This window comes from Ylistrum balloti, unplaced genomic scaffold, assembly GCF_031769215.1.
Source record: "Ylistrum balloti isolate Yb309-2 unplaced genomic scaffold, AGI_CSIRO_Ybal_v1 Utg370806, whole genome shotgun sequence".
NCBI classification, from domain to species: domain Eukaryota; kingdom Metazoa; phylum Mollusca; class Bivalvia; order Pectinida; family Pectinidae; genus Ylistrum; species Ylistrum balloti.
The window spans coordinates 515,970-570,316 of record NW_026782467.1 but is presented as its reverse complement, the minus strand read 5'-3'; the positions used below and the strand labels follow the sequence as shown (position 1 = coordinate 570,316).

Here is a 54,347-nt window from a genome sequence, read left to right as displayed (position 1 = left end):
ATGGAGTGAAAAAACACAACTCCAACAAACAAATACGAACGAAAGCAAAAGCTAACGAAACGTAAAAAAGCAAAGCAAAATATACGGTCGAATAAATAATACGACCGATAAAAAGCGAAAAAACTTCACGAAAAAACCGAACAGCGCAAAACACGTAGATACGCGCTCGGTGCGTGGAGTATAGCAAAATGGCCGAACAAAGGCCGAACAAAGGCCGGCCGATTAAGGCCTAAAAGCAGGATATATTAACTAAATAAACGTCTGCAAAGACTGTTATAGTTAAGGATGGGTTTAAAGCAATAAACCGATATATAAATAATCGGCTATAAGGTAGACTTAAGCTAAAAGGAAAAGGAAGACACTCAGCTGAATATAGCACGTCCGCCCGCTCCGGTAGCCATAAAGATAAGAGGAAGGGAAATAACTCTATGTTCATGACGTGAAGGCTCATGGTCGTAGGGAGGGCGGGATTTTTGAATCTTTTGTTTTTGGGATACAAAGATGGGTGTAGGTACCATATTTGCATACTAAAGTTATGGTAATTATTACTGAAATGAAATTGGAGTTTGATTGGTCCAAGGGAACCCAAGTTATATCACGGAAACCAATTTTCTACTTAGAGTAACAGTAATCTGGACCATTGACCCTGGGACCTGTAAAGCCATTCGAAGCAAGTCATTTTTGTAAGGAAGCATTGTATGAGGTCTGAGATTGATTGGCCAAAGCAATCTTAAGTTATCGCAGGGAAACTGATTTTTCTTATAGAATAACAATGACTGATTTTCAATTTAAAGCAAGTGACCTTGACCTTTAATTTTGGGAGATGAAAAGCTACATACCCCAAACAAGTACTACCTCCACTACAAACATTGATAGAATACATCATTAATTATTGCCATGTTATATAATAAAGGGAGACAACTGCCTATGTTGGAAACATCCCAACATTTCTAACATTATAGTCTGTACTTTAACTTAACTTTGCACTTGAAGGTCCACTGGGTATGCCTATACTACACAATAATGAACAAATTCACCAAGTTTGCCACTAGACATTTATACCACAGCATTAAATGGAGAAAGAATCAATTTGATTTCTTCCTGACACTTAACCCAATCATTAATGTGGTGGAGCCCAACACCTGCAGCCATACTGTACCTATCACATTAAATTTTACCAGCTACAAATAGCAAAAAATATGTTCAATTCCCCCACTCCTAACAGTTATACCTCACTACTACAGGATTAAACAGTTGAGTTTGATTTCCTACAGCTCTAGTGTAATCTGGGATGTTAAGGAACACTGCCTGGCCTGTGGTAAACCATGACAACATACACACATGGCTATTCATCACTATCTGTCACTCAACTCCATCAACAGCAGCTTCACTACATTACTCTACATGTATATCTCTTACAAAGGAATCCCAATACTTAAGTGTGTAGGTTTATATTGAAATACCATGTAGCATCTCTTTTTCACTCTAAAGGAATCTATTTCAATCTTCAGAAAAGCAAAAACCTAACCCTCTACAAGGTTGGGATATATACATTTTGTATATATGTAGTACAGCAGGTTGTATTTTTTGTAACTCACTGCAAACAATAAACATTCCATAATAAATACTAACTCATTATTTTGTTCTGCTATATGCACTGATAACCACAACTATATTCCTTCCACACTCCATCAGTAGGATAAGTCACCCTGTCACAGGACTGTATCTCTGGTATCAATTACAGGATCTAACAGCTTGTAGGAGGGAGAAATATCAATGCCAACTTCCTCAAAGTTATATCTCAACAAGTCCTCTTAGATTTTGTTGCAGACAATGTAGGTCTGTCCTTCAATAAACAATCTCTGCTATGATTATTACATGATCCTGTTCCGGGGTCTAACAAGTTGCCCCTCCATTTAATCAAACATACCGCCTACATGCACACCAGGGTTCCGTAGATATAATGGTACAAATATATCTTCATGGCCTAGAAGCACCATAAGGTCAAAGTTTACTAACACAGGAAACAGGTCACAGGTACATTGTATACAATGTTGACAAAACAAAAAGAATTAGAAGCAGATCACAGCTTCAGCAGCAAATGTTTTGTCTTTAAAGCAACCAATTAAACCTGGTTATGTTATCTAGTCAATGTGTTAGAGTTAATATTAAGAAGACCATGCAGTAATTGGTCCATGGAATATCTGTTTATCACAAAACTGGCTTGTTCTGCCATCTAATAGCACTAAGTCTTAAGTGTAATTGTGATATTATGAATTATTGTCTCAGTAGTATATGTTGTACCATCCCCATTGAAATAAGTGAATGTGAAAGGGAAATTAAATTGAGAGTTTCTTGCTTATTTAAAAAAATATAAATCATATGATAAACAGAATTTTAGACTTGTGCTATTGTATTGGATGTAATCTGGAAATCATTTCACAATTCAATAATTTGTTATGTCAGAAGCCAAGAGTCATATATCAACTTGTTTAACAAGTTTGAAATTTCTTATTACATCAACACTCATTTAAGATCCATGTAAGCTATGCGCCCAAATTTGCAGTGATTATGCATTATATATACACACCTCAAGAACTATAACAGGATACTTCCCTCATCCTCGCAAATAGTGTAGATAAAATTACTTCCTTAACATCTGATAACCAATTTGTACAACCAAGGTATTGTTGTAACTACCAGAAGAATGAACTTCTGTTTACAAAATGTTGCCAATCAAAAAAATAAGATTGTCGTGAAAGCTTTCAGATGAATTTTTAATTTTTTCGCAAATGGTTTCAAGTTAGCTTGGACTTTCCTAAAGCAAGGCATAGTATCCCCGATCCTCTAGATTTCATTCACATAATTCCTATTTGTTAAGTTTTCCAGGTAAACCATTTTATTTAATGTGTAGCAAGTGATTCAAAACCCTTCATGTGTAAATCTTGATCTGTACCTGACATTACATGTAGTAGCTACATCTCCAGCAGATCAGATCAGCAATCTGTGATCTTCTCAATAAAAAAATCCACTAAATACAAGACGACAGGGACCTATTATTATGGAGAATTTTATACAAAATATCATATACTCCATTCAATATTCTGTAAATACTTCACACAAAATCAGATGCAATTTCCCTGGTGATAAGTTTACCTGCACGACATGAAAACAGATGTATGTATTATATATTGTCAACACAAATCTCACATGATCCAATAAATATGGAGATATTTTTAGGTAAACTGTACATAACGTCAGGCCCTATTTCTTTAAAGGCTCCCAAGCCAAACGAGTTTGACAATAGCTATCAGAAGTTTTTGAAACACATCAATGAAATAAAGGATAATCTGTGTACAATTCATTTCCAAACTATATTAAGTGTTTCACTGATGATCTTGATAAAGCGTCTTCCATTTTCTGCTATATCAATGAACTTTGGTCAACATAATGGTTGTCACATCATATGAAAGGTTGCAGCTTATATTTCGGTGTGTCTCATATGTGGGGGAAAAAAAATCTAAAAACTTGCCCTACAGCTTATACTAGGGTGTGGCTTATAGGCTGGAAAATATGGTAGTAATGCTCTATTCATTTTGAAGTTTGTGCATACTTACTGTGAACTTGTCTGCAGCAGTGTAGTCCTCATCCAGAAACACACGTACTCTGTCATATTTCTGTAGTTCTTCACAACCTAGCATAGATCTGTAACACATCAAATATATATTGTTAGAACCTGTCTGCTAAACATCACTTAATTAACACCTGTCAGGTAAGCATTAAATTATAACATGTCAAGTACAAAATCACATTGTTACCATCTGTCAAGTTAACATAACAGATAATATCAGATATCAAACCTTTAATATACAAAATATTAACTGAAACTATATCCACAGAAAAATTACCGACATTTGAGTAACTCCAAACCTTTATTTTTTTTCGCTCTGATGTCACATCAATATCTCAAATATACTGATCTACAGCATATCAACCTAGATTTACCAAAGGCAAGTATAGCCTGTGATGATAGGAATATCCAAAGATAATTTATAGTGCCATCACACTGTAATGATCACACACAACATACATGTATGCATACTAGCATTATGATGATCCTGACCAATCCTTAACATCATTATATGGCCAAGTAAGAATATAAATAATTAAGGAGAAAACATACGACAAAGATCTAGGTATATATAACAAAAGACCAAAAACATATCTGTACTTCTGTAGGGAGTTGTCGGTCTACTTGCCTGGAGTTCTCTGTAGCAAGTGGGTAATGAGCAATTCTATTTCCTCTGGTTAGTAATCAGGGTACAGATAGATAGCTTAGCAAACCTTTCCTGTTTTCTAATGTAGCAAGATGGCACACTTAAGCTATAAAGTCTGGTTTCCAATCTCTGGTTTCCTTGAAATGACACTTCAACACCAAAAATAATAAGTGTCAGATTACATTTTTTGGTATCTGTGTTTGACTTGTAGATGCTGGTTCTGACCATGGACATCTCAGTATAACAGAATAAGTATTGCATTCCTAAAATCTTTGCCTGATGGCTTGATGTTGTCTGTATCATCAGTATATAACAGACAGTAATGTTGTGGACATTACATTCTAAATATATCTTTTGGTTATACATTGTATTTTGACTGAAATCTTCTCTTTCAAATTCATAGAATTGATATATTCTTCTGTGTACCAACCATCAAGTAATGATAAGAATCCGGTGGTAATAAAGAAGACACAGAAATGAATATATGGCTTGAAGATAAAGTTAATGTTCCAAACAATTTTGATATGCTGTAAATTGGTACATGCTTGCATAATGTATTACATGCCTTGTGAATTAGAGAAAAGCCTTATATTTTGTAGTTTGTTTAGATACAGCCATTAACCATACAGATGCATGTCTAGTAATTTCCAAAAAATGTTGAACTAACTTATATATATTTTATTTTATATGATGTTTAAGATACAGTAGGTCCCTTGGGATACCATTCTCTGATTTATCCCCAATTCTGTTTATCACCATGATTTTGCTAAGAACATTTTTGCTAACTATATACTGTAGTATATACCGATAGCCAGACTCTTATCATCTCACAATCTCAGTTATTTTTTTTGTCTTTTTTATTCACAAGTTGGAGACTCATGTTCCAGCTATCACATTTCAAAAGACTGGTGCATCAAGTGAAGGAATAAAGATTAGTCAACACAAGACTGTTTCCAACATAAACAACTGGAAAAGCATATGTGAGTCAAAAGTAAACTTGGATATTGACCACTCATCCAAATATAACACATCTATATTATACACACTTAAAACAGCTGCAGATTCAACTCAATCAGATAAAATGGATCAGATTTGGTTCATAATAACTTTGAACTGCCCACCTCTCACCCAAAGAACAAAATCAAAGTGTTAGGGCACTTATAGATACTGTATGTATGATGGATTGTTACAAAGGAATGAAGAAAGTGGTATATCAAAGTGGTATATCAAAGTGGTATATCATGATGAAAAAGCAGATAAAACTAAAGAAAGCACATGTCAAAATGCCCTATCAACAACATACACTTGTTTTTTAATTCATCTATCTATTTTTAATTCATCCATTTATTTTAAACAGTTTTCAATGACAAGGAATGTGGTCGTGGAATTATGTTCTTTGGTGATAGGTCGTGCTGACGATGTACCGTAAATATTCGCGTATAGTGCGCACTCGCGTATAGTGCCCAGGTACTTTTTGGAGATCAGACTAAAAAAAAAAAAATCTACAGAAAAATTAATTGACTGGTCACTGCGACGAAACATTTGATGTGGTCTGATCCATTGATAATTAGGAAACCACAATGAGCGTGACCCTAACACATGTAATTACCTTAAGTAAACAAATTTACCCAGGTGACCTAACAAGCATGAAAGGCTTGGCTGATTATATAATTAACGGTTAATGACAGTTAACACTTTGAGTATGAGGAGGGTGATGACACCTGGCTTGGGCTGAACGCGTACTATTGGTCAGAAAATGATGTTGTTTTAACTGTCTGAACATTTTCAATCCTACCTTGTCCCCATAAAAGCAGGTGGTTTGTTCAGTATAGGCATGATCTTTCATGGTATCTGTACCCATCGCGGTATCCGAAGGTATTTAATGATGGATTGTTTACACCGACTTCGACATGGGGAAACTGCGAACGCCATTTGACTACGCCGAGAGACTGGAGTTTCGTGCCGCCGGTCACGACTTCGACATTCCAGAGTGAAATATCAAGGCACGGAAGAAAGAAAAGACCGTCTAAAGTCCCAACCACTGACCAGAAGGGCTGCCATAGGTGCGACAGCGAAACACCCAGAGATGGAGAGAGCTCTTCAACTTTGTATGCGATCGCCGATATCCCGGCATCACTGCCAGTACAACAGAACTGCGCGTGCGGGCCATGCAGATCAAGAGAGGTCATGGGGTCACCAACTTTGGGCATCGGTGGGATGGGCTGTCCGATTTATGAACAGAACGACAATCGCCTAAAAACTTCCGGATTCATTGAATTCCACAGATACATCATCAAAATGAGGCAGAAATTCAGACACTACTATAGTCCTGACCAATAGTAAGATTCACCGTAATGCTAGCGTGAATGGCAGATGATTAAAACATTCGAAATTTATTTTATTTTTTTTGTTGTTTTTATCTCCAAACTATCATATAAGACCGATGACTTTTACATATAACTATGTGAAGGGAGGTAATCCAATATGGCGGATGCAGAACTCGGGAATGATAACCCCAGGAATGGCATGTACCTGCGTATAGTGCGCACCCCCTTTTTGACACGACAGTTTCAGCTTAAAAAAGTGTGCACTATACGCGAATATTTAAGGTATATAACGTTCTATAGATATAGTCTTTTTTAATGAGAAAAGTATGATTGAAGTGGTAATAACTGATCGAGCAATATCAAGTGTAACAGTGAAAGCAGCCCCTATGGACCATGAGGACTACAAACCTGGCCATGACTAAGTGAGCCATGCCTTTGAAATAACATTGACCAATTCCGTAATGACATTGATTGAAGATGAGACAGGGAGAGGGCAGGTGATTAATAGATCAGATGGTGTTGGGAGGGATGGACATGACCATCAACACGAAACAGGAAGATGGCATGTAATTAATAGATCTGATGGTGTTGGGAGGGATGGACATGACCATCAACACGAAACAGGAAGGGGGCATGTAATTAATAGATCAGATGGTGTTGGGAGGGATGGACATGACCATCAACACAAAACAGGAAGGGGGCATGTAATTAATAGATCAGATGGTGTTGGGAGGGATGGACATGACCATCAACACAAAACAGGAAGGGGGCATGTAATTAATAGATCAGATGGTGTTGGGAGGGATGGACATGACCATCAACACGAAACAGGAAGGGGGCATGTAATTAATAGATCAGATGGTGTTGGGAGGGATGGACATGACCATCAACACGAAACAGGAAGGGGGCATGTAATTAATAGATCAGATGGTGTTGGGAGGGATGGACATGACCATCAACATGAAACAGGAAGGGGGCATGTAATTAATAGATCAGATGGTGTTGGGAGGGATGGACATGACCATCAACACGAAACAGGAAGGGGGCATGTAATTAATAGATCAGATGGTGTTGGGAGGGATGGACATGACCATCAACACGAAACAGGAAGATGGCATGTAATTAACAGATCTGATGGTGTTGGGAGGGATGGACATGACCATCAACACGAAACAGGAAGGGGGCATGTAATTAATAGATCAGATGGTGTTGGGAGGGATGGACATGACCATCAACACGAAACAGGAAGGGGGCATGTAATTAATAGATCAGATGGTGTTGGGAGGGATGGACATGACCATCAACACGAAACAGGAAGGGGGCATGTAATTAATAGATCAGATGGTGTTGGGAGGAATGCACATGACTATCAAGAAATAACAGGGGCATCTAAAAACCTTGCATGTGATTAAGTGAACAAGGATTTCTTTGCATTTGTTTTAGGGGAGTCAGTCATGACTTGTGTCTGAAATTAAATGAATGGATGTCTCCCTTCAGGAAATGAAAATAACCAAACTAACAAAAACGAAACATCTCATTTCCTGGCCAATTATCATAAGCTATTAGAGAAAATTCTATGAACATCTCCAGAGACCAACAAATACACCAAGAATGAGGAAGTCCCTCTATTAAAGTTTGGGTTAGGAACATAACAGAATAATTACCAATATGGCAGTTAACTTGGAGAGGTGAACTGTTGTTCTAGGAGATGGTACACATGCCTGCTGTCAATACCACTTATATACTTGACCTTAATGCAGGTTTCTGTACAGCAACCCTATCAGTGGTGAGAATTTGGAGCTCAACTGTTTTGCCTATAGATAAATAATCAAGGTGGTGGAGGATGCAGATGTTCTCCAGAGACATAATTATTTACCTAAGTACAGGTCTAATAGAGTGGAGCTAGACCTACTGAATTACAAGATTATAACTGACTTTCAAATTTTTTACCAGTAAGAAGACTGACCTTCAAATCTTTGACCAGACAGGATTAAATCTACATGACCACAATATAAACATTAGAAAATCTTGTATCAGCCCAGGTAGAGATAAAATATTTTGATAACATTCTGTCCAATTATACTGTGATATTACATTTGTGATATAACATGTGTAACAGGAAAGACAAATGAATAATATGTACTGCCACAGCCCAGATTCAAACTAGCAACAACCCTTCCATCTCTAGGTAGATACTCTACTGCTTGACTAAAAGGAAGTTCAAACTAGCGAACGGTAAGTAAAGTGATTAGTATTCTAATCTTCTAATCCCTCCTCACAAGCCTTCACACCAAAGACAACAACAAACCAGTATCCTTATCTTCAAGTAAGCATCTCATTCCCCTATAGCTTCTATACTATTGGAGTAGTCAATGATATCAAATTTGTTATAGGAGGAAAGTAACACTTTGACCCTACTTTCAAACTAGCAATCCTTCAATGTCTGGCATGACATGCTACTGCTTGAATAAAAGAAATTTCCAATAGCACAGGCCAGTAAGGCAACCTGTACTCTAAACTTCTACACATATAATAATACCTACACTTTTGACCTTGACATTTTGTCAAATGGCTTCTGAATTATAATTTCAGTACAAAATGTTCACAAGTTAAAAAAACAGAAATATAACCACAGATTTTGTACTGATGGCCTTTACTTTGGACTCAGTGACATTTTATTTTACCCGAAACATTTTGGAGAAACTCAAAGAAAGTGATGCTAAAAAGAATCTAGTTGAAAGGTGGACTTTCCAACTAGTGACCTTACATCAATTGTTTTTCAGTGAACACACCTTTGCCACTATTTTGAAAATGAAATTATGTAAATGTAAATGATATTGCATCAAATGACAATGTTACAAGAATTTCTATGCCAGAATTGAGATTAAACATAAGGAGCCAAAGAGGCATAAATGAGAATTATGTAGACAATCTAAATCAATACTTATGGCACAATATTATCACTGCCACCTTATACAACATCCTACGCAACTTTTATTCTGTATTTTACAACTATGTTGCTTATTAGATAAGGAATGAGAATATACTTAGTTTTAAAGAGATTCTTAGAAATTGCTAGGTCCTTTCGAAGTTTAACACTTTAAAATGATTTATAAATGTGTGTCCTATTCTTTAATATACAAGTTTAAAATCCTGTCAAAGTGTCTGGCACCAGTGATATATAACATACTGTACCATCATCAGCTATCAGGTATATATATACTTGTACAGAGTATATGTACAGGTGTGCTTGACATCTGACCTGGACATAGGCCATATCACATTAACAGTTTATTGGATGAAAAGTAAATGTTCAGGGCTCTCGATCTGCCAGATTTAGGGCCGAATTCCCAATGCAAAACAGTATCTTTTTTTCCCAATTTAGACCCAAAGTTTTCCCCGATTCTAAGGAAAACGCTGCTATTTTTCCCAATTCTAAGGGCCCCGGGCCCCAGTCTCAAAATGGGGTGTGAGAGCCCTGATGTTTTAAATGATATTACAGTTATTGTGATGTGAAAAAATAGAAATATTTAATATTTTTCTACTTATTGACTTCAAGAAACAAAGGGCTTTTGTATCAAAATTTGTACCATTTTTTAAAAATTTTTAAAGGTAAACAAAAAGTCCAGCTATGGAGAATGGCACTCTGAAAAATCTATTTGTTGATGGTCAATTATATAAGGCCAAGAAAACTTGTAAACAAAGGATGGTTAAATACTAAAGAGCTTTGTTCCCATTTCCTGATGGCAAGAGCCAAGTAAATGTCTGTTAGTACAATGTACATATCTGTATCAATAGGTTTACAAATGTATCCAGGTATGAAATATTTTAGTATTAATGCTTTAGTAAAACTTGTGTCAAGTCTACAAAATGGAAATTGTTTTCCATACAATTTAAACTTTAAAAATCTAGTTCTCAACTTTGTTGATTTGAATCATTTCCAATGAATTAGGTAATTTCACATATCTTAAATAGATTATTTAGATGATACAATTCACATAGATCACCTAATGATTTAAGATTTCTTCATGAATTCACAGAAATTCTTTCCAAAATTATTTGTGGCTGGTTAACAATGATAAAACTAGCTTCTATGTTACTTTAAAGAAATGTGTTCTCAGGTCAAACAGAGGTCAACATCTACCCCTACATCATTGTTGTATCTTTATTTCTTTTCTGATATATTTATAATCTGATTCAAAATTTCTAATAATACCCCATGTGTGAATGCTTCACCACACCACAATACTTACAGGTTCGTCTCACATGACGGAGTACTAGATTTATACTTTACTAAACCTGTTTCTATTCATATCTATATAATCTATTTGAATCACACCAGTATTTGTCACTTGTAAAACTCCAGTGTTATTGATAAATATATGACTATACATGAACACAGCATTTTGATGAAGATGTACAGTGTTTAGTTATATCCTTTTTAATAAAACATCACATGTCAATTTAAGGGTAATTATTTTTCAACTACCGGGTATTAAGGTATTGAGGGTGTGATTGGATGGAACAACCTGTATTTCTGCTCTATTCCAGGATACTCATTAGCAAGCCAGCCTTTTCTGTGTTTCATTTTTGGTGCTTATTCTTCGTTCCATTTTTTGTAAATAACAGTGCAACTACAAACAAATGTTGATAATTCCACTTTCATAAACATTACCAGGTAGTTCTTTGAATATTTCTGTCTGCTATGTATGTGGATATGTGCTGCCATTCTGTTTACACTGGCCATGATATCTTAAACTGAAACCCAACACCTTGCCCTGCATTTCTGGATTTTAATTAAAAACAAGGTGTAACACCTAAAACATCTCCTGACATTTCCATCACTTAAGCCCTTTACACTATGTGCAATGATGAAAATCAAAAGACTCTTACTGACAGATAAAGTAAACAACTTTTCATTCTACACATAACATCCACACAGTCAACAACACAAAATTACATTTCAAAAAAAAGTTTCCTTTAAAAATTTTCAGTAAATAAACATTTTCATATGCAGTTTTGTTCTGAAATGAACAAAACCAAGCTTGTGCGGTTGTCTGTGTGTCCTGTAGAATTAATTATACCTATATCTGTTGCTTCTGGTGATCTTCTCAACAGAAGCTGCAGGGTTTTATATGTAATCTGATTATAGACTGGAATAGGAAGATGATTTTGTCTGTTGATGATCATACCACAGTTTCCTAACCAACACCCTTAATTAGGTTACAGATTTTACAAATTGATACAGTATCAAATAGAGTCTAAATGTCAATACGATACATGCATACTGAAAAGTTATGATATACAAATCAATTCCAATCCTGAACACCATACTGTAAATCTGCATGTATAGTGTGCATTTTATTAGGACTGAATATGGTTTTCTAATCCTGAACACCATACTGTAAATCTGTATGTATAGTGTGCATTTTATTAGGACTGAATATGGTTTTCTAATCCTGAACACCATACTGTAAATCTGCATGTATAGTGTGCATTTTATTAGGACTGAATATGGTTTTCTAATCCTGAACACCATACTGTAAATCTGCATGTATAGTGTGCATTTTATTAGGACTGAATATGGTTTTCTAATCCTGAACACCATACTGTAAATCTGCATGTATAGTGTGCATTTTATTAGGACTGAATATGGTTTTCTAATCCTGAACACCATACTGTAAATCTGCATGTATAGTGTGCATTTTATTAGGACTGAATATGGTTTTCTAATCCTGAACACCATACTGTAAATCTGCATGTATAGTGTGCATTTTATTAGGACTGAATATGGTTTTCTAATCCTGAACACCATACTGTAAATCTGCATGTATAGTGTGCATTTTATTAGGACTGAATATGGTTTTCTAATCAAAGTCTTGTAAGTTCATTCTCAGGTCACCAAATAGAATTTGATTCCCTTATAAACAGAATATTTGTGTTTCATTGATGTCAGTGTTATCAAAAACACAAAGACTTACAAATCTTTGTCAAGGTGTGTCTTTAATGTGTTTCAGTTTCATTTCAAATACTGACAATAATTATATCAGTTTTATATATCAGTCTGTGGTCATTGTCAGTATTGGCCTAGTTAGTGCATATTGATTTGAAGTCTCAAATACTTCCATTTTATGATTATAGCATTTCGTTAAATAAACAGCAGAATAGATTCATTTGTGATTGGTATTAAAATATTAGTTGACATATCCAAAATTAACTGACAAAATAGGTTTGAAGTGGAATGTTCTTTTTTTGGAACATATGCTGAATTAATCATTTGTTGCACCACAATATCTTGGATGAAAACAACACATAATGAGTTCTTATTCCTTCAAATTCTATTGTTGTAATCATTAGTGTTGAAGAAAGTTGCCATTGTTTTTACAGAAACAGGGTGAATCGTCCACTATTTTATATCTATTTTACATCTAGGGCAGTCTATCATCACAGGTAAGACAGAATCAGCTTCCCAGTGGGTTGAAAAAAGAACATTTGGAACAGTATCTATGATTAATTTTGCTGCTCTGTTTTTCCACATTGTCAGAATCAAGTGACTATGGTCATGGTGAGTTGTAAGGTGCTACACATTTCTCTGGGTATATGTTGTCTACAATGTTGCCTTGTACCAGTGTTAATTCTTTACTTTTAAGGAAATTGGTGATATAGAACGGTATCAAGTATGGAATTTCTAGCGAGGTCTTGACTACCAGAGGACTGACAGCTATTGCTGTCATCTTTGTCAAAGTGTGAAAAGTTCAGTACCCAATAACTATTTTATGAACAAATCTTGTACAAACAACATCATTTCCTTTAACCAGTAGCTCTCAATTTGTCTTAATTCGGTAGTAAAAATAAAGCAAAAATAAACAATAGGTAATTTTGAGGGGGAAAAAAATTGTTTTGATTTGTATTCTCAGAAAACCCCAATAAAAACCTGCACATTATAGATGTAATTTGATATAAAGGTATTGGTAAGCAGTTTTTTCTCAGTTTGACATCTATTTACATCGCTTCAACGTAGATTTATACAGCAATATCTGTTTACACATTTGTGAGGGTGTTCGGATGTGTTAAATCATTATTGAAATTAATAATTGACTGTGATAAACTAATGATTTCCCTATAAACAATATTAATGTCATGTTTAATGATTACAGGACTTGTAATACTTGTCAACAGATGATGGAATTCATCATGGTTCACCAAGCCCTTGACATGAGCTTCTTTACATTGTTACACTACACAGAATCTGGTAGCTGATTTTTTACTGTCCGTACAGTGGACAGATCTTAATATTGATTTAGCTGTCAGCACATGATCTTTCCTTAATATAACAATGTCATAAGTGATTAATAAATTCAAATGTCTTAGCTGTATAATTTTTAATAGCACTTTCATCTTTGAAGTGTGAAATGTCATTTAATAATCCTCTCAATGAATGAATGGCATGTAGTGTCTGTTTTCTTCCAACACTATTTAGAGAAATTAATGTCAGCACAACGTGATCACTGTTATCACATTATTTATCAGCAATGCACAAGGATGTTATATATATATATTCAGGAAGTTCCTGGTAGTAGATCAGTGATAAAATAACTGATTTATTGCCAACACTGGCTAAATTGCAGACTGTGTTTGATTGTTAAGTTGTCATCAATGGAAGTAATGAACAAGGGCAAAAATTAATCTGACCTTATGCTTGGCTTTAATAAGTAAATTATAACATTTCTAGTAGTTAAATAGATATGCCTTCTTATCTTCAAACTTTAAATACATATTCCCCCTTTTTAAACTTGACATATATATCTTCATATCATTCACTATAATACATCAACCGAATCTGAAATAGGTTGAAAACTTTGACTAGTTTTGATCACAAGGTTAACAGACAGGTGGAAAGATAAACAGACAGATCATGTAATATACTTTTAAATTGTTTTCATTAAAGTCACACATCTGATATACACATCACCATCATAATACACTTTGTCTTCTGTGTAAATTTATTTCCTGAAAACATTACACAGACATTAACATTTTTTTTCAACAATTATGAATAATAGAATGCTGATTTCCATATGGTAATAAGTATAGATGTAGACACATCTGATCTAGTCATTTATTTGTTCACCTGTCATCCATGTAATGATAGGGTTGACCCTCTGCCATATATTGAAGTAAAGATACACACATGACAGTGTTGCCAGGTGACAAACAAGGGATGACCATATGTTGTGGGGAGTTGACAGATAGCTGTTGATGTATATCTGATAAATACAAGTATATGAGGTAGTGGGATATCTCACACTGTTATCTCTATAGCCAAACAACACTTCCTTATGTTTGCCTTCAACAAAAAACAAAAATAAACCTCTCCATGCTGTATCACTGGTTGATGTAATGGAAGGCATATATGATAAACATCTTTAATTTTTACAATATCTGTAAAATTCATAATAGTATGTATTATATGGCTAGTTAATGTAAAGATACATGTTGTATGACTGGTTAATGTAAATGTTCATTACAAAAGACTTACTGCTTAATACAAATGTATGTTGTATGGTTGCATGATTAATGTGTTGTATAACAGATTAAGATAAAGGTTTACTTGACAGGGCCAAGTTGTAGGACAGCTTAATATAAAGGTATATGTTGTATGAAAGACTAATAAAATGAAATACATTGTACGATTGGCTAATGTAAAGTAAAATGTTGTATGACTGGTTAATGTCAAGTAATATGTTGTATGACTCGTTAATATAAAGTAATATAGTGTATCACTGGTTAATGTGAAGTAATATGTTGTATGACTGGTTAATGTCAAGTAATATGTTGTATGACTGGTTAATATAAAGTAATATAGTGTATCACTGGTTAATGTAAAGTAATATAGTGTATGACTGGTTAATATAAAGTAATATAGCATATGACTGGTTAATGTAAAGTGATATAGTGTATGACTGGTTAATATAAAGTAATATGTTGTATGACTGGTTAATGTAAAGTGATATAGTGTATGACTGGTTAATGTAAAGTAATAGAGTGTATCACTGGTTAATGTGAAGTAATATGTTGTATGACTGGTTAACATAAAGTAATATGTTATATGACTGGTTAATATAAAGTAATATAGTGTATCACTGGTTAATGTGAAGTAATATGTTGTATGACTGGTTAATATAAAGTAATATGTTGTATGACTGGTTAATGTAAAGTGATATAGTGTATGACTGGTTAATGTAAAGCAATAGAGTGTATGACTGGTTAATGTTAAGTAATATGTTGTATGCCTGATCAATGTAAAGGTCCAGCTTGTTTGATTTATAATGAGGACTCCTTAAAAACTTGAACTGAAATCATAGTCATGCATGAAAGCAGTAGAAATATATATAACCAGGCCAGCGAGACCTGCCTTATACCTATAGGCCTAAAAACACCACTGACAAACTTCTCCTTCATTTGTACAGTAACACAGATGTAGGAATTTTGGTGAAATGTTAAGTTGTCTAAGTGATTACGTAACCGGAATTAGGGATGGCTTTGAAGACTGTCTGATGGACATATACAAATACTGATTGAATCTCCAGTGTAATAGTCTCCAGGTGCATATGTACCATCACTTTAGCACTGCATACATTACTCAAGAACTCAGAGATTTCAGCAGACGTTTCTAAATTTAGGTTTTATGACTATATCTTAACAACATTTTCTACTTGATTCTATAAGATGAGGCATTACTTTTATGAAAATAATACTAAAATATATTGAAATATTCAGTTGGCCCTTGAAACTGACTCTGCATGGTAGTAATAGATAATTGTCAACATTTAAAGAATATTTCCTTACGATTCAACTCACTGGCTGTTCCAGGAAATTCTTCCAAGTTTTAAAATTATCTGAAATCACATTTAACATATATTCATACATGTTGTTTTAGATGTTTCAGAAGCACAATTTGCTTCCTCAAGGTAAAGATCTTCATTGATAATAACTTCACAGAAAATTGAAAACCTCGTACATTTTGTCTTGGACATCTGGAGTCTAATCCCTGCTCACCAAACAGGGTCACAGGAATACTTCCTCTACCACATGGTCTGGTTGATTATATTTAGTAATACACAATAGGAAGTAATTAATTGCCTATTTTCAGATCTAACCCAAACAACCTGGTCAGAAACATACAATAATATATACTTTCCAGGTGAGATTAATTGCCTACACAATGTTAGCTATACAATAAGTCTGGCACTTGGTAATTTTTCCTTGCTAAGAATACACCCAGGTTGTCACTGTGGGAGATATATCTGCCAGGCCTGACATCACTAACGGGACCTCTATTTATAGCAAGACTTACAAGTCTCCTAACCAAGTACAACATACAAAGTACAGGTATCATTTTTTCTCAAAGAAATCAAATTTTCTAAAGAATCAAAAAAATCAAGTAAAGCACTTATCCGAACTTGATTTTATGCTAAATAAAAGCAATCATTGACCAGTGGATTATCTTAAGTCTACAAATTCATCTATTCTGAAGATGATTGCACTTCAATCAAAAACTCTTTCCATAAATTATATGCCAGTTAATAATATTAACAAGCCAAACAACCCCTTCACCACTCCCTCACCAAGAAAAATCCATATTACAAGTCTGAAGAGAGGAAAGATTAACAAAACTATAACCCTACCCTCGGGCACATGAAAGCAAAACGAACAAAACTATAGAGTACCTCCCCCACCCCTCCCCTTGACCCCTAGGGCTCATGAAAGGACAGATGAACAAAACTATAGAGTACCTTCCCCACCCCTCCCCTTGACCCCTAGGGCTCATGAAAGGACAGATGAACAAAACTATAGAGTACCTCCCCCACCCCTTCCCTTGACCCCTAGGGCTCATGAAAGGACAGATGAACAAAACTATAGAGTACCTCCCCCACCCCTCCCCTTGACCCCTAGGGCTCATGAAAGGACAGATGAACAAAACTATAGAGTACCTTCCCCACCCCTCCCCTTGACCCCTAGGGCTCATGAAAGGACAGATGAACAAAACTATAGAGTACCTTCCCCACCCCTCCCCTTGACCCCTAGGGCTCATGAAAGGACAGATGAACAAAACTATGACCATCCCTGTCCCTGGTAGGACAAAAACTATAAACCAGTATATTAAGCAGACATGAAGCAATGAAAACTCTGTCTTGGTAGGCATGTATCAATGATGATAGAGTAATTAACCATAGAAGACTTTTGAATGAAATGAAGGGCCTATATAACTACTAAACACTTCTGGGGTCCAAGGTTTGTTATATTCCACTCAGCCAATGATCATGATATGCCAAACTTAGTTCTGAACAGAAGGAAGAAACTACAACTGTTCAACGTTAAGAGACAGTTCAAAAACTTGCTGGAGCCACTGTTCAACTTTAACGGTGACAGCTCCGACATACTTTAAGCGAGGGATAAAAACTTGGTAATATATCAGCAGTTAAGAACATACAAAAATAAACATACAGATTTAAAAAATAGAATAAAAGCCTATTTGTTATTGACATGAGACAATTAAAATTTTGAACAAATTTGACTATTGTGAGCTTGAAAGTAGGTATAGGTACTTCATTTGAATTAACAAACTTGGTAGCCTTTATCAGACAGGATAGGTACTTCATGTGAATTAACAAACTTGGTAGCCTTAATCAGACAGGATAGGTACTTCATGTGAATTACCAAACTTGGTAGCCTTAATCAGACAGGATAGGTTCTTCATGAGAATTAACAAACTTGGTAGCCTTTATCAGGCAGGATAGGTACTTCATGTGAATTAACAAACTTGGTAGCCTTAATCAGACAGGATAGGTACTTCATGTGAATTACCAAACTTGGTAGCCTTTATCAGACAGGATAGGTACTTCATGTGAATTACCAAACTTGGTAGCCTTTATCAGGCAGGATAGGTTCTTTGTGTGAATTAACAAACTTGGTAGCCTTTATCAGGCAGGATAGGTACTTAATGTGAATTACCAAACTTGGTAGCCTTTATCAGGCAGGATAGGTACTTAATGTGAATTACCAAACTTGGTAGCCTTAATCAGACAGGATAGGTACTTCATGTGAATTAACAAACTTGGTAGCCTTTATCAGACAGGATAGGTACTTCATGTGAATTAACAAACTTGGTAGCCTTTATCAGGCAGGATAGGTTCTTCATGTGAATTAACAAACTTGGTAGCCTTAATCAGACAGGATAGGTTTCTTTGTGTGAATTACCAAACTTGGTAGCCTTTATCAGGCAGGATAGGTTCTTCATGTGAATTAACAAACTTGGTAGCCTTTATCAGGCAGGATAGGTTCTTTGTGTGAATTAACAAACTTGGTAGCCTTAATCAGGCAGGATAGGTACTTCATGTGAATTAACAAACTTGGTAGCCTTTATCAGGCAGGATAGGTACTTCATGTGAATTAACAAACTTGGTAGCCTTTATCAGGCAGGATAGGTACTTAATGTGAATTAACAAACTTGGTAGCCTTAATCAGACAGGATAGGTACTTCATGTGAATTAACAAACTTGGTAGCCTTAATCAGGCAGGATAGGTACTTCATGTGAATTAACAAACTTGGTAGCCTGTATCAGGCAGGATAGGTACTTCATGTGAATTACCAAACTTGGTAGCCTTTATCAGGCAGGTGAGATCAAAGACATGAATAAACATTGGGTGCTGATAACATAAATCTTGAAATTTTGCTTCTCAATGGCTTTAGACCAATTAATGTTTTGAGAACACCCTGAATAAATTTGTGTGTCATGCTTACCTTTCCTATTTATAGAAATTTGTGAAACAATTAACAGAAAATAAATGGTTGCTGTGCCATTTCTGTTTTTCACACAATTTCCAGTCTTCAGGATAATGATTTTATGTTCATTTTATACCTCGCTCCCATCCTTATGGTCTATGGAGAACACATAAAAGTGTTGATCTCTGGCTTACAGCTGAGAACTATTCACTTGTGAGTTAAGTTTATTTACCAGTGAAACAATCCTGACCCTGATTACAGAAGGATGTGGAGTTGAAACACATGGTTCTGAAGACTCACAGGTAGTTCTCTTCCATTCTTGTTTATGTCCATTGTATTGCAAATACTTCCTACCTAGGGAATATTTCTTCAGAGGCAATAACAAGGATTCTGGTCCTCTGGTACCAGATGAACCAGCATCATTAGGTCATTTGTGAAAGTGTTATAGGTATGTACTAGTATATATCTTATATATGAAGCACAAGTAAAAGATATTGTATCTAACTAAAATCCAGGGAGTGAGTTTATTAGTTATCAAAAGCTCCATGTAAAACTAGCATTTTATAAAATCAGCACTTGTTTTGTAAATTTGTGAAAAGAAAATGCCTAATAGATACATCCCCTCCCCAATGCCCCTCCAAATGCCTAGAAGAAAGTGGCCAAGAGCGACCTTTAACCTTGACCAATGACCACCAACATCTAAATCAAGTGTAAACATTGGTGGCATGATGTGATATGGTGTCGATAATGAACCAAATCTACTCATGAATTTGTGAGATATAAAGTAAATCCTATCCCTTAAAGTAAGTACAGGATGATAATTTGATATCTGCATATAAATACATATATAAAATGTATACTACTCACAGAAATGTACTATTTTCTGCCTTTTTCTTATCTACTTGTGCTTATATATGGACTGGGTGTGACTGTGTGAGTGTAATGAGCACCAGGAGGTCTTGGTATGAAGATAAGAGGATTGGTAGAAAGGACTGATTGTACATATCTATGGTGTGAGGGTGACCAAATGGAGTAATACATGTTCTACTAATTATCACCTACAGCTGTAGATTGAGGAGTGCTCATTCATGCAGCTATCAGAGTGTGTTAATGGTGCCCAGTGCACATGTTAAAAGTCTGTGGTAATGTATATACATTTATGATGACCTTGACCTTTGAACACTGTAACACAAACTCATATATGAGGTATCATAATTACATGACCTTTGTGGTAAAGTTGATCAAAATTCCTGAATATATGTTGTCATTATCACCACTAAAACGTCAGCTGTATTGATAGCGACCTTGACCTTTACATACAGTTTGATCCCAATCCCTTAAAAAGAGTTGCTAATACAATGTTAAAACAATTTTTTCAATAAAAATCACTTCTAATGGTGATCTAGACCTTTGGGCCATGAAAAATAATCTCTACCATAGTATGACCCTAGCTGACCTTTAATTTGATCAAAATGCCATTATAAAAAAGTGATGTCACAGAGTTGGTTCATGGTTTCCAATAAGAATTAAGTGACTTTGACAAAGGACCTATTGTACACAAAACTTGTTTGAGGTATTATCACAGCTGACCTTTGTGTAAAATCATCAAAATCTTTTATGAAATTTAAGCCGATAATGCACTACTTACACATAATGAAAAGGCATAAAATGGGAAAATCAATCTTAAGTTTGCTTGTTACAGACATACATGATTGACTTTGGTAATCCAGCATTACACAATGGACATTGTTTTATGACACACTATTTTTTAGCAATACATACCAGTACAAACTGTCATAGATTTTACTTTAAGTTATATGTAGCAGCCTTCCATTATTGAACCTTCTTGCCTGAAAATTTACACTTTTGTTGAATTATACATTAAATCAGATGTCCCTACCATTTCATTTCAGCTGACATGCAATGAACATTTGAGTCCAAATATAGTTCAACAGGTGTCACAACAAAGGATAGCTTGTGATCACTTTCAAATAAACTTCATTCTCTTTTTCATGACCTGCTTATAGTTAAATCTAATACTTGTCAATTGTAAATGTGCATATTGATCAAAGAGACTTTCAACATCTGATATTTCACAATTCCTTTGGGAAAGTTATCAAAGAAGACTTTCATTTTTTTTCTTCAAATTTCATGTTTACATGTTATATCCTAACCTCTATCAGAACTAATGAGTTAGCCACACTCAAGAACATGGAAAATGGACATTCAGAAATCAATAAGGTATACTGTTTTAGGGTTATTAAAATTATGTTCATATTTCCCAGTGCAATGAATTAAAATTCATTTGTAACATTACAGAAACAGAAATGAATGTTTACTTTTACTACAATTTGAACACTAACATTCTATATGATTTACAACCAAGTATATGTTTGTTGTGTAGCCAAAAAACCTTGTATATTTGATAACTATCCTTATGCTTTACACCTAAGTGTACAAATTTATCTAAAAATAGTATTTTGATATGAAGGCATCTCATTAAAACTAATGGTGCTAATTTTTCAATCTCCAGCTGTCACCACTCTCATATCACTTATCCAACGAGATCTTTATATTTTACCTAATCAACTAGATTTCAAGTAACTTAGTCTTTGGAAAAAGCTGATGCAAAATATGAACAGAACAGACTTGCCACAAATTCAAATTTGAAATACATTGCAACTGAAGTTTTAAAAAGCATTTTTTCATCATGACCTTAAGACCTTAACATTACAGAAGACTACATGCCAAATTTGTGACCTTAACCCATTGTTACAAATTCCAATGAAACATTTTTCTGGATTGTCTTGGCAATATACACACAACACTCTAAATTTAGTTAATTGTACATGTTGATGGAAAATTAGAATGAAAATACAATGAATGCTTTTTACTGAATCATTAACAGTGTTATTGGGGGCAAAAACATCACCTACAACACAGGCTGTAGAGTAATGACCTTCCATAGATGTTCACTAGTTGTGACAATGATGAATACAAGCCAGTGCAAAGAAAATCGATAAAAACACAAGTATTTTAAATCAAAATATTTCAGAGTGATCATAAAAATAAATTTACCACAGGAATATCCAGCGAAAATCACTGCTGAATACCTAAACAGAAAATTATAACAGATGCACATTTACATCCCTGTAGCTTTGATCTGAACCGGGACTGAAAATCAATTTCTGTGAAGCAACTATGAAGAGCTTTAATGAGAAATCACTATGCTTTCTACTGACAACCATAATGAAAAGAATTGCCATTGGGACAAGCTCTGAAACTTCCTCACATCTGAAGCATGTGCAGGGAATACAAATTCAAAACCACCTAAACAAGATTACACATATGCTTGAATTTCATTTTCTTGTATTTCCTTTTCTAAATTCACACTCATAAACAGTAAATTCACACTCATAAACACTAAATCCACATTCATAAACAGTAAATTCACACTCATAAACAGTAAATTCACACTCATAAACACTAAATTCACACTCATAAACAGTAAATTCACACTCATAAACAGTAAATTCACATTCATAAACAGTAAATTCACACTCATAAACAGTAAATTCACACTCATAAACAGTAAATTCATAAACACTAAATTCACACTCATAAACACTAAATTCACATTCACAAACACTAAATTCACACTCATAAACAGTAAATTCACATTCATAAACACTAAATTCACACTCATAAACAGTAAATTCACACTCATAAACAGTAAATTCACACTCATAAACAGTAAATTCACACTCATAAACACTAAATTCACACTCAGGAACACTAAATTCTCGTTCATAAACACTAAATTCACACTCATAAACACTAAATTCACACTCATAAACAGTAAATTCATGTTCATAAACACTAAATTCACACTCATAAACACTAAATTCACACTCATAAACACTAAATTCACACTCATAAACACTAAATTCATAAACACTAAATTCACACTCACACACTCATAAATCAAGTCATATTACATTATTCAATGAAGTTTTAGCTGCATTACAGAGTAGAACTTCATGCTTCTTGAAAAATGAATCTGTAGCTTAAATTTATGTCTTACAGTTACAGAAATCAATATTGTTTGGTACTGTTTACATAAAAGACAAACATATGCATGGTTTTACAGTATATCTAACATAGCTTTCTGTGATCATTTCTACTGGAGGATATTAGACCCAATGACAGTTTTAAAATCTGTATAGGTGTATTGTATATTTCTAGGTTTGACCATTTATAGGTTTGACCCTATATCAAAAAAGGATATTTTAAGAATGGCTGTGCTATCAATAGGTCAAGTTTGTTGAACAGAGAGGCAGCAAGCTTCAGGGATAAAATACTTTGATTTAGTAATCAGTATGAATGCCATTCATCCTCATTAAATATTACAAAAGTGTTTAGACACACCCATCCCAACAAATCGTTTTCTTAAATATCAAAACTTTTTTAATCTTGATTACATGTTATAATGCTTTATTTTTGGTTTTATTTTCTTTCTATCCCTGATGGTTGTACCTTATAGTATAATCATTGATCTTCATAAACTAAAATCCAGTAGCATGTTCCTATATCAAAATCTACAAAACATATTCCAAACATCTCTCAAATGGTACACAAATCAACAGGGTGGATATCTCTACATAGAAGTTTCTGCTCCTGGGTCCCCTCCCCATTCCTTCCACCCTTCCCCTCCCTCCGCCCCACACACATTTTGTGAAGCAGACAATACATTGTATTGATTGGGTCTCTGAAAGGGTTGAAGGGCTAGTAGTGATGACCCACCACACAAAGATGATGCCTGCAGACAGAGCCTCTGCCATCACCACCCTCCTCACTCTTACTGTGGCCATCAGATAATGAAGATGATTCTGTAATGCCAAAGGTCTACATCACAGCCTTTGGGTGAAAGATGACTTCCTATGTTCCATGTCAAAGTAGACAAACCATTCTCAGTGAACCTTTACTGTTCAACCTTCAAAGTCAACACACATCGGAAGTGTGTAATACCCTAATAGCCAAAGGAATCTGACTTTAAGTTATAGCCATTTCATAGTTGTGAAGTATCCAAAAAAATCTTGTTTGTTAAAATCTGCACTGTAGTAATTTCACCGTAGTATCATAGCTCTCAATATAAACATCTGAATGAATATTCAACATGTACACAATTAAATGAGAATTTCAAGCAATACACAAACTTTACACAATTGCAAATGCAAACCTATCTAGTTAAAGCAATGATTATGTGCACTAAGTTTCATAATATTTTCCCACACACTTTGAAAGATATATATAGTCCTTCAAGGCAGTATAAGCCTTTTTTGTATTAAACCATTGCCTCTAGACTTGATACCTTTAACCAAAACTGCTCTGATTTTAAGCTGCAATGTGTTTAGACATGGTAGGACATTCATATACTGATCCCATCCATACTGCCTTCTTACTGAAGTCCCATCCATACTGCCTTCTTACTGAAGTATCAATCACCAGATCAATTTGAATTCTTTTTATAATCAATCTCCTTATTTGCTGATCAATATTCTTCATTCACCCTACATATTGAGAAGTCAGTGAACATACAGTCTATTGATCAATTTTGTAAAGCATGTGCAGAACCCTGCTGCATCTCTCAAGCTTAAGACAATTTGTTGTTCTGTAATCTAGTATTTTTTTTTCTTAATTTTGAAACTGCATGAAGATATATACACCACATTAAACAGATATAGTCAATAGCAATATACTGGTACAAACAGTATAAATATATACTGACACCAACAGTATAAATATATACTGATACCAACAGTATAAATATATACTGATACCAACAGTATAAATATATACTGACACTAACAGTATAAATATATACTGATACAAACAGTATAAATATATACTGACACTAACAGTATAAATATATACTGATACTAACAACAGTATAAATATATACTGATACTAACAGTATAAATATATACTGACACTAACAACAGCATAAATATATACTGACACTAACAGTATAAATATATACTATACTAACAACAGTATAAATATATACTGACACTAACAGTATAAATATATACTGACACTAACAGTATAAATATATACTGACACTAACAACAGTATAAATATATACTGACACCAACAGTATAAATATATACTGATACCAACAGTATAAATATATACTGACACTAACAGTATAAATATATACTGACACTAACAGTATAAATATATACTGACACTAACAGTATAAATATATACAGATACAAACAGTATGAATATATACTGACAGTATAATATACACTAACAACAGTATTCATATATACCGATACCAATATATACTGACACTAACAACAGTATAAATATATACTGACACTTACTGACACTAACAACAGTATAAATATATATATAACAGTATAAATATATACTGACACTACAACAATATATATACTATACCAATATATACTGATACTAACAGTATAAATATATAATAACAGTATAAATATGTACTGATATCAACAGTATAAATATATACTGATACTCTTCCTCAATTTCAAGGGAAAAGTGAGGATATAAGTTATGTAACCAATTACTTTTATATGAATTATAAACAATTAATATTAAGTACAAGTACATTAAGATCATCAAACTTCACATTCAGAGGAAGAACCTTATTACCATTATAAGATTGTACTTTAAACACAGAACACTGTGTTAGTGCATTGTCTGGTACTGGTATGGATACACCCTGTACTGATTGTGGAAAACTGTAGATATGTTTTATAATTTAAAGACACATTATCAGACAGACAATATTATGAACTAAGCTTTATTTAGATAGCATCTTCATGGAAAAATATCTGTGAATGAAATAGCACAGGGTCCAGGGATGCAGTCAATGCTAGTCAGAGTACTAAATAAAGGAATAAATTGAAGACAATTTTATCGTCTTTTTCAGCATGAATAAATCAAATAATGATTTTGTCATTTGTATGTTCCAATAGCATGACTTTTGAGAATGGTGTTAACTTAGGCATAGAAAAGGTAGTTTCCACTAAACAGTAGAATTTCTATTCCTTATCTGGTGTGCCAGTAGCAGGTTTCAGCTTAATCAATACAAGCTACAACATTCATACAAGTTCACCAACAGAGTCAGTTTTTATACAGAACAACGTACAGCTCTGTTTATATCTTAATTCTGTGTCACAGCTGTATGACTATAAAAACTGTTTAATTCATTTAAATGACACAAAAATTGTCCCTTCAGGTCATTTAATTGATAATTTCACAGATGTGAACTTGAAGGTACTGCTTAAAAAGTAATTTGGGGGGATATTTTATTTAAAATTTTGCAATTTACACTAAGTCAATACAAAATCAAATCAAAATTACACTACACATAAAAAAAATTCAATGCTCTTTTCCATTTAAGAGAAACCTTATCATGTATTCAAGTGGATATGACACTTGTGTGAAGGAGTTCTCTGTTGGTGTCACCAAGGGTTGTCTACATCAGTGTAAAGGAATTCCTGTCGATGTCACCCAGGGTTGTCTACATCAGTGTAAAGGAATTCCTGACTGTGTTACCCAGGGTTGTCTACATCAGTGTAAAGGAATTCCTGTCTGTGTCACCCAGGGTTGTCTACACTTGTGAAAAGAAATTCCTGTCTTTGTCACCCAGGGTTGTCTACACTTGTGTAAAGGAATTCCTGACTGTGTCACCCAGGGTTGTCTACACTTGTGGAAAGGAATTCTTGTCTGTGTCACACAGGGTTGTCTACATCAGTGTAAAGGAATTCCTGACTGTATCACCCAGGGTTGTCTACATCTGAGTAAAGGAATTCCTGTCTGTGTAACCAAGGGTTGTCTACACTTGTGGAAAGGAATTCCTGTCTGTGTCACCCAGGGTGGTCTACATTTGTGGAAAGGAATTCCTGTCTGTGTCACCCAGGGTTGTCTACACTTGTGGAAAGGAATTCCTGACCCAGGGTTGTCTACATTGTGTAAAGGAGGTGTTACCCATTCTACATCAGTGTAAAGGAATTCTGTGTCACCCAGGGTTGTCTACACTTGTGGAAAGGAATTCCTGTCTGTGTCACCCAGGGTTGTCTACACTTGTGGAAAGGAATTCCTGACTGTGTCACCCAGGGTTGTCTACACTTGTGGAAAGGAATTCCTGACTGTGTCACCCAGGGTTGTCTACACTTGTGGAAAGAAATTCCTGTCTGTGTCACACAGGGTTGTCTACACTTGTGGAAAGAAATTCTTGTCTGTGTCACACAGGGTTGTCTACATCAGTGTAAAGGAATTCCTGTCTGTGTCACCCAGGGTTGTCTACATCAGTGTAAAGGAATTCCTGTCGGTGTCACCCATGGTTATCTACATTAGTGTAAAGGAATTCTTGTCTGTGTCACCCAGGGTTGTCTACACTTGTGTAAAGGAATTCCTGACGGTGTCACCCAGGGTTATCTACATCAGTGTAAAGGAATTCCTGTCTGTGTCACCAAGGGTGGTCTACACTTGTGTAAAGGAATTCCTGACTGTGCCACCCAGGGTTGTCTACACTTGTGGAAAGGAATTCCTGTCTGTGTCACCCTGGGTTGTCTACACTTGTGGAAAGGAATTCCTGTCTGTGTCACCCAGGGTGGTCTACACTTGTGGAAAGGAATTCCTGACTGTGTCACCCAGGGTTGTCTACACTTGTGGAAAGGAATTCCTGACTGTGTCACCCAGGGTTGTCTACACTTGTGGAAAGGAATTCCTGTCTGTGTCACCCAGGGTGGTCTACACTTGTGGAAAGGAATTCCTGACTGTGTCACCCAGGGTTGTCTACACTTGTGGAAAGGAATTCCTGACTGTGTCACCCAGGGTTGTCTATACCCTGGAAGACCTCTCAAACTTTTCCATAGAGAACTATATATACCAATAAACCTAAACCATTCACTATTTATTTTAATGAAATGTACAAGGATTCTGTATGAACTACCATGTTGTTGTCATGTACTGTCTGCTGTATGAACCTACACACATAATCTACTTGATTACCGATCCATCATCATTATGAAATTATTGTACATTATATCAAAACCTGGTACGTTATTAAGTGAGTTTTCCTTACTGTAGCTTGATCCTTAACTCTCCCTCCAAATGTCAGTGGTAAGTCTAGTACCATGTGGTGATCACTATCCTACCTTCTACAACAAACCTAAGTGCTGCCAATCAGTACAGTCCTATTGGCAACATACACCAAAATGTCAATCTGGTTTTATGCATCAAAATGCTAAATATCCTATACAGATATATGCTAATTAGAAAAGTTTGACAACTGCCAAGTAATTTCTTATTTTCATTCCTCTGTAGAATGTGCTGAATCTTTAACATATGTACAGTAGGATGGGAATGGTTCACTTAAATATACTATATAGGTATACCATACTTTTACTGAAAAAACATTTAACACAGAATTATCAAGAACTAAGAGATTAAACGTTAATTGAAAAATGATGATTATTTAATATGTTTTGTAATTGGATAATTTTCATGATCTAATCCCCCATATACAAGTCAACATTGGAGAATTTTATGATAATGACATACTCAAATGTGTCATCGAAATGTGAAGTGGAGAGCATGCTGATGATAATCTTCCAATTAACCTTTTCTCTGTTTAAAAGTGAGGTTGACAGTAATGTCAGAATGTTTGTTGTTTTATTGATCTATTTTAGAGAACAAATACCTTTACCATTCAGAGACAGACATGAAGAAATTTAGGTAGATATGTACACTAGGAATTAAAAAAAACAGCAATTTAGACAGATAATCCATGCAGAGAAATATTTCCAGCCTTTCTATATTCCACATCCTACATCCTGATCCAGACATCAGCAACTAGATTTGAAAGTGGGTGAAGCTTCTACGTAATCAATGATAAAAAAACAAGTGATTTGATTGGCTAAGACCATGTGACAGACCATATCGAACAAAACGGTGCAGATTTTATTTTTTTCTAATTTTGTTGATAATTACATCTCTTTTAGACTCAAATTATCAAAGAATGGAAATAGTATACTTATTTTTTGCATATACTGGAGATAAGATAATGACTTTAGACTAAATTTAAAAATGTGAAAAGTATGCTTGTTTTCATGTGTATACTCGAGATTAGATCAGGAATGGTGTCATTTTAACACTCATAAGATATCATATCCTAAGATGGCTATGTTTTGGCTCCACTCTCCTCTGTATTATCAGAGGACCTTTATTTTGTGTTATGACATTTCATGTGCTTCCATATCGCCTATTTAATTTGTGTTTGTCGCTACTGAATAAACCCATTTATTTTTTGTGTTTGGTCTCCCTTGTATGTAGCCTCGTTAGCTTGGGTATTTGGTCTCCTTTATATGGAGGCCCTAAAAAAAGGTTCTAATTTTCCTCACATTATATGTAATTCCCCTGCACATGGCCCCTTTAGTTGTGGCAGTTAAGTGCATATAAATACAGTTGGAACATGGATGGCTATTAACGCCTATATATGATGATGAGAGTTCCATCAGTGTTTTAATTGCAGAATAAGACCTAATGAAACCATTGTACTTGTTCTTTTCTGTAAGATCAATATACACAAGTATTTGTACACAAGTCACTGGGTGTGCTGCTATAACGGCACACTGTAAAGATTGAGGATAGTATTTATAAGTCTGAAAAGTAAGGCAAGAAATTAATTACATATGTTGATATATCTAAAGGTATACAGACAATGTATACATTCATGTTTGTTTACACCAAACACCAACAAACCCAGTCTTGCCTTCAGGAACAGATAATGAACTTTTCCGGATCTAATACCACTACCAGTGGTATTCAAATATCTGTATAGGACCCAACCTCACTAGCACAAACACTACAATATCTGTACAGGACCCAACGTCACTAGTACCAACACTCCAATATCTGTACAGGACCCAACCTCACTAGCACCAACACTACAATATCTGTACAGGACCCAACCTCACTAGCACCAACACTCCAATATCTGTACAGGACCCAACCTCACTAGCACCAACACTCCAATATCTGTACAGGACCCAACCTCAATAGTACCAACACTACAATATCTGTACAGGACCCAACCTCACAAGCACCAACACTACAATATCTGTACAGGACCCAACATCACTAGTACAAACACTACAATATCTGTACAGGACCCAACCTCACTAGCACCAACACTCCAATATCTGTACAGGACACAACCTCACTAGTACCAACACTACAATATCTGTACAGGAACCAAAACCACCAGTACCAATATTTCAATGTTTGTAAAAAATTAGGCCATTTATCCATGGAGTGACAACACCTATGAATACATTTATAACAATTTTTCATAGTAGAATATACATTTTGACAGTGAAAATTTAAAAGGTATTTTGACAGAGTGAAAGCAATAATTTTTTTATATTTTCACTCAAAGAATTCGAAGTGAAAATTTCAATTCTCCCAGAGTGCATTGAAGTCTTAAAAGATGACAACTCTGGTAGTAATAGCCCTCTAAAATGACAGAAAACTGCATTCATAAAGGCTATACTTCTGCATGAATTTTGGTATAGGGCACAGATCATGTGAATGATTACACACAAACACATGAAATAATTACACTCTGTTATACTCATTGTTACTGTAAGAACTAACAATATTGTTGCTGTCACTCAATGTTTTAACTGAGGATCATTAAATACACATCCTGTATAGCATTATGCATATGTCAAAAACATCAATATCACACTAACCATTTTTGAGTACTTTTCATAAAACTGACAAGGAGTGTTCACTCAAAACCTTAATTTATTTTGTAAAACCCTATATATATATATATATATATCGCTGTGAAACATTGGCTATATTGTAAACATTACAAGAACATCGACCATTGAGTGACCAGCTGGCAACTAATTCTGTAATACCTTATTATCCATAGTGAATTCATTACAAGTTTACATACAACATACCCGAACTCAACATTCATAACTCTAGGTCACTGATCATTGACTGACCAACCAAAATTATGATGAATTTTGTAACTCTACTTATGCAAATATACCAAACACTGATCATTGAGAATGTTCATTCAATGTTAATATATATGTTGAATACCTTATTAAATACTGCTTAGAGTGACCATCAGAGGTGAAATATTGTACATATTATCTATATATACATACATATACTTCATACTGATCATGAAGGATGACCATACCGTGTTACAATATGTTTAAGAGTTCTGACCATGTATAAAGTGGAAACCAGAACTGTCATTCTGTGAATATCTATCCCTGCTCCCCTTTCAGATGGCCACTTTCCAGGAAAACCAAAATTTCAGGGGAAAAAAATGCACAACTACATATGGTCATTTTATATTGATATGAAATATTTCATTGGAACATTTCACCAGTATACGAGTTCTCCAGAGGGACAGACAGGATGATACCAGAGGGGGGTAGAGTATAATCAATATATGTTATAAACCTCTGTCAGTGTACCTTCAGAAGATAAATATCTGCCATGTTACTTACTTCACAAAAGAGTTCACATGTTGCATGGAAGCTTCATAGTTTTTACCACCAACTTCTTGGCAGTGCAGAGCCAGCAGGCCAGGCTCATAATGTTGTACGGTCTGAAACAAATGTAGCATACCACTGTAAAAATATTCTAGGGTACAAAGGATAGCTTTATAGTTGTTAAAGACACACTCATTAACTCTGTACATCCTGACATGGTCTATCTAAACCATAAGCCCCATGTTGTCATGAGACTATATGTAGTTTCCGATATTCACATTTGCATCTGGAGTAACAGTTAATCAAACATCCATCCAACCATTGTTATCTACAGACTTCTACAGACCAGCAGTTTTATGGTCAAACATTAAGCTAGCTCCCATTTTGAAAACGATAAAATTGCAATTAATTCGGACCAGAATGTCATAAATATATTTTCTTTTAATATTTTTTACTCATTATTACTTTACACATTTAAATAGGACACTGTACATTCTTTCAAAGTTGAAGTCAAAACTATGAATACAGAAAACTATCAGTTTCTTTTTTTACTTCTTAGTGTTCAAGTAATACTAATATTACTCAAAACTCAGCCACCCATTTTATATTCACTACTACTCCAAAATCAACCTTGAAATCCAGCATTCCATTAAATTTTGTAGCTTATTAAATATTGCTACTCTGATAAATAAACTTATACCTCCTCAACTACACACTCGCATAAAACTCAGAACTATAAGTTACACTGTACATACACCATAACCCTCAACTTAATTGCAGTTTGAAATAACATTATCTAAACAGTAACAATTTTCTATCTTTAATTACTTCTATCAGTGTAGAGCTTTTAGGATGAAATGAATTAAAGGCTTTTAGTCAATACCTAGATGTTCACCATAATAATCATAGCTATCCAACAGCCTCTTACCTTCAGGAATTCTGACAGCCATAGTTTCAGCATATGGTCAGGCTGGAATTGAAAACGGAAATTAAATCCACGAAAGTAATACAAATTGGGGATGTGAAGTAAAATTGCAGCTTTAAGGGTCTGAAATAACTATTTCCATCATATCAAAATCACATCATTCAGATATACAATTGCATTTGTAGCAAATAGACTGGTAATTTCATATACATATAATCTACGGCAGTTCTGTCTTCAAAATAATTGCCTCCATAAACACGTGTCAACATTGATGCAATGCAATATAATTGCTATTCCAAATTTTCAATTACTTTCAGAGATAAAATCTTCTAATCTAAATTATTAATTAATACCAAATGTCATCACTTCACACTGCCCATATATGTAAAACATTAGTAACAAAATCAGTTAGTAAATTCAAACATTAGATTTTTAATAACAAAGTTAGCTGATATGTAGCAGAAATAAAATAATATCAGTTGATTAAGAGCATATCATTAAAGACTACAAGTACTAGATTTTCTCAGCAGAAACATATATTTATTACATACTTTTTTAACAGCTTTTCAACAACTCACCTACATATCAGCCAATCATGGGGCCACAAACCAATGCAATAAAATACTGCTGATCAAATTAAGTTTGAATCAGGAAAATGAGGGTTTAGGGCACAATTGCTTTTGAGATATGCTACACAGTTCTGCAATATATTATTTTTATGGGTCATTCTTTGAAAACAGTCTCTTATATATATTATCATGTTGCCTGAATATATGTGAACCTGTTTATCACAATATAATTCAAAATACTATTTCCAATCTTTTAACATATGTAAATCATAATCCTTTTGATTACTGCAGATGATAGTGCAGATCATGAAAATACTTTTGGTTTTATTTATGCTGTACAGCTATTTACCTCAATTCTGTTTTTATCACTTGACTTAATTTATTGGAAGGTCATCCAAAGATGCCATAAATAAGGCACAAACATGTATATCTGTATTGTAAAGAGGAGGTTTTTTGAAAACGTTAACAGCATGTGAGCTCTAAATCTCTCCTGTAGTAAATATGTCCAGTTGGCATTTTCTCCATCAAATATATCATTATCACTATACCATATATCTCCCCTTGTAAAAATTTTTATTATCAGAGCCTTCTTGTTATTTTCCATGTATAGTCACGTATACCAAAGTCTTCCTGTTAAAGATTGATAACCTGTTATCTTACTTAAGATGATACATAGCACAGTTGCTTCTAACCTGCTGAGAATAAAAAATATTGTAAAATTTGAACAAATTGTTAATCTTATATCTGAGTAAGCAGGGTTCTATACTGATCTGAAGATAACAATCACTATCAAAGTCTGACAGCAGTGTACATATTTCCTAACTATGCCACTTCCAAATATATTTACACAAACTGTATACCACTTGCCCCGAGTATTCAAAATCAATTGCTACTAAATGCAAACCACTACAATATTTGATACGAATAATATTTTAATTTAGAAATACAAAATTTAATAACCTAATTTATTCAAGAAAAACAAATCAAATATACTGTTAAGTCTGCACATATACATAAAACAAGCCCAAATTTTAATGGGGTTCATACATCACATATATTTACAAACGATGCTAATCAAAACTGCACATCATAGATGTTGACAATCTAACAACCAGCCATTCTAAATTTGGCCAAATTCATGACTACGAAATAGCAAAATCAATGAAAAGTGAAAATGTAGCACTGAATCTTCATCAGCATGAAGAGGAAGAAAATGAGTCAGAAAATGAAAATTGTGTCTGACTTCTGTGACTTTTTCCATTTCCTAGACATTTATCATATATCCTGAATAACTCTCGTAAAACATCAAAATGTTGTTGCGACTGTTTATAAGAAAATCATACAAATTTACCTGCAATAAGCCCAGGAGCCATACTTACATAAGCCAACTGGATGGCTTATTACAGGACAATGAGATAACACTGGTTTGTCATTTTAATGAATTAACAGCAGTAACATATGGATGGATCTTCACCATTTGATAAACCAACATATGCATGGGTTCATAGCTGAATGAATATCATTATTACGTCATGGTTCCAATTAGAAATACTGACCTAAGAAGTACTTTATCATCACCTTGTAACATTGACATTTCACTAGGTATCCATTTGAATGAGACTTAGTTTATAGAAACATAACCACAGTGCAGTTGACATTAATACTGATAATACAAGTCAACATTTTGGCTCTATAGATATGTAACATTATTCACAGTAACAATATGCACTGGTCACTAGTAAACTGATATCTGTAATTTGACCATGATAATTCTTCAAGAAACAGCAATAACAAACTTCAACCTTAAAATTAATTAATTTAGAAAACACCTGGTATAGGCTAATTTATTAACTAACTAATTTATTAGCCCATAACAAATGTTTTCTAAAAATAATAGTAATACTATCAACATAAATGGGCAGCCATGAAAAGAATCATAATAATGCTTCATTGTTCTAAAATCAGATAGATTGGTCCATTGACTAAATTTAGAGGGTCGAAAATAATCCAGATGAGTATTGTCCAGTGCAAGGTGTCCAGATTATTGAGGCTCCATTGTATATAATCTATTAATCTATACAAATATATGCAGTGTATAATTTGATTCACTAACTCTGACAAAACATGTCACCATTGATACCTTTACTGATGATATTCTGATACATATGCAGTAGTTGCAGCCTCAAGCTACATCCACCTACACATGCACTGGAGTTGGATGTCAATACATGGCCACACATGATATACAGCATGTACAACTACATGTATACAAGTTACTATTTACCCAATGCTCCCTCTATGACCTCTGTGTACATATATTTCAATAGATCAAGATTTAAACGCTGATAGCAAACTCAAACTTAAACTCTACATATATGTAACAATTTCAAATATCACTTCCATTCTCAAATTTGGATGAGTTCAAACAACAAAATATTAGAAATAGATACCAGATTTATCTGTCAATAGTTTATGTCTTGGCTCCCTGAGCTCATTACCAGTTATATGGTATATGTATATGAAAGAAGCAAAAATAGTTTTTTTTTTTTACAAAGGTAACCAGTTTCTCTAAGTAAAACTACTGGTAACTAAAATTATGTGATAATGACAGTGACTACATAGTCTATTTTCAATAATCATTCTTTTCTTTTCCCAATATGTACAGGACTACTTTACTTCAATACTCAATATAAGGTAACTAAACAGAATCATGCTAATGAACACAGGAAGCCCAAGTAGACAGTTCAGATGTTATAGCTGGTGTGTAGGAGTAGATGTGTATTTACATATATATTTACTGCACGTAATTGGCACATTACATGTAGAGGTTACTATATATAACAACACTCTTTGATAATTAATTTTTTAACATAAACCAGGTCAGACCTGACAAGTGCTAGGTGTTAATTGAACTGGTAACATTTCAAACAGGCAATCGTGAATTTGTCAAAATATGACCTGTGGCACTGGATTATAGTACATGTATCCTTGTATTGATAGACCATAAATTCCGAGTGAAAAGTACATGTACATACATTATATCAGTACCTTTATTACAGTGTATACATGAAACCTACACTGCACTAGAGAGATACAAGATATTATCATGATAAAGATCAGTTTAAAAATCCTAGCCAATACTAGCAAAACTTACTCCTACACACCAGCAATTATTGCAAGGCATGAAGAATACAAACATGTATTTACAAATGTGGTGGTGTTTGATCAGATGAATAAAGGATGATCTCATTCATAACACAGTATTGAATATTCCGGTTGATCCAAAAAATTTCACACTAATTTATAATTTTGGATGATCTTTTATTAATCACACATGATTTCATTATTTCATTGATCAGTATACAGTTTATTTTCCCTAGTCCTATTTAACATTTTTACTAAAACAATGAGTCCAACAATGTTAAATTTAAGTAGTTCCAGACATTCCATTACTTCCGTCACAATTCTTCAAGTGTAGGATTCAAGACTTGCATGTAATTTTATCAGTTATTTAGGATGATCTCTGATCACACACAAATTCATTTTTAGATGATTTATCAAAAATTAAATGTGTTGCAGGTCTCACTTTTTTTACTTATCACTGTCATTATTATCAAGAGGCCTACTGGGCCTTGAAAGTCATCCGAGTTCAAGTTTCTCTTGGTAGTTGAATTTCTTTTAAAACTAAAAAAGCATGCCCATAAATAAACTGCATTTGACACTCGGACAAAATGTTGGTTAAGGTTGTGGTGTTTTGTGTGACATATTTCAGTTACATATAAAAAAGTTAATATTTTGGAGAAAATTGGCATTTTTACTCCTTCAAAGTCTCACTGACCATTGACCCACTGACCTTGAACTAAGTCCAAAATAACTTTGACAAAAAATTTCTTGAGTAAAAATCTGCCTGTGATTTTGATATATTCTGGTGTATAGGTAATGAGGTCCTGAATGATATTTATGAAGTCTTCCTATGTCAGTTTCTTTCACTGTTCTTGCATGGGATAAGTAGCAAAGTTATAATTGACTGACTAATTATTGTCATTACTGTGATCAATGCAAATACCAGCATTTATCTTTATTTATTAAAAAAGTAATGTTGCTTTCAAAAACCCAATCAAAGTATTCTTTAAAAGTTTTATTTAGAACTATTACACATGTTACAAATGTAAACAGATTCTATGCTTTTGAAAATATGATTTCAATAATTTACAATATTTAACAAATGACATCAACTACTTTGCATGACACATGTTAACACATCACATCGATTACAATCAGTAGAATATGGATATTCAATTACTGAGTATAAAACTGTACCAAAGCTTACTTTCCTTATCATTTTGTAAAGGGATACTAATTCCAGGAAATGGTCAGTGTTTGCAGTGCCTTGGCAATCTTGTGAGTTAAAAAATTACTGCTTTCAGTATTTAAAAATTATAACCTGTTGGTGTTTATTATAAATCCCTATATCATTCAATTTTAATAATATTTTCATTTACAAAATTCTAATTTTGAAAATTAAGGCATTTACAGGCAAATCAATAAGAGAAACAAGTGTAAGTTGCCTATTGATCTGACAAAGAAATGAAGTTCCTTTGAGCATTTAAAATGTCAATCAATAGCTTTAGGATATCTTTCAATGTGCAAACTTGTATGACATAATACAATATATTTACATTTTAAAATGTCTCATGCACAGTTTTGATACTGTTAATTGTATTTAACAAAACAGTTGTATATTTATATTAAAGCTGTTTTGACTAACTTGTCTTAATTTTTGTTATAACATGAACGCGTACTTACTGTCACAAGTACCCAGATAAGCCACATAGCTCAGAATGACAACCAGTCTTAGTTAGATATTACCCGAATGTGTTTGACTGTTATATAGTAAATACAAAAAAATTGCAACCTTGACAAGTTTTTAATTACATATTCTAAGCAAAAACAATTTTTTTAAAAGCTTTAAAAAAATCACATAATAGACCATGTTCCCTACCATGGCCATGCTAGGATGATTAAAAACTGTTCATTCAAAAAATTTCATTAAGAAATAGCTAATCATCATCTGCATTCATTCTAGATGGTAAACTTATGGTAACCTGGTGTAGATTGGTTTACACAAATCAATAACTTAGTGCTGAACATTGCAATATTGTACCTGTAATAGTCTTGTTTGTAGCTGTATCAATGTTTGTAAGTAACAATACAGTTATGCTCTAAATTATATTACAGCATTTTCAAATTTGTTACTTTATTTGGGATCACGACATCTCAATGGACAGCATTTGCCATAATTTTTAATGCAATGACATTATTTTTTACATTCACACTGGAACCGTACAGTAGGTAAATGTTTAAGCTTAGATTTGTTTCATCATGAACACATACAAGTAATTCTGCTGCATGTCACAGGTCGCTGAACCCTCACAACAGGGCGTCCACTGACTTTACACATTAGCAGATACTTTTGCAATTAAGATAAGTCTACACGCTGAATTGTTTACGGGGAGTCGATAGACAGTAAACAGAAGATCTGCCCTTCATTACAACAGAGGCCTTCTGGCATAGCAGGGTATGCACAGCTGTATTTGTAAACATTGCCGAACAATACACAGGCATGTAGTCTCTTATTATTGTCATGAAAGATTACATAGTATACTGTCATGAAAAAAATGCTGAAAAACACTACATTACATTTTATCGACAATTCTTTTGCTAAGTATTATACTTACATCTTCAAAAATTGAACCAACATTTGCGCTAATAAGTAAAACTCGAGTGTATGGTCCGTCCATCGCGGCCAGTTACACCTGCCCAAGCAGACAGCTCCAATTTATAAAATCGTCATATCAACACCAGCATATATCACACAATTCATCAAATCAACTGATTATCCATTTTTTGGAGGCAAATGTCAACAGGCTGAACTGCAGGTCGTGTAATTTCCACAAACTGACAGGTTCATTTGCTTCGGCTGAAGTAGCAGAGCTTGCTTTGACGTCACTTCTGGTAAACAACGGAAAAGCGCCACAAGGGGAATCACTCTTGTGGTAACGTAATAGATGAACATGGATTTGAAGACATTTAGCATTGAAATAAGTACTGATCGCTTCTATTACAGACACGGTACATTTATGCAGTTAAGATATAGAAGACATGCCTTTGTGCTGGAAAGCAATTTCACCTTTTGGTCGCTAGGGGCCTTGCTCTTTATTGACAAGGATGAAAAGACAGCAGGGAACAGCGTTACCAAATTTTCGGCAATGTCACCAAAATGTTTAACATTGTTGCCTTTCCCGATGTTACGTTCTGTTAAGTAAATCACTTAACAATTTGCTCAATGGCGTATCCAATTGCGCTCCATCCCCTAAAAATTATAAAGTGAATAGCTATTGACAAGAATAATAAACTGAAATTTTGTCACACAAGCTTATAGGTATACGGCACTTGAATCACAGGGATGGTGTAAAGGGTCATCAAGGAAAAGACTTTAATAAACTCATTTGTATGAATTATCTATCCGGCGTGATAAATTTTGTATGTATTTAGATAATTTCATACGTTGTGTCTGAACATTATTTCAACCAAATTAGTCCAAAACTTGATTTTTTTTTTAAAAAAATCAGAACAATAGTCGGGTATTAGGTAATTTTAAAATTTTCCAACGGTCGGTCATGTTTGTTATCATGATCAATACTAGTTGACCTGACAGAATCAGGATAAGATAGCATCAACAAAAACTTTTGTGAAATTTGGTTGGACAATTCCAAGGAGTTCTTTTGTAGACTTTTTTCCGTTTGTACCCAAACCTAAACATAACACTATAGACCGAGAAAAACCGACACATACGGGTACAAAATTTACGTAAAGGATAATTTCTTTTCTTCTCAATAAATAGCGACAAGAAGACAGTCATTTTTCCAGTCAGAATCCAAGAGGTGGTTTTCAACTGCAACGGGCAGCAAGAACTCTGCATTTGAAAGTCGAAGGACAATGGGTCTCCTTTCATGTAGAGCGACGTAATTTCTTATAAGCTCTTTAATGGGCCCCGATTGGTTACGCACCTGGTCACAGACAAATGCCGATCATCTGTCCCAATACATGGGACTTCATTTCTTTGTATTACGGGGAAAGCGGAAATTCGATGTCGGACACTATACTTTAAAAAGATGTGTTAGGAGATTGTTCATTTTAAAGAATACGTGCCCGATCTAACCCAAAATCATGGATCCGCGCCAGGAATTTTGCTTCATAATGTTAGCATACCGTAGAAGAAAACAATGAAAGTAATTTCACAGAGAAATTAGTTGTTCGGGTCAAACCATTTCCAGGAATGATGATTAAGTCAACCATTTGATTTTATGTATCTCCCAAAATGCACTCAAGATCTTCCCAAAAGAAAACCTGAGTCAGCAGATACCTAAGATTCAAATAATTTATCATAACAAACATTATAATGATCTGGTGTATTTTGTCCAAAACGCGCTTTTGTGTAGAACTCTTGACTGACAGTTACGTCACAAGTCAGCCTAAGTTTCGCTAACTAATATGCAAAAGCTATAGAACTTGGCCGTACGGTCGGGACAACTCATCTCTTGTATAGGTCTTAAATTTCGTTCGTTGTATTAGTAAAATATTAAATTGCAGTTTAACAGGATATATATGAATGTATTTTAGGCATCTAACGAAAAACATTCACAGTCGATAGGGAAATAAATTTATATAACCGGAAGTACTGCATCATTTTAAAAAGTCTTACTCAAAAATACATTCCATAAGTCTAGAAAGCTTTGAAGATTTGAATTGTCTTTTATTAACAGGTACGTTATTAAATCACCAAAACGTGTTACTGGATCACGTTTAGCTAATGAAAGAGTTCGATTGGGTATGAAAATGTCAGTGGCATGTATAGCCAGCACACACGTGATATAAATCCTGTGCCCATCGTCCTCTGCCACTCCTGAATCAGTGCAGTCAGTAATTATCCTGTTGTTTGACATTTTAGATACCATGCACTTACTTTTTTGTCCAAATTAGTCCCACACATGCGCGATAGGGTTCATGTCTGGTGACACTGCATGACATAGGAGCTTCTCTGTCACTTCTTGTAGAGGATAGTCTTGCATTAGGGAGGAGTTCTGTGTGGTTTGGCATTGTCACCAAGCAGGAAAGACTGACATTTCAATGGATGAGCATCGAAATCCATTTAGAGTCCATCAACGACATGTAAGCGAAGTTTTTAGTTTAGAGAAAAGCATCCCTAACATTAACGTCGCTACCACCAAATGCTGTGCATGTGTGAAGTTTTCTCTCCACAATTATCATTTGTACACTGACCCATGCGCGGGTCGGTTATTTCACCTCACTTTATATACAGCCAGAGTTCTGACGTTCATCGATTCCATTGACATAAATCGTTTGAACGGCAGGTGAATTCGGACAACACCAAATATTGTTGTGTCCAAAATATGATTCTAATGGTATGCCATATTTCTTGGTCTCCAAACACGGACCATGCCGTCTGTCGGTTTAAGTGAAAAGCGGCTTTCATAAGACCAGATAAATCTTTGCCATGACATGATATTCCATTTCAGGTGACCATGTGTCCTTTGACATTCCAGTGTCCTCTGGGTCTGTTGGCAGTGGTGATGGGTGATCGCCTTGTTTGTCTACACAGAATTCTGCCTTCTATATCCGTAGTCTTTTAGGTCTGCCAGACCTGGAACACTCGTCATCATGTCCGGTCTTTGTTCAGACGCAGCATTAGCCGAGAAGTAACAGAATGGCTGACATTTAAACGCCAGCTACTTGTTGGTATGCCATACCCTTGAACCGTTCAAGAAGATTAATAACCATCTTTCAGTGTGGTAAAGATTTACTAGTAATGCTGTTTATTTTTACGAAAGGAAAAATTCAGCTTTGAATAAGATTTTCATACTGAGATTGATAGTACCTAACATATGGCCACATATATATTAGAAAGTCCGTGGTTTAGGAAACCCCTTACCACTGGGACGTCAGGAACTTGACAAATGGGATTTCACTTGGCGATATACCACACCAGAAACGACTGGAAGACCACTTGTGATAATATGGATACAGACATAACCTCAATGAACTACACCAGAAATCAAACAAACGTTGTTTTAAGTGGTGACATACGTCACTTCTAATCTATCCCTGGTGATGGCTACATGTCTGCCCCAAGTTGTCTTGCACTCTAAAAATGCCGGGTGCCGTTTTACTTTTTCTATCACATTAACGCAGCGGTTATTCAACTCCCACTCCATCACTTAATCAAAATAGACATCTGATACACATGTAATTTAACACTTTAACATGCTTTGTTTGGCTGACAAGTTGAACGGAAAATGTACTTTAAGCACTCATTGAAATTGACAATAAGTGGTTCACAATTTGCATTCCGCATGTAAAACAACAATGAACCTATCACTTGATTGTTTTAGTGCTATCACATTTTGATAAAGGGATATCATCCATGAAAATATTTTAGGTGATATCACATAATGGTTTTTCACTATATACATGAATATATGATCTCGCAAAATTATTGCAGTCTTACCTATATACTTAATCGCTGTTGTGATTTGAATAAGATGGTTTATGGATACTTTTAGTCATAATGAAAATAGGATCAATAAGATGTGTTTATGAAACGCTATGCCTCGGTTGCAACAACATTCTGAAGTGCGACATCAGAATTGTACTGTTTCAAGCATGCACACTATGTGATGATTTTTTGTTGGTAAAGGTCAAGGTCACACCAGAAAGATCTCGTCACATAAAAGGAATACACATGCCAAATATGAAAGCCATACTTCTTATGATGCAAAAATTATTGCCAATGTTTTTTTGTTTTTTTTTTTGTTGGTTTTTTTGTTGTTTTTTTTTTTTTTTCATATGTTGGCCAAAGATCAGGGGGCATAAAAAAGAAATCAACTTAAATATTATAACTTCATAATTTACCGCTGGTCACAACTTTATTTGCTACAAACGTTTCGTTGATCAAGATCATACTGGGACCATATGACGCTTTTCACGTGCATCCGGCAAAGAGAGTGCAGAGTATAGAGGTTGTTAATATTAAAAGATTACAATCGCTCTGTTGCGGTGTAAGTATGAATTTTGTTAGTGGCAAATCGACGAGTGAGTTAAATAATTAAATAATTAAGGATATGCATTTGAAATAAGTTGAAAGTTCACAAGTATTAAGTTCCCTTTTGCACCAATCAAAACAGCAATGCTGAACTATTGTCCCGTTTTCTTTGATTATCGGACCTGCGCCTCTTCCCTGGAAAATGTCAAACGAATATTTCACATTGTATATGCCAAGCATATAAGTTAATTTGCCTCGGGCGACTGGTACTTATTGGGAACGCCAGCAAACAAAACATGAACTAGATATTTTTGTTAAAATGTTGAAAAAGAAAATTGGGATCAGTATTTGCTCAATGATATGCCTATTTCATGCAAGTGGCAAAATATCAAACTCGGTAAGTCAGTAATGTAACTAATATATTCATTTTGCTTGCTTCATTCATCATTTTAACGACGTATTTCTTGTCATTCAAGCAGTGGAGGCCCAGTAAACACTCGAAATTGCCCAGACTCAAGCAATTTTTACAATCATATTTTATGTCTATTATCGAACCAAAGATTTTTTTTAAATGCTGCATATTTTCATACAAACTGTTAGTTGGGAAAACAAGGTAATTTTTCTTTAAATACATGTCATTTTCGATTGGGAATGGAGCAGCATGTGGGACCCTACAAATGCCTGGAAAATGAGTCATTCAATATGGCCTTGACATATGAGATTCTATTGACCACATGTAACATGTTATTGATGTAATTAAAACTCCAGGCAATTGAACTTGTTTATCTGTAAGAACAGCCAGTGACTGGAATAGTAACTTTTCAATGCAACAACTGCTGTGACATCATTTATTCATGACCACACAATGATATGACAATACTGTAATATATCTAAACAGTGTTAAATCAGCTGGGTGTATGAAATTTGTGACATTCTCACAGAAGTTTAAATGGCAAATCACTCTGATGACTTGTTCACATTTTGTTGTGTAAATGATAAGCACTTCAAATAAACTTGTAGGGCCAAAGTTACCTTATTTCTTTTGACAACTTGAAATTAATTAAATTTCAACTTTATGGCAGATTTATAGGCATGAATCTTTGATTTAACACATTTTGATGCTGAACATTCATTCTTGTGTTATTGGACTCGCAAATCTGAAAAATAAAGGAGATACTATATGCAGTTAAGACATCGGTTTGGTAAATGTACTTACTTACTTTTTATATTTCAGGAGATTATGTGTAACTGAAAATGGTGGGAAAGAATACCACAGATAAACCCTACATGTCTATGGTAAAGGTTACCAAGGAGACACCAAGACCATACAGCCTACGCCAACGTCAAAGTATCAGTTATAACGAAGCTGTGCTCTCCTGTGAGAATGCAGTTTTAGATGATGAGAAGATAACACTGCAGGAATGTATCCCAGGCAGTACCAACACTCATGGTATAGAAGAATCAATTCAGATAAATAAATCTAAATGGGAATTCTATGAAAAAGGAGACACCTTTAGATCATCAACAACAAAGAAATTTCAAAATGGGCTGTGTCCTGTTGATCTTTTAAATCCTGTGACATGCAATGTTTCACAGACAATTTCATGCAAAGAGGTGAGAATCACGAATCATTATCACTCAAACTTCATTGATGCTAGCACAAACATAGGACTAGAAAAGGGCTCTGATGACAAATTTGACAGTTCATTATGGGATGCTGAGTCCGAAACAGTATCAAAATCTGACACAATTTTTGACATTGGGAATGATGACAAATTTTCAAAGAGAAGAATATTAACACGTCTAAAATCTGGTCAGGTAAACAGGCTTATGAGTATCTGTGATGTTTGTGGCTCAGGATTTTGTCGAAAGGGGGACTTAAATACTCACATGGTCATGGTTCACTATCAAAATAAAAGAGATTGGTGTCCTCAGAACAATAAAATATGTGATGCCATGTCAAGCATGCCACAACTGGGAGGTGAAAACAATGTGAATGCTTTTTCCCACCAAAAGAAATGTAAAAATTCTTGTACTGCTGCACACACTATGCCCAAAATTGAATGTGGTCTACCGTTGAATTTTATTCCTGATGTTTTAAAATCTGGGGCAAATATTGAAAAGCAGAAATGTGATCCATGTCTGCATCATGTACAGAAATGTGAAGAGCCTTTGGATCTTGTGCAAAAATGTAAAACACCACAGCATTATGTGTCTAGTAGGTCAGTGCAGAGATGTGAAACTTCAAAACTGCAATGTGAAGTCACTGGAAATTATCTTCCTAATACGCCTCTATTTAAATACAAGGTATCTCAGAATCATAGACATGATATCTCACAACAGAATTGTAACACTCATAAAAATTATAAACCCATCTTACGAATGCCGAAATGCGGAATCTCTGATGATTTTACAAAGCGGAAAGATGAGGGTTTTGAAAAGTTCAAACCAAACCAACTGATGCCAAGACACGAGTCCACAGACATTACTGTTTTCAACAAACTAGGAAGGACTTGTGATACCACACAAACATACACCGTACTGAGTGAATCTAATGTTCAGAAATGGAACATTTATAAAAGGGGAGACACATGTAGACACAGTGAAACTAACATGTTCTGTAATTCCACTTCTGATCTAGGTGCAAGTCTTTTGTCCAACAGGATCACTACAACAGACAAGCCTGAATCTCCTAATGGCTTATTCAGAAAGTTGTGTAATTCTGACAAGGAGAATATCTGTAAATTGGATGACAATGGGAATGTTGTTGACAATGGAGCAGTTTTGCAGCTACATGGTTGTTCTGGAGTAAAAACGGACAGCAATGGCAACGCAAGTCAAGCTAAAACTAATGGTACTACTACTACATTTTATAGGTCTTTACACGGGGAGAAACAACACACCAGAGATAACTTGTATGGAAACAAGTTACAAATATGGATGGACAAGTCAATGGCTGGGACGGTTAGCAATTCAACATCTTTCACCAGCAGCAGTAGCAGCAGGGAAAGTTACGGGATAGATTCAACGTGGAGTAATAGTTCATCCCTCAGAGTGTCTAGTTACAGCACTTTAGTAAGTAAATATGATGACTACATGATATTACCAGGCAGACAGAATGTTAAACTTTTACACCGTTTACAAAGATGTGAGACATGTGGGAAAGGATTCAGCAGATTAAGTGACTTAATAACACATAGCCTGATCCATGAAGATCCTAACAATCGGAGTTCATCCTGTTATCCACAGCTAGAAGAAAATACCATTCCAGTTCTAGCATGTCACATAAAAAATAAGTCTAAACAAGGTCGAGGAAGATATATGCAAAACAATTCTCAAAGATTTTCTCCTGAAAATGATGACCACAGAAGAAAAGGAAGAAATGTAGCAATAAGTGGAAGAGGCAGACACTATCAAACTTCTCGGAGGAGGCAGCAAAATCATAGCAAAGAGTCTTCACTGTGTGGTGAAAATGTTTTTAAAAAACGAAAATCTCAAAGAGGGAGACCAAGGAAAGTAGTGGACGCTGTTCCCCAGCCTGAACCAATTGGAAATGAAAAAGCGTGTTTTATATGTAAGCGAGTATTTCAAACATCTTCTTGTCTGCAGGCCCATTTTCGAATTCACACTGGGGAGAGACCATTTAAATGTAAGGAATGCAACAAATCATTCAGCCAAAAAGGCAACCTCAAGATACACATGTGGATTCATACAAAGGAACAGCCATACCAGTGTTCAATATGCAAGAGTAGTTTTAACCAACTCAATCTCCTTCATTACCATCAGCAGAAGAAAAATCACATTGAGTCTGGAATGGAGAGAGGAAGGAGAAAGAACAAATCCCAGTAATAAAAAGGATCTTACCTGTAGATATAAGTTATTATTGTGCAGATTGGTCCTGAAGTCCTCAAAGACATCAATGATGAGGATACAAGTATTCAGCAGTAAGCCAATGTATGGTGAAAAGCCCTATATTATTATAAGTCATGTCATTGTTCTTTAATTAGCCAACTCCCTTAGAAACTAGATGTTGAAACACAAAGAATATTTCTACCCCCTATTTATTGGCTTATGTTGTTAAGGCTCTATTAAACAGACCACAATCTGTTTCTCAGCAACCATCATCTACAGAGTTGTATCCCTTGGTAATTTTTTTGTGTAATATGCCAGGAAGGCTTTTTTCACTAATGTTGTATTATACTATTCAAGAAGATACTTCATGGAAAAGTAGATTGTTACTGCCATGACCCATTGTAAAAAAATTTCAAGGTTACAGACTTTTTTTAGAATGCTAAGTTTTCTGTTTTGTTGGGCATGAATTAAAAGAAGTATAAAGCTGAATGGCATTTTCATAAGAAACATGTATGAAAGTTGACAATTTTTACTATTATCTGTGTTTGTGTGCAAGTTGAATTGAGATATTTTTACAAGGCGACATTTGTATTGTAAATAAGAGGATAAATAATACCAAATCACTGTTAAAGAACTGAAACTGTCAAGTACTTATCCTGAGAGTTGTGAAGTAGCAAGAATGGATCTAATTGCTGCTCTAATCCTACATTTTCAAATGCTTTATATACATGTACCATGTATTACAAATCGTGGTGATAGATGTGCTAATCGACTAGTAATAAGAGTTGCTGTCTACCTTCAAATTTTCAAAATATTCCAGTCTCGCTAGCTGGTCTGTTTATAGTTAAAAATGGATCTTTTCTGTACTAGTAATTTAAGTGTTCTTGATCAAACCTTAGTGTTTTTAGCAAAAAAAGTGTTGGTTTCATTTTCATTTCATACAAAGGCAAACATTTTATTATCAATATAGTACCAGTTGCCTCAATGTGAAATTTCACTAAATTGACTGTTTTGGATTTCTGTATGGACAAATTCATATTATTTAAATATGTTAAAATGTGGAAGATGGACCCAAGTCTTACCCTGTAAAAATTAGAGGATATGTGTAGGAATGTTACTGTATACACCCAATTTATCGGGGCCCTAGTTTCTTCATTCCTTGAAAGATTTTGATCAAATACACTTATAAGGACCATTATATTTCAGTGGAATTAAAACAGTCAAGCTGTTGTCCATCCATCTTTATTCTTGTAACGGCTATGCTATCAGATGTACAGAATGGATTTTTTCATATGAAGGTTCCCGTTGGTCCTTAATTATGCCCATTTAGTTTGGGATTGATCAGATTGAAATAAAGGCTATATGTGCCATCTTGAATTTTAACAATGAATATTTGTTATCATAGCCTTCTTTGATTTTGACTCGGAAAGTTTGTTATGACCCTTCCAGTAGCCATCATGGATTTTTTTTTAACTGGGATTGTTACTCGTATCCCTTACTGTAGCTCATGGATCTTTCTAAAACTTCATCTGAAGGGTCTGCCATGGTTCCTAGTTGTGCCGTTTTGATTTTGACAGTGATCAGAGAAAGAAAATGGCTGATGATGCACTTGGATTGTCTTTTAGATTCATTTATAGGTTCTCCTTGTTACTTTAAGTTGTGATATTATTTTTAAAATTTTATACCTAGATTTCTCTTGTTTGTTATTGTTACCATATACCTGTCAATACAATAGATATAGGCAAATAAAGACATAGAACTTATAAAGGACCAGTGAAAATCTTACAATCAAGGGTGCCAAGATCCAACCGGTTTATTGAACAAAGTCAACAGTAGGATATTTCGTTTCAGATTTTAAAAATTATACAATCATTTTGAAATTAAATTATTTTGAAATAAGCAAAATTATAATTGTGAAAGCTTTGAACTATCTTAATTGCCATTCCAACTCTTTGTTTGCTATGAAAGAATTGTACAAGAGCAACAACAAATTGTGAGCGTTCTTGACAATTGTAACCCTTAACAAGAGAAAATGTTTTGTTCTAGATATATGTATAGATATAATTGCATTCATGTATGAAAACACTCTGAAAGGAAATTCTTATACAACTCTTTAACTATTTAAACACACAGGTATATTAAAAGATTTCATATCATTTTGCTGCCACTGGGAAAGTAAAATAAGGTGATCTTGCGTCAGTGTTTGTTGTGAACAAAGTATGAATGCACTTAGTGCACTTTCAGTATGTTGTTTAAACAGAATCATTTTTGCAAATGCACAAAGTCATTACACAATTTTGTGGGAAATTTATAGAATTCAAGGCATATCCCTTTTAAGATGATATGGGTTCTGGAGAACAGCACTGTGCTGAGAATAGTAGACATCTTCCAATATTGCTGGATTGTTTCAATTTGGCATATTTATCTTTGTAATTCATTTGAACATACCATTTTCTCCAGTAAAATATTCTTCTCGGGACTTCCTTTTTTTTCAATTTCTGATTTGTTGAAAAGATTATATTCATAATAACAAGTTATTTTTGTTCTGTGAAATAAATTTTTCCTCTATATGTCTGAAGCGTTCTTTCTCATTTTCAAACATATTTTACACTCACATGATATATTCTATTTTTCTATGCATTCTCATGATAAATTTGATCCATTTAAGTTAAATGGTTAGTGTTTGTTAATAGTGCTTATTTTGAAATTCTTCTAATTTTATCAAAGTAAAAAAAAATGACAGTTTAGTTTGGGTTTCTTGTAAACAAGTATAATGTACTTTCTCTCTTTTTTTTTTTTTTTTTTTTAGATATTTTTGTTTTGTTTTTGTTACTTAAATAAAATCTGTTATTTCTTTATTTAATCTGGTTATTTATTTCTTGGTTTTCAGGCAGAAATGTGCATAATTAGGATTGAATCTAAATTGTAATTTGGTTTAGCACTACTACGTTGTTTGGAGCACATAATGGTAATATTCCATATGGTATATTTAAACTCGATACAAGTTTCTGTAGCATACCTGGATGAAGATGACAAGCTTGAATCTGACGTTCCATTCTGCTAAAAATTACTGCTACTGGTATAAGATCCATTACACAAGTCATTTTGTGATGTGTTATAACACCTATAGAGCTGTGATTTGCTGAAGGTAGCCATTGTTATGTCTTAACTGTATGGCTTCAAATGCATTGTGGTGTCACCATCCTATTATGATCATTATATGTTTAAATGCAGGTCAAGCTATGCTCCTGACACAAAATTTCAACAAAAAGCAATAATGCTAATTAAGGATTTGCAAACCCTAACACTTATACAATGTACACGTCTTTGTATGATCAATGAATACACTTATACAATGTACACGTCTTTGTATGATCAATGAATACACTTATACAATGTACACGTCTTTGTATGATCAATGAATACACTTATACAATGTACACGTCTTTGTATGATCAATGAATACACTTATACAATGTACACGTCTTTGTATGATCAATGAATACACTTATACAATGTACACGTCTTTGTATGATCAATGAATACACTTATACAATGTACATGTCTTTGTATGATCAATGTATACACTTATACAAATTACACGTCTTTGTATGATCAATGAATACACTTATACAATGTACACGTCTTTGTATGATCAATGAATACACTTATACAATGTACACGTCTTTGTATGATCAATGAATACACTTATACAATGTACACGTCTTTGTATGATCAATGAATACACTTATACAATGTACACGTCTTTGTATGATCAATGAATACACTTATACAATGTACACGTCTTTGTATGATCAATGTATACACTTATACAATGTACACGTCTTTGTATGATCAATGAATACACTTATACAATGTACACGTCTTTGTATGATCAATGAATACACTTATACAATGTACACGTCTTTGTATGATCAATGAATACACTTATACAATGTACACGTCTTTGTATGATCACTGTATACACTTATACAATGTACACGTCTTTGTATGATCAATGAATACACTTATACAATGTACACGTCTTTGTATGATCAATGTATACACTTATACAATGTACATGTCTTTGTATGATCAATGAATACACTTATACAATGTACACGTCTTTGTATGATCAATGAATACACTTATACAATGTACACGTCTTTGTATGATCAATGTATACACTTATACAATGTACACGTCTTTGTATGATCACTGTATACACTTATACAATGTACACGTCTTTGTATGATCAATGGACACAAAATTTTAAAAAAAACGGCAATAACTGAATTGAATATAATACTACACATTGCCTGGTATCATCAATGTATACACGTTTTTTTGGTTATGCTGCAGACCAAAAAAGGATAAGACAGAGAGACAGACGTACACACAAAGCTGTGACTATGTTCCCCAAAAAATTTTCAGGGAGTGTGAAAAAATTCAGAAAAATCACTGAACAATGCAATTTACATTGATATTTTATTTCCAAGTACCTTTAGAGAACAAAGGCAACATGCCCTGACCTTTATACTGCATCAACATCTGTCACAATGTTGCTAATAGTTTGAGGGTGACCTAATGTAATCCCATTTTGACCGGTGTTGTGTGTTGTGTAGTAAAATTTGAACAGTGTTTCAGTTAACCTTACACCGACAATGATGCGTCTAACACATTCCAAGGAGGAAAATCTCACACCATCTCCACAACAAGAAAATGAAGTACAGCAATGGCATGACTAATTTTTTTGTTTCGGTTTGTGTCAACATCAGGGGGAAAAAAGATTTCTTTTGGTTGTATAAACAGTATTGACCGAGATTGACTTAAGTTATTGTTAGTCACCAGGTCACTGACATTCATGGGTTCACTGGGTGACAAGAAATCGTCACAGGGATGGAAAAACTTGAACCAGTCATTAAAACTGGAAAGATATAGAATTTACAATAACAAAAATATAACATACCAGCAAAATCTTCAAAAAACAGTTTTACAAAAAATATTTAATACTTTCATTTCATTCCATGTTGTCATTATGTGCCATCTGACTATTTTTAAATAATTGTAAAATAAAATTATTTTGAAAGATTTGGGTAGCAAAGCCCATGCCATTCATTCAATTAAGCTTTGGTAGGAATATTTTTTTAATTTATGCTGGTATGAAAGAATAACCTTATAGCAAACTGAATCCAAATACAGTTACTAAAGCACACTATGATGTTGGCCTGTACAAAACCAGGATCAAATCAAAGGTATTTGAGGAAGGAGTGAAATTACAGGAAAGCCCTCACCTATGAGAGAGGCCAATGCAAACGAAACTGCAAGATTTCTAACTACACGCAGCCCATAAAAACGTTACTAGTTACTTGACAACGCACAATTTTACAGGAAGTATTAATTGTCGCAGCATTAATGCCTTGTACTTGATATGGTGTAGAAAATGCAGTATACAATATGCCGGTGAAATCTCAACGATGATGAACACATCAGAATCACCTATACTCTATTATAAACTAGGACCTAGACAAACTGGTGGCAAAACACTTCAGCACATCAGGTCACAGTATCTATGGCTTTATGGTAATTGGCTTAATGATCAGTGTACACATTGTCAACTGACAGCTCCATTTGGACAACAGCTACAATTTAATTTTGAAGACATCCGGTGGGGGGTTTAATGTATTGATGTATAAATGGTAAACACGGAGGAAATGCTGTATAATGGATCCATGCAGAGAATACAAGGTATTCTTTGCTGGAAGACCACGCAAGTTTGAAGAGGAGGATCCTCACTAAGTCCTAGCTGGTAGTGGAACAAACTATAAAGATGCTTAAGTAATTTGACGATACTTCAGAAGCATAGGCAACAACACTTAATACATTAGTGGAGGAAAAGGGAGTGAAACCAGAGACTACAGAATGTATAATTACTTGTCAGAATCTATGTCTACAATTTGCCTTGACAAACTGCAATATGTGTGAGGCTAAGCATTATGCTATGGTGTTATATGAACTCAATAACCGTGGTGGAGAGGTATTGGGTAATGATAGTAATAGTGGAATACGGTTACAGAATAAAGAAATAAGTGATTTTTGAGTTATCACGCTTGTGACAGTACACCATAGTATTATATCCATTATTTATTGAATACAGTGCATTTTATGTACTTTAGGGGTATACACTTCTGAGTTTGTCCTCCTGATAAATCCAAGAGAGGGCAAAACCAGTTGACAGTTACAAATAAATATAAAGAACCTACATTGTTGTGATTAATACTCCTTAACTGATGAAATTTTTTTATCACCATTACCAAGTTATATTTGTGCATATCGTGTTTTTGTTTCTGTCATGTTATTGTTGATGGAACCAAATTTTACTGTAATATGTTAACATGTTCTCTAACCATCAGGAATGTGTCCATCAATGACACCTATAATTTGTATAGCCAACTGCAAATTCACCACAGGCAAACTCACCCTCCATGTATTTCAGCTGGGTGAAACTTGATGAGTAACAAATACAAAAGCTAGTAAAAAGGCCATTAAATGCCAGCACTTCGTTATGAATACAAAAATGAATACAGAGGTAAAATGTTCTTTATCTATTAAAATGTGTGTAAAATGGAAAATTGGTAACCAATAAACATCACGTCAAAATGCTTTTAAATTAATTGATTACATAATTATTTATTTTGACACCAAATGACAATTGTCTTTTCCAAATGTCAAAGGAACTATAATAAATAATTTACATGCAAAGAAAACATTAAGGAAAAGACTTAAGATTATAATACAAAAGTCACGCAGTGAGTAAAACATTTATGTGCTCTGATCATGCCAGACAACTTGCAATAATGATACTTGCTTTCATGTTAAAATCCTTTCCAAATTACTTCAAACAAAGTTAACAAGATATTT

General features: G+C 34.3%; 1 protein-coding gene across 1 annotated transcript; it reads right to left on the bottom strand.

Moving 5' to 3' along the window:
* Positions 1-3,617: 3,617 nt before the first annotated feature.
* LOC132558651 (inositol polyphosphate-5-phosphatase A-like) lies at positions 3,618-39,410 on the bottom strand (the record flags this gene model as incomplete). The annotated part of the gene is made up of 4 exons (XM_060223246.1): positions 39,190-39,410; positions 32,886-32,927; positions 31,973-32,073; positions 3,618-3,705 (listed from the first exon to the last, which is right to left on the bottom strand). Coding segments are annotated over exons 1-4 (294 nt in total), but the record flags the coding sequence as incomplete, so codon positions are not given.
* Between the last annotated feature and the right edge of the window lie 14,937 nt (positions 39,411-54,347).